General features: G+C 35.0%; 1 pseudogene; it reads left to right on the top strand.

The window, feature by feature from the left end:
* Positions 1-31724: 31724 nt before the first annotated feature.
* LOC123950226 lies at positions 31725-31844 on the top strand (annotated as a pseudogene).
* Positions 31845-72089: the final 40245 nt, after the last annotated feature.

The raw sequence follows: 72089 nt of genomic DNA, 5'->3' as shown, positions 1-72089 counted from the left end.
AGCAGGCAGGTTCTAAATGGCTAGAAAATTCTTATTTGGGTTGTATTTAAAATAACTAGATATAAGAAATAAAATAATTAGATGTATAAAATTTGCCTTTTATACCTGTGAGTTTTGAGCTAATAGTCCCAGTCTCCTATGTAGAAGTAAACAAAATGCCAACATATAGGGGCCACCTTTGCCTCATTTATATAACACTAACACATCTATTCTATCAAAATTTTGCATGTTGAAAGTCCATACAGATGGTCTTCTCAAAAGACTACACGAGATTCATTCACACTACCACATCTAAACTCTATCATGGTGCTTCTTATTCTCTCCCTTAGCCTGTGCTTGATCATTTCTAATTTTTACCTGCCTGGAGATGCAGAATATGAAATGAGAAGTGTTAATGTTAGATGTAGAAGTTATCAGTTAGCAGTCAAAACCTTTTTGATACATGATCCATACATATAATTTACCACATGTAATTTATTTACAGGTACAAAATATTTTTCTTGATATGAAATATTGTTACAGCAACATTAAAGTAGGTGCTAGATCAAAGAGAGGATATACAACATGAATAAAGGCTATTCTGGGACCCTGCAGCTTTCAGATTCTCTAAACAATTAAATTGATACAAATGCATTCATAGTAAGGAAAATTGTTTTCATCATGTCATGTTCAAAGAAATGATACATCAACTCATAAGAATCTCTTCTTATCAATAATATTAACACTGACAACATACTTTCCTGGCCAAGTGCTTTATGTTTTCTTCATTTTACTTCCTTTCTATAAAGAAATATAAATTATAAATTAATTTTTACACCAGCATATTTTATGATAATGATATGAAAAGATCCTTTTCCATTGGATCTCTTTTGTGTTTCTTTGTATATTTTTTTTTTTTTTTTTTTTTTTTCTCATTTTATTTTTTTCAGCGTAACAGTATTCATTCTTTTTGCACAACACCCAGTGCTCCATGCAAAACGTGCCCTCTCCATTACCCACCACCTGTTCCCCCAACCTCCCACCCCTGACCCTTCAAACCCTCAGGTTGCCCCAACCTCCCACCCCTGACCCTTCAAAACCCTCAGGTTGTTTTTCAGAGTCCATAGTCTCTTATGGTTCGCTTCCCCTCCCCAATGTCCATAGCCCGCTCCCCCTCCCCCAATCCCACCTCCCCGCAGCAACCCCCAGTTTGTTTTGTGAGATTAAGAGTCATTTATGGTTTGTCTCCCTCCCAATCCCATCTTGTTTCATTTATTCTTCTCCTATCTCCTACCCCCCCATGTTGCTTCTCCATGTCCTCATATCAGGGAGATCATATGATAGTTGTCTTTCTCCGATTGACTTATTTCACTAAGCATGATACGCTCTAGTTCCATCCACGTCGTTAATATCATTTTCTTCCCTTCTCAATTGCTTTTAACTTTATACCTTCGCTGTGTATTGAAGTAACTCAGGATCTCTCTCACTTTCAGCCTCTTTCTCTTGAGCATGTGTGTGCATGCATGCACACTCCCAATATCTTTTCTTTGTATTTCAGCATCTTTCCTGTATTGCAAGGGCTGTCACATTAGCAATTTTATTCATAATAATTTTATATCATATTGGCATTAATATGACAAAAACCTCATTAACAAAAACTCTTATTAGCATTTTGTCAGAGAAAATAGTTTCTTCATTTTATATTAGCACCATTATATGAGATAACAAATGACTACTTAAAATTTTTTACCACTCCTCCATGTGAGCAGTGGAACACTCCAGCACAGTAAATGCCATATCTGCCTTTCTTCTAAGATATTTGATAACAGCTATAACAGTTACAGCAACAGCAATTAAGCACTACAGTTGTGTGCGTGATGTTGTATTTGCCTTTTTCATCGTGCCTCACCTATCTTAGGTCCTAATAATTTATTCCTAGAAGTGATAAGACTAAAAATAAAAGAAAAAAAAGGGATATTTATATCTAAGCACTGGCACTGATAATTATGCCTTTAAAAATGTTTACTTTGTTCCTGTTGCACCATTGATGAAAACAGATAGTGATATGTATTACTGTCAATAAGTACTATCTAGACTAGTGATGTTGAAGAGAGGATCAAAGGAAAAGGAGCTGTATGTGCAGGGAATGGAATACACATAGTTTCATTTGTATAATTCACTCATTGATAAAAGGAACATCTATGTGAATTGCTTTAATAGTTCTCCCATGTCTTTGGAAGGCACAATTGTAATGAGACAACTCAAATTAAGAGAATAAACAGGGACACCTGAGTGAGTCAGTTGGTTAAGTGTCTGCCTTGGGCTGGGGTCAAGTCCCACATCAGGCTCGTTGCTCAGTGGGGAGCCTGCTTCTCTCTAGGCCTGCTCTGCCTGCTCTGCTTGTTCTGCCTGTGTCTCTGTGTTTCTGCTCTCTCTCTCTGACAAATAAATAGACAAAATCTTTAAAAAAATTTAAAAAAAAGAATAAACAATCCAACTTAAGAACAGAGAAGTTACAAAAGAAGCATAAAGAAGAAAGCAATAAAGGTTTTAAAAACAAAGCTTTAGAGCTAGATATATCTAGATTCATTTCCCATGTTGGTCACTGAATTCTATGATGACCATGGTCAGTATCTTTATCCTTTCCCCATCTAGGTAGTGTAGATAGTATTAACTCTGTCACAGAGTTATTGTCAGAATTAAATAAAATTGTAAATGTAATGTCATGTATATATGGCTTGGTGCATAATGAGTTCAAAAGAAATGCAATTTTTTAAACATTATCTTCTTAATTTTTAAGATCAAAGTATTCTAGGGTCAAAACGGTCCCTAGAGATAATCTAGTTCTGTGTTCTGATCTCTTACTAGATGCTTTATACCTTTGGTCATTTGCTTAGTACTAGGAAAGAAAGATATTTTCAGATTGTTGGCTTATAGTTGGGGCAACTTAAGTTTACACTTGCACAACAACTGTACTAAGGATCATTACCATGAAGATATTATATTCTCAAAGTTCTTGATTTATATTGTTAAATATATAAAAGCAAATGTTCTCCCCAAATGCTATCTCTCTTAATCTCATTTTGTATTAAAGATAAATTGCAATCTTAAAAATTCCCATATATAAAAATAAAAGTGAAGAAAGGAGAGAATGAACTTGAAGTCAAATTTCATACATAAAAGCAACCAACATACAGAAAATACACCCTTTAATGAAGGTAGATGGCAGATGGTTATCACTTCATAAAAATTTTTAGACAGGCAGAAAAATGTTATTCATTTGATAAGGTAATGGAAACTTTTTTATCTTGATTGAAATGTTTAAACAGTATACATTTATCAAAACTCATTTCAGAATTAATATATCCATATTTCATTGTAAATAAATTTATCTTAATTTTTTAAATTTTATTTTTATTCTCCATATTCCAGAATTCATTGGTTATGTGTCACACCCAGTGTTCCATGCAATATATGCCCTCCTTAATACTCACCACCATGCTCATAAGGGATCTAAGGTCACACCCATTTTATATCTTGATTATAAGTCAAACATTAGGTTCAATCTAGTATTCAGGAGGAAAAAAGTAATCTTTATGTAGGATAACAAGGTTTGGAAATAAGTAAATAAAGATGAAGAGTTTAGGATAGAGAGAAAGAAAACTAAAAATTCTTTTTTGATTTGTAGAAGTTTTGCCTTGGTATTGCATTTTGGTCTCTTTAAAAAGAAAACAATACCTTCACCAAGTTTTATTTAACTTTTGTCTTTTAGAATGTCTTTCAGTGGAAAAATCATATTAATCAAGTTAATGAAAAACCTAGTTGTGTGTAATTAATAAGTATTATTAAGTATTAAGTATTCTCTTGTTTATGGTTCCAAATTTTATACTGTAGAATGTTTACACTATAAAAAAAAAGTCTGAAATATTGACAGTCCCTTGGTATTCACTTGGGTGGCTTGAAGCTGGAGTACATGCTCTTAACTATTAACTATGTTCCATTTCCATGCTGGCCTAAATGGGGGTGGGGAATACTGGATTCTAGACTTGACAGAGTCTTTTTTTTTTATGTGCTCTTTGTTGCTATTTCATAACATTATTCTGTGTTGCTATTTCATATCATTATTCTGTGATCTATTTTCTAGAAATCTATGTTAGGCTCCAATTAAACACTTTTGGCCCAGGATTATACTGGGCATTTGCTGAACACAGAGAGCCTGTGGACAGCTGAGGCTTGGAATGATGAAGAATGTTTTGTTGTAGTGAAATCAAGAAATAGTGGATAAAAACACATACAGAAGAAAATGTATTTGTTCAAAATAAAAGCTAAGAGCAAATTCTGGAGATTAGAAAGGATTTAATCCATATATGTCATGAAATAAAACTGTGAATTCCATGCGGAAATCTAATTTAAGTTATGAGTTTGATGACTTCTATAGGCTAATTTTAAGAATGGATGTATTTGTCATGGTTTCCCAAATAAACTACCTATATATCCATATAACTGTATATATATTTATACCTATATATATATATAATATTATCTATATATCTTATTGGTTCTGTATATATCTATATATTGATCTATCTTCTATTGTGTGTGTGTGTACACCCACCCACCCACCCACACACACACACACTTGAAACTAATAGAGTATAGACAGAGAAAAGAGTCAGAGATAGGCAGAGAGAGAGAGATAGGTATAGGGAGAAAGATAGAGAAATTGATACAGAACTAATAGGAGATATGTATCCATATTTACCTCTCTCTATATATTCTGTTTCTCTGCAAAACCATTACTAGATAGATAGATAGAAGATAATCATGAATACTTAGCTCAAGTGATTATAGAGGCTGAGAAATCCCAGGATCTGCCACTGGCAATCTAGTAAACACAAGAAGTCCAGTAGTATAATTTAGTCCAAGCCTGAGGACATGAGAACCAGGGAAGTCAATGGTGTAAATGCTTGTCAAAGGGCAGGAGAAGACCAATGTCTGAGTTCAAGTAGACAGATGGGGGAAATAAAAGGTGATTTCTTCCTTCCTCTGCTTTCTGTTCTACGTAGTCCCTCAGTGGATTGGATGATGTCTGTCCACATTGGGGAGGGCAATCTATTTTACTGAGTATGTTAATTTCATCTAGGAAGACCATCACAGACAGAACCAGAATGTTTAATCTGAGTCAAATAGATATAAAGAAATGACCATCACAAATGGGGTTCTTTTTTTTTTTTTTTTTTTTTTTCCCTTTTTATTAATTTTTTCAGCGTAACAGTATTCATTCTTTTTGCACAACACCCAGTGCTCCATGCAAAACGTGCCCTCCCCATCACCCACCACCTGTTCCCCCAACCTCCCACCCCTGACCCTTCAAAACCCTCAGGTTGTTTTTCAGAGTCCATAGTCTCTTATGGTTCGCCTCCCCTCCCCAATGTCCATAGCCCTATGGACAAATGGGGTTCTTTTTGATTAAAACTCTTTCGGAGCTCCGAGGAACACCGTGATACTCCAGAAAAGTGGGTGTGATTTCCCAGAGTGTAATTAGAATATGTCAGAGAGAGGTTTATTCTAGTTAACTAGCTGATATTGCTTATATTTGATCCCCATAGGACCCACATTCCATCTTAAGAGGGGATGCATTCTGTGCACAAAATTCAAGTTCATGATTGAGGGAAGACAGTCATTTATCTTTTTTTTTTGTAAATACAAAAAACTAGAGAAGGGCATGCATACCCTTAATCAAAGATGGATAGCAGACAGGAAAATATGAACAAAATGAACTTGAGCTCTGAATCATCATACAGTGTCACACACCATCTAAATTAAATATCAGAGCAGTTAGGATAAACACAATCAAGTGTCAGTTTTAGCTGAATAGGATAGCATTTTAAAGTTACTCACACATCAAGCTTTGCATTGGTTGTGTCTTTTCAGAGTATGTTTATTTAAATTATAAAACCTTGCACAGAATTTGGTAATTGTGTAAATGTTGCACAAAAACTAATACAATATGCAAATATAATATCATATTGTCTCATTAGCCATGTGTGAATCTTTATTATAATAAGCCCCATATCTAATTTGGAGTTTTTACATAATTTATTTTAATTTGTGGATGAAAGATCTGCATTGTAATTACAAAATTTAATTTAATTAAGTCTTCCATCTGATAAGAGCATTTATGCAGATTTATACATACCTAACAAACATCAAAGCCGATGGGACTCTTTTTTTTTTTTTCATTTTTTCATTTTATTTATTTTTTCAGTGTAACAGTATTCATTCTTTTTGCACAACACCCAGTGCTCCATGCAAAACGTGCCCTCCCCATTACCCACCACCTGTTCCCCCAACCTCCCACCCCTGACCGTTCAAAACCCTCAGGTTGCCCCAACCTCCCACCCCTGACCCTTCAAAACCCTCAGGTTGTTTTTCAGAGTACATAGTCTCTTATGGTTCGCCTCCCCTCCCCAATGTCCATAGCCCGCTCCCCCTCTCCCAATCCCACCTCCCCCCATCAACCCCTAAGTTTTACCCTGGTTTCCAGTATTTTAACTCTCAAAATACAATTTTGATATGTAACAGTGAAGATACATAGTGATGCTCTGGAGCAGGTATTGCATAGTAGAGACTCCTCAATCCCTCTGTTTCTCAAGTGGAAAGTTGTTGAAATCACATCTGCTGAGATATCCTTAAAAATAGTAGTATTAAGTTAAAATAAAACTTTCCAGTTGAAGACACTTTTAACATAATAATACTGTAAGGAAAATGTAGATAATTACACTCAATTTAAAGATGAGAAACTTTTAGGAAACTTAAGAATGATTTCTCCTAGAAGCACTCAATTGCTAAACTGAGAAACTAGGCTCAGATTCTCGTCTATATTGATCTTTATTTTCCTAAACGTCTAGAGCATGTTCTGTACTACCCACATTGACTTTTGATGATAGGATGTCTTAGATTTTCTAAAATAATTCCCTAAGAGCTAAGTCACATATGTTCCATAGGATTAAAAAACTACTGGAAAAATTACCTATTCTTTATGTATTATTATACTTTAATTCAGAAATATCACTGGGCATTTATAACTCAGACTACAAAAAAATTTTTTTTAAGATTTATTATTTATTTATCTATTTATTTATTTATTTATTTGAGAGAGAGAGAGTGCATGAGTGAGCAGAGGGAAAGACAGAGGGGGAGGGAGAATGACAAGCAGAAGCAGACTACACATTGAATGCAAGCCTCTTGAATCTCATGACTCTGAGATCAAGACCTGGGCTGATATCAAGAGTTAGGTGCTTAACCGACTGGGCTACCCAGGAGCCCCTAAAAATTGCAAGTATTTTATTTTTTATTTATTTTTTTCTAAGACTTTTTATTTCTTTATTTAACAGAGAGAGAGAGATCACAACTAGGCAGAGAGACAGACAGAGAGAGAAGGGGAGCAGAAAACTCCCTGCTGAGCAGAGAGCCCGATGTGGGGCTTGATCCCAGGACCCTGAGATTGTGACCTGAGCTAAAGGCAGAGGCTTAACCCACTGAGCCACATAGGCATACCCACAAGTATTTTAAATACATTACCACATGTAATCATTTTAACAACCTTAAGAGATAGAAATCATGTCTCTCTCCCACTCCTTTTTTTTTTTTTCAAATGAGAAAACTTAAAACACAGGAAATTTAAGGAGATTTCCTAAATTTATCCAAGTAGTAGATGGTAGAATCAAGATTCAACTGCTTCCATGTAGACTAACTTGCCCCAATTTGGGATACATTCAAAATAGGGGAAATTTTAAAATGAACTTAGATTAATTAGTGACTTTCAATATAATGGGGGGAAAATTTAAAATAGTAGAACTTGTAATTGCAAGAGTTTAATAAACAATCACAGTGCTTGGTTTCCATGTTAATTTCACATCAATGTGCTCTTTTTCCTACATTGTAACATTTTAATAGAATGTGCTGCTTTAAAGTGTTTTTTTGATGATGAAAACAATTAATGAAGACAATACATAAACAATGTTTCCATTCCAAATCTGATCCTATATGATAGGTTAGAAATAAATTGACTTTGTTTAAAGTAAAAAATGTACTTGACAGTTAAAGAGTGTTCTCATTTCTTAGAACTTATAGAGGTGGGAATTCAATAAAAATAACTGGAAAAAATTCCACAAAAGCACTCCTTCACAGAGGCATGAAACTCAGAGATAAGTGTTCCAAATTTCAAGCCAATTGCTCTAAAGCCTTGCAAAACGTCAGTGTGTGAAAGCAGCTCATTTGCACTGAACCACTGCCAACATATCAGAGTAAAACATATTTCTTGTTGAAATGTAAATGATTGGACTCTGAACTCTTTCATAATATGTTTGCCATTATAGGGTATTTGAGGTGACTGTTTGACCTGTGCTAAAAATAAAAACCACAGACACTGACTGACCTCAGTTTATTGCCCGGAAACCACTCTTCTGTGGGGGAAATGGCCTTAGAATTGGAGATTTTGAATTTCTAGTTCTAGTCTTTATATAGTGGAAATAGCCTTGTAAATTTTAAACTGAATATGTATAGAACACACATCTCCATGACAAGGATGTTTTATACTGTACAACTAATTTTATATTACAAATGAAGTTTGTATTGAATTATCTGTTTAATACTGAATCTCAGTAGTTATTCTAGGTAAAGTTATTCCTTTCCATTAACACCAACAGATTGAGGATTAAGAATACAATTTCCATTTTCAGAAAATAAGTACATGTTTATAGACAAAGGGAAAGATATTAGTCCTTTCTACTCCTCTGACATGCTATCACCCCACTTCTGTAATCCTCTGTTCTGACTGGTCTGATTCCATGATGCTGACTTACCCTATTAGTTATCACAACAGTAACTACATTAGCACATTGTACATAGATGCTCTTTTCTTCCTTTCGCACAGTACATTTTATCTGCATTGCAAGAGTCAGTTATCTTTTAGTTTCTCTCTCACCAAGAGAAGTAAAGAAATATGACTTCTGCATAAGTGGTAAGCTGACCCAGCCCTTTCTGGCACTTCATTCTCTTTTTCCATTGGCAGTCAGAGGATAGCTAAAACCCTGAACTTAGGTTTAGGCTGTAAGGGATGAAAGGAGATCTCTTGGACTTAGGTAGCCCTTCTAAGCTTGAGAAATAAATAAAAAGTTGTGGTACAAACCTAAATAAAAGAATGATTTTCCCCACTATCGTGTTTCTTGTGCATTTATCTCTCAGATGAAGCATAAAGCAAAGGGTAGCTGGGTTAAGATAGGGTTTGTGTGTTTCTGGGCTTGATACCATCTAATACTCTGCACTCTCATAATCATTTATAATTTCATCTACTGACTTCCCTGCTATTACCAATATTCTGTTGAGCATTATGTGGGATGGAAATGTACTCCATTCACTCATTTCTAAGCTTTTTTAAATATCACTTATGTTCATATGCATAATAAACTTGTGGAGATAACCACATTTTTGGTATTTGGCTTGGCTTTCTGCAGGGTTTAGTAACTATAGCTTACTGCATTCTCACAAGTGATCATCATGCAAGAGCACTGAGACTTCCTATAGAGAATGGGTGAATTATGGCTCTGGCTTGGGCAAGAGTAGAACATCTGAGTAGGAAAGATGGTAAGAACAAAACTAGAACTCAATTTTATTCACGCAAATAATCTCATAAAATAACATGAACCAATTCTCCAATAAGCAGCCATTTGAAATTCTGCCAACCACTTAACCTCTCCAGTAGTCAGTTTCTTCTTCTGTGTTACTGGATGTTTAGATTAGCAGAGAAGCAGCCCTCTAGCCCGAATATATTATGAACCTGAACTTAAACTCCTAAGGTGAATACTTTTTGTTTTTCCTCCTGAACTGTAAGTGTCCTAGAATAAGTAGTAAGTTAGTAGAAATCTAGAAAAAAGAGATAAGGAAAGGATCAAATAAGAATTAGTCCAAAGAGTCCTTGAATCAATGAATTAGAGTTCATCCACCTCAAGTACATGCCAAGCGATGGTTTAGGATACAGCCAAAGGATTAGGGGAACAGAGGAAGAGTCTTTAGGTGGAACAGAAGAAATTGGAAAAAAAAGATATCTTGGAAGCACTAAATTCCTTCTGGCCATTTCTGCACTGTTATTTTTAATAGCTGAGGTTAGTCTATGCCATGGATGCTACATTAAAAGGTCTTGACCTTTAGGAGACTTGAAATGTTAGTCTTATTATTGTTATTTTCACTTACTTTCTTCTACTGAATAAGTAAAGGAAAAGGTTTCTTTAATAAAACTCCTTTAAGAGGCTAATTGGTATATTTGACATGCTTGAAATCCTACCCAGGCAGTTGATTCCTTCAGCTTGAGACTTTAATTTCTGCAAAAATATAATCTGCTATGAAATAAGCATGGCTTTAGCTTGAGTGTTTTTGGTAATAGGCATTTATATGGAGCTACCATAAAAATCAGGAGCCCCAAAGAAGACGCAGGAGTAAAATAATCAGGAAAAGAGAGGTATGGGTGAGGGTCACCCTATCTGGATTTCCCTGTCAGAATCCCTTCTCAATTATCCTCTTTACAATGGATGCAACTGCACACAAGCATCACCTTACTCATCACACTCCCTAAAAAGCTTTTTAATTTTTTTCTCCCAAAGAAAAATTACAACCTCTGTGTCAGCTCAATAAATGGTATGCATGGCTATAAAGCCATCTTATATGACAAGGATAAATCTTTCAAGCAAAACCTGCTTCCCATTCAAGATAGGGTTACAAATGCAATAACATTTACAGGATTTAAGGGCTGAAGTGTGGAAGAAAAAAGACTTCTCGGGGGATGAATTTGGCTCTGCATTGGCCCAAACTAAATACCCTAAACCCAAGAGGGGATTGTGACTCTACCTGTTATTTGCTGTAAGTTTCAAAAAGGGGAAAATGGGACAAGTGAGTTTGAGTTATTAATGTAAAAATATGTGTGGTGGTATGGAGGAAGAAGGAACATTAGGTAAATGGGAACTATTTTTTTTTTTAATTTTAAAAAACATTTTAGGCATAGCAGATCAATCAGTTAAGTGTATTTACTAAGATCATTGGAGGTCTCTACAACCGCTTTTCCCAACCTTGTTTCTGCTATAACATATGTGGCAGTAACATGCACGTGCTTGAGAAACCCAGGACAGACAGGTTATATCCTAGTTTAATAAGAGAACTATATGCTATTGTAAAACTGAGGATGAACTACCTTTATCTTGACCTCCTGGAATAAACTCTCAATACTGTGTGGAGGGGCAGTGGTTGAGTGTCACCTGCATGACATATAATAGAGACTTGGTGAATGCTCATTGCCTAAATGAGTCTAGGCTTGTACAAACTGCATCAAACTATCAACACTTTCAAAGAATGTGGGTTTGTGGGGGCAAACTGAAGCAAGAGAAATAACAAACAAGAGAAGCTTTTTCAGTGTAAATATGTATTTTGAGTAAAGACCAACTCCTACATTTGGAAGCCTCTGTGTTCAAGATTATTTCCATTCATTCTTTCAATAAATACTTACTAAGTACCCCAAATTACTACAATATATTCTAGAATCAGCAATACAAAGATGAGTGTGATAGCTTTATTGTTAAGAGTTCACATTCCCTTGAGAATTGTCAGGTAAACAAAGAAGTATTTAGTAGAGTAGATCCTTTTCTGAAAAAAACACAAGATAGAGTGTGGTAGTATAATTTTAAAATTAGAATAGCTGTTCTCTATCATTTAAGGATCTCATAACTGGGTGGAAACACTTTTACTTTTGGGGGGCCTAGTTCTATAATCCTATAATCCATGATAAATATGTATCAGACAGAGATCTGATAATTAAAAATATTTGTAAGTTTAATTGTAGTTATATGCAGAAATTGATAAAACTGTTTTCTTTAGAATTCTTTCAGAAGAAAATTCAATATAAATTTTACCACTAAATATGCTGCAATTCTTATTCCTTGACCAATATATGACAATGCTGCTAAGACCTAGAAAGATTTCATATCCTCATTCAGGAGAGGAGGTGTTTTTCTGAAATCTGAGTGGGATGCCTTTCTTTCTTTCTTTTTTTTTTTTTACCCTTATGTGGGACCCAAGATGAATTTTTTTTTTTTTAAAGATTTTATTTATTTATTTGACAGAGAGAGATACAAGTAGGCAGAGAGGCAGGCAGAGAGAGTGAGAGGGAAGCAGGCTCCCTGCCGAGCAGAGAGCCCGATGCGGGACTCGATCCCAGGACCCTGAGATCATGACCTGAGCCGAAGGCAGCAGCTTAAACCACTGAGCCACCCAGGCGCCCCCCAAGATGAATTTTTGAACATCAGTATGGCATTTAACATTTGAGAACCATATCTGATGAGTCTATTAGACATTTACAAGTCCACTTCCTGGGGCCTTTTTCAAAGGAGAGCCATAGATATTCTGCAGTAGGCAAAAAGGAAGCATAAACTCCTGAAAAAGAAGGAGTGGTTAAACTAAAGGCATTAAATTGGATGGAATGAGGGAAGTAATACAATGAAAATGGCTTATCGTGTTAGTAACCTTGTGTTAAGAGGGGCAAGCTCTGTTGGAGTTCATGATGGAAGCTCCACAGAAATTACCAAAATGAAAGAAATCAGAGCTTTTTAAATGTGAGAGTTTCAATCTGATAGCTTGTTTCCATTATTGTTCTTCTTCACACACAATTTCCCAAAGTTGAAAGGACTAAAAAAGTAACACCGTGGGGCGCCTGGGTGGCTCAGTGGGTTAAGCTGCTGCCTTCAGCTCAGGTCATGATCTCAGGGTCCTGGGATCGAGTCCCGCATCGGGCTCTCTGCTCAGCAGGGAGCCTGCTCCCCCCACCACCTCTCTCTCTGCCTGCCTCTCTGCCAACTTGTGATCTCTCTCTGCCAAATAAATAAATAAAATCTTTAAAAAAAAAAAAAGTAACACCGTATTCCTTCACTCTTTTATGTACCTTTATTATATGGGTGTTTATTTATAGAGAAATAACAAAAGCCTCTACAAACTCTATTCTTCCTAAATAACCACATTTTCACAACCATTATTTAAAAAAGTACTGAATAGATTTTTTTAATAGACTCTTTTATTCTTTCCCATGGGAGTGATCACTTATACCTGTCAGATGTGGGAATTGAGTAGGATATAAATAGAGCAAAGAAGCAAAGACCAAGAGCTGAATAAAATATACCCAAGAGGGAGAGAAAATGTTGTGGGTGCTGGTCTCGCTGTAGGTATGGAGAGTGATATTTACTTAATCTGATTGGTAGGCACAATGTGTCAGGACTATTGTATTCTCTGGCTAATATCCAAGTAAAATGTTATCAACTGGGAGTTCAGAATGAAATTCGACTTTATGTAATAACAGTGGCTGGGAACCCAGGGTGCATATAACACTAACTGCACAGGCAGACTGGGAGGAGAGAGGTGGTCTCAGCAGTAGCAGGGCTCCAATGATGTTCAGGGACAGACCTCAACATCTGTGACTAGAATTAGGAAAATCATGGTAGGATTTATTTCTAGGTGGAAGCAGAATTTTAAGCTGGTAACCAGAGTAGGAATTTAGAAGCAATGATAAATGCCTTGTTAGAGCAATAAGAAAGAGACACAAAATGTTAAACAATAACAAGGTCCTTAAAAAATTCAAGAGATGCCAGGAGAAATGTGTGTAAGCTTTGAAAAAGATGCATAGACACTGATTGTTGTAAATGGTCTTCTGCGGGGAGAGAATTGTTTTTAGCTAATGTTGTTGGCAGTGCAATTTGAAATTCCTTTCCTTTTTTTTTTTTTTTAAGATTTTGCTTAGAAATTTACTTTCCTTTGAGTCTTTAATTATAGCGTAATGGCAGGTGCTATGGAGAAATGTAAAGAGGCACTGTGTGGACACAGAGCAAGTGACAAGCTACCTGCCTTTCGGAGGAGGTGTTTTTTGTATATCTTGAAAAACATTTCAGAGATGTCTGTAATGAGGAGATGTATTGAAGAGAAACAAAATGCAGAGGTACATAGTTGTGAAAAGGAAGAGGTGCTTGGTGGAGCTGGATGTTCAGTTGAGTCTGGAGAGCTGGAACTGAACGGAAGAGAAGAAAGGAGTAAATAAATGCAAATGTGTTTAAAAGCGGGGGTGAGAGAGTATAGCTATGATCATGTGAATCCTAGAAATCCACAAAGATATTTAAGCTGGTCACAATTGTGATCAGATCGAATTATAAGAAAGTTATTTCAGTAACAGAGTTGGAGAGCTCTGAAGGAGAAGTGTGCCCTACTGGAAAGATTTATCGAATTTAAAAATAAATAATAAAAAAAAGAAAAAATATAGATGAAGAGCAATGTAGAGAATCTTCTAGATAAATGCGATGATAAATAAAGACAGAGGAGGATAGTGGATGAGAAGGATAGTTTGGTAAGTAGTATCAGTCATGCGGGGAAGAATGCACAAAGAGAAAATGCTCCGAAAATCATATGAAAATGAATGTAATAATTACTTCTTGTTAACTTGTATTTTTTTCATGCCAAGCACTATGTTATACTTCTTATGTTCATTCTATCCTGTTGTTCATAGAGCTACATCATGAAGTAAAAATTATCTCCAATTTTAGGATGAGGAAATCAATATCCAAAACACAAGAATTAGAAATAGTATTAAAATGGTTTTCACCTCTAATGCAGGGATAGTAACAACAAAACCATTATTATGTTCATAGAATTGGAATCTCATTGTAGAAGTAGTATATATTTTCACAAATAGGATTAGAAACATAACAAGCAGGCAGGCATTACTGCTACAGAAGGTGGTATGAACCATGCAATTATAGAAAACTCTGTTAAAAGCATTCATTTGACGCTCAAATTACTGGGAGAGAAAAAATGATCACTTTCCTTGAAAAAGCCTCTTTTATAGATGGAGTTATAAGATCTAGGCCCTTTTCTTCTGAGAAAGAAGAATCTGAAAAATGATTAGAAGACTTGGTAATTGAGTTTTATGTCTTTGTTTACAAAGAAGCAAAGCCAAGTGTGAAGTTTGAACCAATTATAAAGTTTTATGGAATAGGTAGATCAAAAGGGAAGGGAAGAAGGTGGTAGAAAATTGCATCACTATTAAGATTATTAGGGGCACCTGGGTGGCTCAGTGAGTTAAGCCTCTGCCTTCAGCTCAGGTCATGACCTCACATTCCTGGGATCCAGCCCCACATCGGGCTCTCTGCTCAGCGGGGATCCTGCTCCCCCCTCTCTCTCTGCCTGCCTCTCTGCCTACTTGTGATCTCTCTCTCTGTCAAATAAATTAATAGAATCTTTAAAAAAGATCATATAATTAACCTATCTTTTTAGTAATATTTATGGGAATGAGATCTAGGTTTGTGAGGCTGGTAAAAATGTTAAGTAAAAGTAGTGTGTTTTTCTGCATAATGTTTCTGAATGTAACTTTGAATGTAGCCCAGGGGTGTGGATTAAGGGTTTTCTGGGACCAATCCTTCTACAGGCTAGGTCAATTTAGGTCTTTTTAATTCATATACACCCTCTAGGTAATTAAAAGTCTCCTGAAACTGATTCATAAGTATTTGCCTAAAGTATCTCAAAGTATCCCAAACTGCTTTCATTGTCTTCTATGAAGAATGGCTTCTATTGTAATATAGACCTCTTTGAATTGCTTACCTCAAGCTGGAAATCAGGAGCCAATCACCATAGTCTATTGAATGTATTCCCAAAGTATAACTAATGGACAACAACTTTCTTTTTTTTTTTTCCTTTTATCCTCTTTATATCACTGCTTTGTTTCATTATAATGTTGCTTTAAAGTAGTAAAGCATAGTGGTTTAGAGTACAGATTTAACAGCCCAAATGCCTAGGTCTGTAACCTAACTCCATCATGTTACTTAATCAGTTTATCACACTCTCCTCATTTGTGCAAAGGAGTGCTAATATTAATGATTTCAGGCTTATTTTATTGATTAAATGAGTTGCTTTAAAAATGCAAAATAGTACATAAGTACTAAAAAAATGAGCCCTTACAAGTTTGCCCCTTGTCTTTTCTCAAGTTTTTCTAAGCTTTGACTCTCATTACTCTCTAACATATTTCGTATGTCATAGAAATTTTTAGAGTTTGCAAACCTGATCTTATTTCTTACCTCAAAATTCTTCAAGACTTCTTTTGTTTATTAACTTATAATGTGCTATTTGTTTCAGGGGTACGGGTCTGTGAATCATCAGTCTTACACAATTCACAGCACTTACCATAGCACATACCCTCCCCGACGTCCATAACCCAGCCACCCCATACCTCCTCCCCACTCCTCAGAAACAGGAGCAGGGAAGGAAGGGGAGATGTATGATCTCATGTGTTACTTGTTATTTGTCAAGAGCTCACAGATAACAGAAGATTCTGTAATGCTGAAAAGTTATCCATGACATTAATTATTTTTGTATTACTTGAACTAGCTCAGAGTGAAGTCTTCAAGTTTAGCCATAAATATCAGATTATGTGTTCAGATTATTCATTATGAAAATTTAAGATAAAGAAGCACTGTATAACCAGTGGTTTAGTAATTAAGATGCATCAAACATCGATATTTGTATTAAGCAAATCATTAAGGACCATGTCAATTCTACTAAATCTGTTTATTCAACAGTGCTTGAATGCTGGCTTTCTTTTGCTGTCTTTTATTTTAATATCATAGGAGATCTCTGACAAAATAAACTTTGATTATCTGAGCTAATTCTGCATATGCTTAGCACTTGGGGAATTTTCTTTTAACTTTCATTGGGAAGGCATTTGTAATTATTTTGCAATTGCTTCTAGATACCCACTGAATGAAGTGAAACACCTTGACTCCTTTCCTACATAGCCAGGGTTTAGCAGTCAGTGCATAAGCAGAGTGAACACTTACACAATGCTCTTGATTCCCTAGGGTCTGTGCTAAGTGCTTTACATCTCTTCACTCATTAACAGATTCTAAACTTTCTCAGAGCTCAGCCCATCTCCTCCTGCAAATCATTCTACTTGTAACATACATTATTCTGACCACCATATGTTCACTTACTTCTAAATAATATTCTTCACTGCTATAAAAATGGATGCAGGGAAAAGATAAATGCCTTAGATGAAATACTTGAAAAAGAAAAGAAAATACTTGAATAAGTTGCTCCACATAAATGAAAACTAGAAATGTAAGCAATCTTTAACTGTAAAATTAATGTAGAAAAGTAAGAGAGATTTTTTAAAAAGTGAGTACTAAAGAAACTAAATGATTAATATGTGGCTACAGGTTGAATTTGGAGCAAATATCTCCACAAATAATCAGATACTCAACTTTAATTCAAATCTATGTTTCTGTCATCACATAGGCCATAGGTTGGTAGGGGAGAGGTGAAGTTCACATAGAAAATAAATTAGATTTCCATAAGTTTAGAAAAATTAAAGCTAAAGCTTAAATATTTAAGGATATAAATTTTCTGATGTTGTAATTTGACTCTGAGATTTCCATGATGTAAACAGAAAGACAAATATTTTGACTTTTGGAGTCTCTGTGCACTTACAGTTTTCAGAATTTCTATAACCACCGAAAACCGTTCCAAACATTTTTTTCCCCGAAGCAAATAGTCAACCTATTTTAAGAAAACCCATTCTAGAAATTGACACTGGTAACGAATTTAAATTAAGTCTTGTCATTTATTTCCATTTTCAAGGTGTGAAATCTGTGAGAAGAGATGCAAAATCACGAGGCAAAAATGCTAGAAAAATGTAATAGTTACTAAGCCATAAATTATCTGTCTGGATTTTTTTTTTCTTCCAGTGCTTACTAAGACAAATTCTTAATGTGAAATAAGGTTAGTAATTCTTCAATTCTGGATCTATCTATTTTTTCTGATATGTGGAATCCTACGTAAAATCATACAGTGTGTAACTGCCTGGGGTAAAGGAACTAAATTCTTTCCCAGGTAACTCAAAGAAACTGGAGAGTTAATGGATCTCAAATATTTATAGAGGAAATTATGATGAGAATCCAGTTTGATTCCAAGTGACACGATATCCATTTATTCTTCTTCCACTGGCCTTTATCTCTCTCACAGCTTTATGAACTACACAACTCTGTCCTGTGACTGGTTTTGCATTTTCTGTAGACATGCTGTTAAACATGGCAACTTCTTTCATTAGGTAAAAGTTTAAACTCGGGACACCACAGAAAACAAAACAGAACACCCCTATCTTGATTAAGCTGACATTCTAGTAACAGGAGATAAATGATAAACAAAATAAATTAAATGTGTCATAAATTAGATGGCATCAAGTGCTGTGGAAGGAAGGGCTTCCTTGGGGGATTCGTATGTAGTGATGTGGTCAGTGAAAGCTACACCAAAAAAGGAATATTTAAGTAAAGACTAGAAAGAATAGAGCACTAGCCATGTGGATATTTGAGAGAAGACTATTCCAGGCAGTGGACACAACAAATACAAAGGACCTCGGAGAGAAATGTGTCTTGAGTGTGTAATGAAGTTTAGTTAGAATGGGGTAAAAAAAAAGGGAAGAGAGTGGTAGGAGATGAGGCCAAAGAGGGAGCAGGGGAATACAGATTGCTCTTAGGCCTTTGACTAGTTTTAAGTGAGATGAGAAGGCTTCGGTTTTGAGCAGAAAGAGTGATATGATCACATTAGGTTTCTTTTAGCAGGATTACTCTAACTACTGTACTGAGAATTACATGTAGAGGGGCAACTGTGTCTGGAAAGGAGGATGTCGATCTTTATGAGAGGAGAAGTGCCAGGGGCTGGCAGAGTAGAGGCTGCAGAGGGGTAGAAGCTGTTAGATTGGAGGTAAAAAATTTGAAAATAAAAGGATGTACTAACAAATTACATGTAAAATGTTAAAGAAGAATGTCCCTTTCTAGGCAACTGGAAGATTAGAGTTAGCCTTTACTGCAATAATCTGAGGGAAGGAGCAGTTTTGAGGCAACTCTAAGAGTTGAGATCGAGTTCAGTTGGTTCACATGTTACCTTTGAGAGAGATGCTTGTTAGAAATCTAAGAGGTTATGCTGAGTGAAATAAGTCAAGCAGAGAGAGTCAAGTATCATATGGTTTCACTTATTTGTGGAGCATAACAAATGACATGGAGGATATTGGGAGATGGAGAGGAGAAGGAAGTTGAGGGAAATTGGAGGTGGAGGTGAACCATGAGAGACTATGGACTTTGAAAAAGAACCTGAGGGTTTTGAAGGGGCAGGGGGTGGGAGGTTGGGGAACCAGGTGGTGGGTAATAGGGAGGGCACGTATTGCATGGAGCACTGGGTGTGGTGCAAAAACAATAAATACTGTTACGCTGAAAAAATAAATAAATTAAAAAAAAAAAAGAAATATAAGAAGAGGTCTAGGGAGCCGAGGTGGCTCGGCCACTTCAGTGGTTCCAGTCATGATCCCAGGGTCCTGGAACTGAGTCCCACGTGGGGCTTCCTGCTCACTGGGAGGTCTGCTTCCCCTCCTCTCTCAGCTCATGCTCTCTCTTGCTATCTCTGTCTTTCTTGCTCTCAAACAAATAAATAAAGTTTTTAAAAAGAAAAGAAATCTAAGGGGTGGTCTTGAGTGAGCAACTGGACTATGGTTCAGGAGTTTAGCGAGTGGGCCAGGCTGGAAATAGAAATTTAAGTCTGGCCCATGTTTTGTAAGCATTGGCTGTCTTCTTTATCCTCTATAGCTTAAAGTTTGTCTTTTCTTTCATCAGATGGTAGAGATACTATGAGAGTTTCTCCTGAAAAATGATTGTTTTGATACGTTCATTTCCAAATTATCTTAATTTTGTTCCTCCTACTAATTTTAAGTGAATTGACAGGATGATTCTGATTGAGTAGGCCCAGGACAGGATGTACACAATAATCTAGGGAAAACTGTTTTGGTTCTTCTATAGGCCACATTGGGAAATGACACGTGCCAATGGACAGAGTGATACCGGACTTAACTATTTTTGAGTCCATGAGACACTCCCAGATAAATAAACAAGAGGAAACAAATTGAATACTCTCCCACTTGACCCTTCATATTTCAAATGTTAATCACTAATATTGGCACTCCTTCGTGCAGATGAGATTATTTCAAATTCAGCTGATATATTCCAGAGGGCATCTGGCACCATCCATCACTAGCAGTAGTTGGTGAGGTAAGTGAGTTGCAAGTTCTGTTGTCACTGTGTCCATGATTGTGCTGTTCCCCACTCTCAGCCTTTACATAAAACTATTTTATTTTTTCTCCCACTTATTAATAGATTCTTATAATTATATAAACTCACACGTAACATATTAATATACCCCCATACATGTACTACACTCTCACTTGTGTGTTACAGGAACACTGTCTTCCGTGGCTGGAAAATGACCAAGATTCCAGGGGAAACATGAGCTACTCTACAAATCTATGACATCCTTTGGATAGCATTTTTGGGAAGGAGTGAAGAGAAAGTTAACTTGGGGGAGAATTATAAACAAAAGCTGTTTTATCTATGAAAAGGGAAATAAAATAACACTTTCCTTAAAAAAAAAAGGTAATCCAATCTAAATTTTAAAAAAGGAAGTACATGTTTTTGAATAGACAAACTATAGGGTAATGGGTGTGACAAGCAAACGGCAACAGGGAACTTGAGATGACAAGATGCTTTAAAAAAAAACAAAAATATCTCAAAATTTGGATGTTTTGTAGACATATGTATAGCAAGATACATATTTATAGCAATAAAGCCCCTAATATTTGGGGATATGTTATGCTTGTACTAATATCACATATTTTATTTAATCCTGTTTTATAAGTTCTCTGAGATGGACAGAATTATAATCATTTAAATGAAGATGAAGAACCTGAAATCCAAAAACGGTTAGAACTGGTGCACAGTTCTTAGTTTCTTCCTGTTTGTTTTTATTGGCATCCTAATTATAAACGTTAAAAAAGTCAATTTAAGTGTTTTCTATGACACATGTATATGAACGTGCTTTCTGAAGTTGTTTAATATAAATACATAAAGAGGCATTATGTTCATTGTTATTATTACTTTTGGTCTTTGCACTGCATTTTTGCTATAGGTACATTTGTTATTGACTATATACAACAGCCCACACATCTATATAATTTCTTTTATCTAGTTTCCCCTCTACAATATCTCAAAATCAAAACAAGTAAAAGCTTTGCAAAATACCTTTGCAGAAGGATTTAGTGAAGACTATTATTCAGTGAATTAATCCTTGAATCATTCCCAGAAATATTGGCAAGATATTAAATAAAATCAGAATCAACACAAGATTGAAGTAAGAGATGTATGATTTTCTTATCGAAATGAGTACTATGTATTATTTAAAGAACTATAGCAAATGACCAAGTAATCATAGTTTGAAAGACCTGGGGCTGGATTCCAAATCAAACACTGAGTTCAGAGTAGAAGTAATTCTATACTTGAATTATTTCCAATGTCACTTTATCTTGTATAGATAAGATAATGAGTCTTGGAAAATGAAAGTTTAAATCAACATTTCTTGAGGCATGCATTGATGCTGTGATATAATATGCCTTGAGAAGTTTAAAACTACTCAGAAGACCTCCTTTTTTCTTTTAAAGTACTAGTAATGATCCATACCCCCGGCTTCCATACCCATGAAAAATGCATGGTTATATAACTTTAGGCATGTGATTCTTGCTACAGACTTGAATATATTTACAAAGAAGAGATTAGGTGGCATTTAATGAACTAATCAGTTGTGCAAATTATTCAAAATTGAGGAAGTTGAATAAGTTCATTTCATAAATTCCAAATGTAAAGGTAAAAAAGAGAACATTGAAGTGCTGATTTAATGAAGTTTTCTGCTTAATGCATTACCATGACTAACCACAGCATGGGGGAGCCTTCTGTTAATGAGGCAAACTTTTGTTGATACAAGTGAGCAACTAATAATGTCTACCTTTAGGGCAGAGGAATCTATTATTTCAGTCCTGGTGAACAACAAAGGGAGGGATAGAGTCAGGAATGTAATATAATTGCCTCTCTTAAAGGAAAACCTGCTCTCCTTTGAGATACAGAATTTCTTCTCTGCCTTCATAGCAATCCTTTTTTTTATGCAGCAGGAAGCCAACTGTGCCATAAAATAAAACCAGCTTGTTCTCTTCTTTTGGGGTTATATTAACTGAATTAATAAGCTTAGTAAGTCCTCTAACTACATCTCATTCTTAATACTAATTATTTCGATTTACAAAAAACATGCCTATTACCTGGAGTTCCCTTTTCATGGATGATCTGATCTGAACACAGCAAGAATATAAGATTCAGTTTTTTCTCACTGAATTTCAAAAGACACAACAGAACAAAACTCAAGAAAATTAAGGGATAACAAAGTGATGATTCAAAGACTGGTATGGCCTGGGGAGGTTTTTGGAGGAGATAACACCCTGAAACATGGTGTAATATGGGCCACAGAGTCCTAAAATAGGAAGATCTGGGTTTAAACTCCCCCATTCTGTTGTTTAATATGTAAGTGGTGTTAGTTGTTTCTTAAGCTCAGTGAGCCTGATTTTTCTTTAATGTAACAGTAACAGTAATATTCACGTTATGTAGTTTTAAAGATTACTAGATAATATCTACAAATACCTCCTCTCTTCTCTCTTTCTTTTTTGTTTGTCTGTTTTGTTTTCATTTAATTACCTAAGTTGTTTTGTGCTTTTATTGTGTGTATTTTGCAATTCTCATCTTGTGTCCTTGGGAGGAGAATGCAATCTCACATTTTTAAAGTTGATGTCCTCTTAATTTTGTTCAGCCCTGCAACAGGCTGTCATTGCTGTGCAAATTATTTATAAGCACAAGAGAAAATTAACCCAGTTTTCAAACTATTTTGAATTCCTATGGACTCATTTATTTACATTCATTTGAACTGAAGTGATGAGGGGAATTGATGCACCTAAATCTTGGGACCAGAACCCTCTCCCTACAGTTACTATTTAGTCTTCACATCGTGTAGCAGTCAATCTGTGGTAAGAACAAATGAAAATTGGATAGTCTCTGATTTCCACTTAAACTTTTCCCACTAAATAGGACCAGATGATGAGTCCCTGTTTAACAGACCTAGTTCCAATAGAGGATAGTACCATATTGGTTTTATTTTGTTACTTTCTCATACTAAATTTTAATTAAAAATAGATGAAAACCTAATAGAGATAGTAAGGCTCAGCTGCTACAGTCAAACCTAATGTAATTCAGTTATTGAGTATGATAATTTAAAATAACTTGAAAATACTATGAATACTAATGGGCCATAAAGCAAGTTAGGAGAGATAAGATTTAGAGATATATGGCGACAAGTTTTATGTTAAATCTTAGTGATCTCAAACTTAGTTTCAAAATTAGACCAAATATGTTGCCTCTTCCTTAAGTCATTATACCTATAAAAAATGATCACTATATCAAGCCTTAGGACATCAATGATAGGAGCCATGGCGTGAATTCATTCAAGCTGTGGAGTGAAAATTTAGTAAAAATTGCTTGGAATGCTTGCTTCTAGAAACCCTGGTACTATTTACATTCAGGACAAGGAATATTTGTTACTACATCTTGCATCCCATAAGCATGTATTGGGTCACAAACCTGGATATAACAATCCGTTGACTGATGAGTCCCAAATTGAACACCGTCTCATGCTTGAGTATAAGAAATGACTATTTTTTTAAAATTTTTTAAATTAATTAATTTATTTTTTTCAGTGTAACAGTATTCATTGTTTTTGCACAACACCCAGTGCTCCATGCAATACGTGCCCTCCCTATTACCCACCACCTCGTTCCCCCAACCTCCCACCCCCGCCCTTTCAAAACCCTCAGGTTGTTTTTCAGAGTCTTATGGTTTGTCTCCCCTTCCTATTTCCCTCAACTTCCTTTTCCTCTCCATCTCCCAATGTCCTCCATGTCATTTGTTATGCTCCACAAATAAGTGAAACCATATGATACTTGACTCTGCTTGACTTATTTCACTCAGCATAATCACTTCCAGTCCCATCCATGTTGCTACAAAAGTTGGGCATTCATCCTTTCTTTTTTTTTTAATAAACATATAATATATTTTTATCCCCAGGGGTACAGGTCTGTGAATCACCAGGTTTACACACTTCACAGCACTCACGATAGCACTTACCCTCCCCGATGTCCATAACCCCCTCCCCCTCTCCCAATCCCACCTCCCCCCAGCAACCCCCAGTTTGTTTTGTGAGATTAAGAGTCATTTATGGTTTGTCTCCCTCCTAATCCCATCTTGTTTCATTTATTCTTCTCCTATCCCCCTAACCCCCATGTTGCATCTCCATGTCCTCATATCAGGGAGATCATATGATAGTTGTCTTTCTCTGATTGACTTATTTCACTAAGCATGATACCCTCTAGTTCCATCCATGTCGTCGCAAATGGCAAGATTTCATTTCTTTTGATGGCTGCCTAGTATTCCATTGTGTATATATACCACATCTTCTTTATCCATTCATCTGTTGATGAACATCTAGGTTCTTTCCATAGTTTGGCTATTGTAGACATTGCTGCTATAAACATTCGGGACACGTGCCCCTTTGGTTCTGTCTTTTTAAAGTAGAAATAAAGATGCTTGCTTTTTCAAATTCATTGGTTGGCAGGTTAATTATAGTGCCCTTTGAACTCATGTGTGTGGTGGTGGGGACACTTCTGGGCTTGACCCAGGGAGCCCTTGGTCTGATCTGTGTGGGAATTATCCCTTTAATAAGCATTTTAACTTATATTTGCTCCCTGCATATGTATATTACCTATACACACACCACAACCACCACTACCATCTTCTATAAAAGTGGCAGATTCTGAATATTTGACATATCTTACTGAAAGCCATAATTTACTCCAGATGTCACTTAAGGATGTTTCCAGCTATATGAATTATGATGAGACCATACTTCTTTAAAATAGGAGAAAAAATTAGATACAACATACAGCTCAAAATTAGACCTGAAACCCACAGCCAGCTATATTTGGTCAATGGTTTTTAGTGTAAAATAAGCATAGGATTTGCTGGCAGGTATTATTTACAAATCTGCCTTTGTTTATAATTTGCCTTACAAATACCTTTTTTAATAAACCTTAAAAGTAAAAGTGAAAAATGGGAGGGTTCACAAGGATCATATTGACATATACATTTGTAGCATTTGTTGTACATAAAAATGCAAAGTAAAAAAAAATAAGTAAAACTCTCCCAAAATGTGTATCTGATAGACTCCATATGGTAGGAATATAATTCACGTTGATAATTATTCTGTTTACAGTACTTTAATAGCTACATTGATTACATTTGGAATAATGAATTGCTTCTGTTAATAGTAATTGGAATTTGCTTATTTAAACACCTATCATCACTAATTTCAGTTACCCAATAATGGGAAGTTAAGATTACACAATTAAATGGATTTTATCAAGCTTTCTTTGGGGGAAAACATATTCATTTTGACATAAAACCTATTTTAATGCCAGATTTATTTTAAACTAACAGGTTTATTTTAAATTAAAGAACAGAGCTATAATTATGAAAAAGTGCTCCTTCAGCAGATGCATCTACTTTTAGTCTGGACCCAGTACTATAGGGAATATTTTATTAGTTTTTTCCTCTAGTACTTTGTTCTTCTCAAGTGCTTTTAAATTGTTTTTATAAGCTATTTATCACAATAACCATGAGATGAGTTAAAGTAATGTTTCTAATTTCACAGATAAATGTATAGCATTATTAATGATTAAGTCAGTTACTCAAAGTAATGAATGCACAGAGATAGTTGGTGCTCATATATGCAGTATAGCTCTTTCTATATACAGGTTTGCATAGTGTTTATTTAGTAAGGGGAAGGTGACCCAAAAGTACTTTTATAGTAAATAAACTCCTGAAATAATGAATTAAGCTCCAGTCTGCTACTTAGCTAAGGTCTAGTGTTCTGGATTTTTAGGAACTAATACAGGTTCTCGTCTATTACTGATTTGAGATGCTGGACAAAATCTATATTCTGGCCTAAGCAATGGTCCTCACCTGACTATATCAAGGACCATATACAGATTTATTATTAGGAATTAGAATATTGTTATTAGAATATTATTCTATCTCTCAGTTTCTTCATCTAGAAGATAAAAATAAAAAAGTGTTTTATAGATTTGTGAGAATTAAATAAAATAAATAATATAGAGTAGATAGATAATTGTCTATTGTACCTAGAGTGCATTCAGTAAATTATAAGTACAGTTAGTTTCGGATTAAAGAGATGAATATATTTATTTATTCAACATTTTAATGACAACCCATGAACACTGGTCATGACTTCATTGAGATATACCTTCATATCCCAATTCTTTCACATACATTTATAACACTGTTTTAAGGCCATATGTACTTTTTCTCTGCTTTTTTTTCTTTCCATATCTGCACTGTAATATTTATCACTACTTTACTACTTAACAAGGTCACCACTACTGTTTTCCAACTGATAAATTCTTCATTTACTTATTTGCTTATGTCTAAATTTGTATAATTTATATTATGTATATTTATGTATATATTGTATATATATATATAAAGTGCTATGCTTTTTGTGTATATACTATATATAATACTATGTATATATATACAATACTATGTTTTTTGTGATATATATGCTTTTTATTTCTGGAAAAAAAATGTTTTACCCAAATATGAAGTCTAATTTCAAGAAACATTAGCCTAATATCTGAGGAAAACATTAAATAGATAATGTGCAAGATATTTGATATGTATAAAAATGGTTACATAAATGCTATAAGATTTCCAAGAGGGCGCCTGGGTGGTTCAGTGGGTTAAGCCGCTGCCTTCGGCTCAGGTCATGATCTCAGGGTCCTGGGATTGAGTCCCGCATCAGGCTCCCTGCCGAGCAGAGAGCCTGCTTCCTTCTCTCTCTCTCTGCCTGCCTCTCTGCCTACTTGTGATCTCTCTCTCTCTCTCTCTCTCTCTCGCTGTCAAATAAGTAAATAAAATCTTTAAAAAAAAAAAAAAAAGATTTCCAAGAAGTTGTACTATATTTATTGCCATTAGGAAACTGGGTCAAGTGAAGACAGAGTTTTTAAATATGTGTAAAAAATTTTAAAAATATGGATAGAATTCTCACAGTAAGAAAGGAATGGTAATTATGATGTGATAGAGATGTTGGCTAATGCTGTGGTGGCAATTTATATGCCTACCAAGTCAACACATTGAGTACCCTGAACTTACAAAATGTTATATCTCAACAAAGCTAAAAAACGTGGACAGAATTTTCAGAAGTTGGCCAATAGCACTTTGCAAACCTAAAAATTCCTAAACTTTATGTTTAAGAACGCTCCCCTAGAGCTTTGGATAATTATTGAGGTTTGGAAAATCCTGCTAGCCAACTAGTTGGGCTATTTGAATCCCTGTTTTTGGTTGGAAAACAGGTTTTAGAAGAACTAGGGTGAGAAACAGGAAGAGAGGTCTTATAAAAGAAGAAATGTATATTCACACCTTTCTCAAGAAAGGGTGATTTATTATAGTAGTAATCTATTAAGTTCAGCTTGTTTTATAAACTAATTCCTTGGAACCACTTAAATTATAAATTCTAGATTTGGTATTTACTAGCTATGTGACTTAGAGTAAATTAATAAGCAAATTAATAAGTAAATTAATAAGTAAATCAATAAGTAAATTAATAAGACTCTAAAAATCTCCCTTTCCATATCTTTAAAATGAGGCTAATAATGCACCATTCTCAGCTTCTTATTGCGACTAAGTGAGATAATGCTAGGTAATCAATACACTGGACATGCAGAACATAATGGGCAACACTCCTGGAACTGTTTTATGCTTTCCCACACTTGCTTGTCCAAATGTGTTTTGTGGGAATGATTTCTCTCCACTGTTTGGATAAAAGTGAAGCCTCAAGACTCTATTTGTATTAGCATTTTCCAGAGAAACAGCCAGCAGAGGTGGGTGGCACAGTAGAAGTTTACTTTCTCACAGTTCCAGAGGCTAGAAGTCTCAGGAAATGCCAGCAGGGTTGGTTCTTTCTGAGGGCTGTGAAGGAAGATTGTATTCCAGGTCTCTCTCCTTGACAGGTACATGGCCTCCTCATTCTTGTTCTCACATCATCTTCCCTCTGCTTATGTCTCTGTAGACAAATTTCTCTTTTTAAATGGATACCAGTCATATTGAGCATGGGCCCTACTGACCTCACTTTAACTTGATTATCTCTATAAAGACACTATCTCTGGATAAAGTGACATACTGAAGTACTGAGGGTTAGGACTTCAACATATGAATTTGGCAGGGAACACAGTTCAACCCATGGTACTTTCTAATCTTCACTTTCCATTCTAGTCTTTGTTTTCCAGAAGTAACTACTACCCTGACTTCAGTGATTACTATTCCTCTCCTTTTCCATACTATTTTACCAAATTTTTAAGTATGGCAAAAAATATTGTTTGTGCTCAAAAGGTAATTTATTTTTATAAATACTACATAATTAGTCATATCTAAATTTTTATGTCAGTATTATGCTTCCTGAGATTTGACCATGTTGATATGAAAACTGTAATTTATTCATTTGCTTTGTAAGAAGCTATATTAGCACTTAAGCCATTTTATATTTGATGGGCATTTGGGTTGAATTCACTTTTATTGTTATGAATATGTTGCAGTGGTATTCCCAAACACAAAAAGATTCTTTTTGTATTTCTTGGTATACAGGAACAAGAAGTACTCCAGAATATGCACTTAAGAATGTATTTGCAGGGGCACCTGGGTGGCTCAGTGGGTTAAGCCACTGCCTTCGGCTCAGGTCATGATCTCAGGGTCCTGGGATCGAGCCCCACATTGGGTTCTCTACTCAGCAGGGAGCCTGCATCCCCCTCTCTCTCTGCCTGCCTCTCTACTTGTGATCTCTCTCTCTCTCTCTGTCAAATAAATAAATAAAACCTTTAAAAAAAAAAAAAGAATGTATTTGCAGGGGCGCCTGGGTGGCTCAGTGGGTTAGGCCACTGCCTTCGGCTGAGGTCATGATCTCGGGGTCCTGGGACCGAGTCCCACAACGGGCTCTCTGCTCAGCAGGGAGCCTGCTTCCCTCTCTCTCTCTCTCTCTCTGCCTGCCTCTCTATCTACTTGTGATCTCTCTCTGTCAAATAAATAAATAAAATATTTTAAAAAAAGACAAAAAAAGAATGTATTTGCAGAATCAGAAATTATGTATAGGTCAGTATTGGATCAGGGTAGCAGAACTACTGTATTATGAGTAAGGAATTTATTACAAAAATTACTCTTACAAAATTCTAGGAAATGCTGGAGAAACAAAGATGGGAAAAGGATCAGAGAAAAGTATAAACATTTGATATGGTGTGGTTGATAAAGTTGAAGCTTGTGGGAGGCTAGGCCTATGTAGCTGCTGGAGTGAATCCTGCAGAAGTCTGAGATACAAGTCTATAGAATTGTGTTGTATTTTCATGGATACTGTCTGAGTCTGCAGCAATTCATCCAGCAGGCTGACAGAGAAGGAGGGGAAACAGGAGCCCAATATCCCCACTGAGTCTGCCCCTTACAGACTCTAACTAAACATGATGCACATTTCTCAGGTGGCAAACCCTAACATGAAACCATAGAGAACAGGATTCTGAGATGTACATTTACAGATTACCTAAATTGAATCAGCATTTATTAGATAATTAATTTCAAATAATTTTCCAAAGTTGTTCCAATTTTTACCCCACCAGCAATATGTAAATTTCTCTTGGTCTGCATTCTTATTTGCCTTTGCTTTGTTAGGCCTTTATTCTACATATCTAATATGTATAAAATAGTATTTACTTCAGATTGTAATTTATATTTCCCTTCCCTGTTCTGTAGAGGGATTAAACAACTTTCAATCATATTTCCTCTTTGGTGAAATGCCTATTTAATGGCATTGGCTCATTTTTTTTTTTTCTATGAAGTTGATTCACTTTTTTCCTATCAATTTGAATTTTTTTCACTTTTTAAAAAATTTCTTTTAGGCGTAACAGTATTCATTGTTTTTGCACCACACCCAGTGCTCCACGTAATACATGCCCTCCCTATTACCCACCACCTGGATCCCCAACCTCCCACCCCCCGCCGCTTCAAAACCCTCAGGTTGTTTTTCAGTGTCCAGAGTCTCTCATGGTTCCCCTTCCAATTTCCCTCAACTCCCTTCTCCTCTCCATCTCCCCATGTCCTCCATGTTATTTGTTATGCTCCACAAATAAGTGAAACCATATAATACTTGACTCTCTCTGCTTGACTTATTTCACTCAGCATAATCTCTTCCAGTCTCGTCCATGTTGCTACAAAAGTTGGGTATTCATCCTTTCTGATGGAGGCATAATACTCCATCGTGTATATGGACCACATCCTCCTTATCCATTCGTCCGTTGAAGGGCATCTTGGTTCTTTCCACAGTTTGGCGACCGTGGCCATTGCTGCTATAAACATTGGGGTATAGATGGCCCTTCTTTTCACTACATCTATATCTTTGGGTTAAATACCCAGTAGTGCAATTGCAGGGTCATAGGGAAGCTCTATTTTTAATTTCTTGAGGAATCTCCACACTGTTCTCCAAAGTGGCTGCACTAACTTGCATTCCCACTAACAGTGTAAGAGGGTTCCCCTGTCTCCACATCCTCTCCAAAACATGTTGTTTCCTGTCTTGCTGATTTTGGCTATTCTAACTGGTGTAAGGTGATATCTCAATGTTGTTTTAATTTGAATCTCCCTGATGGTTAGTGATGATGAACATTTTTTCATGTGTCTGATAGCCATTTGTATGTCTTCATTGGAGAAGTGTCTGTTCATATCTTCTGCCCATTTTTTGATATGATTATCTGTTTTGTGTGTGTTGAGTTTGAGAAGTTCTTTATAGATCCTCAATATCAACCTTTTGTTTGTACTGTCATTTGTAAATATCTTCTCCCGTGGGTTGCCTCTCTGTTTTGTTGACTGTTTCCTTTGCTGTGCAGAAGCTTTTGATCTTGATGAAGTCCCAAAAGTTCATTTTCGCTTTTGTTTCCTTTGCCTTTGGAGACACATCTTGAAAGAAGCTGCTGTGGCTGATATCGAAGAGGTTACTGCCTATGTTCTCCTCTAGGATTCTGATGGATTCCTGTCTCACATTGAGGTCTTTTTTCCATTTTGAGTTTATCTTTGTGTATGGTGTAAGAGAATGGTCGAGTTTCATTCTTCTACATATAGCTGTCCAGTTTTCCCAGCACCATTTATTGAAGAGACTGTCATTTTCCACTGTATATTTTTTCCTGTTTTGTCAAAGATTATTTGACCATAGAGTTGAGGGTCCATATCTGGGCTCTCTGCTCTGTTCCACTGGTCTATGTGTCTGCTTTTATGCCAGTACCATGCTGTCTTGGTGATCACAGCTTTTTTTTTTTTTTCCCTTTTTATTTATTTTTTCAGCGTAACAGTATTCATTCTTTTTGCACAACACCCAGTGCTCCATGCAAAACGTGCCCTCCCCATCACCCACCACCTGTTCCCCCAACCTCCCACCCCTGACCCTTCAAAACCCTCAGGTTGTTTTTCAGAGTCCATAGTCTCTTATGGTTCGCCTCCCCTCCCCAATGTCCATAGCCCGCTCCCCCTCTCCCAATCCCACCTCCCCCCAGCAACCCCCAGTTTGTTTTGTGAGATTAAGAGTCATTTATGGTTTGTCTCCCAATCGCTTCTCGGCCTTTTGGCTAAGATCATGTGTAGTATCTGTTCTGATCACAGCTTTGTGGTAAAGCTTGAAATCAGGTAATGTGATGCTGCCAGTTTTGTTTTTGTTTTTCAACATTTCCTTAGGAATTCGGGGTCTCTTCTGATTCCATACAAATTTTAGGATTATTTGCTCCAGCTCTTTGAAAAATACTGGTGGAATTTTGATCGGAATGTCATTAAAGTTGAATTATTTTTATATTCAAACAAAGTTGTGTTACGAACATCATTTCAAATTTTCTTACTGGTAATATAATTTATCTCTTGTTTCTCTGATTTGTGCTTTCTATCACTCTAATTTCTTTGATTATTCTGATACTTAGAAGACTTAGTTACTTGTTATAAAAATTTAGAGATTATTTTTTTCTCAAGTAACAATTAAAAAAAAAAAACTTTATCACCCAGTTCAAGTTTGCTTTATGCTTGAGAAGGATGAACTGGAATAGGATAATGTCTGGCTTTTCTATGTTCTCCTCTTGTTTTTCTTTACCTACTGCAAGTCAACTAGCAATGGCTTCTGACCACCTCTATTTGAATACACTGAAACTGGAGCAAACTAGAAAAACTTAAGGATCAAACATTTTACTTGCCAGATCTTATCCTGCATTAACATTGGGCTTTCTAGGGTTTGTGACTATTCAGTATTCTCTCTTGGTGGCCTTGGACTGTCCTTCCAAAGATCCAGGTGATGTTTTATTATTATTACTTTTTTTTTTCATCTGACTACTTTGATTTTTTTTCCCTCTGGATCCTTGGGCACCTGGCAGTCTATCTTTTCTGTCGATGTCCTATCATTCCCATATCCCTGGCTTGAGCAGGACTTAAGAGGGCTTCCATCAATTTAATCAATGCCTGCTCTAACTCATGAATAAGGTTCATGCATCCATTCCCCACTGCTGGTGGAAATAAAGCTCAGTTCTATTGCCATCCCATTTCTCCCCTTTTCATGCCTCAGACTGATATATTACTTATCCTTTCCACTTTAGGTTACTCAAAAGCAGTTGTCAAACAGTATTCCCATGGGATAGCCCACCTAAACACCAGGATATTCTCAGAAAACCTTTTATCAGACTTCCTTTAAAACCCCTCTACCTCAGGTCTGGCAGAGGAGGGCAAATAGACACCAATCCTGTCTATAGTCATCTCCTCACCCCACTTGTTCAGACTCAACCCATTTACACTACTAATTAGATATGGGGCCTAAAACCAAATTAAGAAACTTTCTTTTTTGCAAATGCTCCCTTTGGAATTTAAGAGGACATGTCACAGATTGGTTTCTTCATGGTCTTTTACATCCTCAGTCTGATCTATGACAGAAAATGTCTTATATTAACCTCCCACTATATTATTTATTACGAATAAAAGTGCCTCATGTCTGATAAAGAGAACACATATTAGTAATTATAATTTCATAGAAAAAGTAACAATTATATGTGGTAGCTAGATAAAGATCATCAACTCTCAGTTTAAAAAGTTCCTGAAAGACCTTAATTACAGCTACCACCATGTAGATTCTTCGATACCATTTTCAAAAGCCATGTCAAGGTGGTGACTTATAAAGGACCGAGTTTTTTCCATCGGTGTCTGAACAAACTTGCTGGAAGAAGAAAGTGAACGCTTCTTTTTCTTCTCCCATCACTGGATCCTATGGAAATTTCTCTCAACTATTCCACCCCATTTTAAAATCCAGCATGGAAAAGCTCAATTTCTAGTCTAAAATGTATTTTCTCTTTCCAAACTCATCAGGACACTAAACTCCCAACTAGATGGTTTTTCATCTCTGTGCTTCAATTTAAACTTGGGTCAAATGTTTGTTTTAAGAAATTGGTGATTGCATATACAAGTATTATATTAAAGAGTTAGAACAGTGTAGGAGAGAATCTCTACACATATCAGAATTAGGATTGAGTCTGGTTTGGGTCAATTATGCAGAACTTTGGATCAAGTACTATACTATACATTGTCAATATGGCTATTCTCTATGTGACTTCACCTACCCCCAAATCCATTCACCACTAGTCTTTGCTATGTTCTAAATCTATATACTACATTTCCTGGGCCTCATGGTGATTAGATTTTGTTTGTTTTGTTTTATTTTGTTTTATTTTACTTATTTATTTTTTTACGGTTAATTCTGTGGTATGCTGGAGCCAACTCACACCATCTTGCAAGAGCTGATTGTATGCATTTCTTTCTACCTTCCGTTCAATTACCTCATATTGATAGATTGAAATCAGCCATCATGGGAGTGATCACACCACAGGTATTGGCAAATTCTAAAACCAGGGTTTTGTTTTTGTTTTGAAAGCCATTTTTTCAACATTTCATTTATTGGTCTATCCCTGGATTAGCCAATGGGAAGTATGGACAGATCAGAGTGGGGAAAGAATATTGAGACAGATCATTCCTTCCCCGTCCTTTCTTCAGAGCTCCATTTTCGAAAGCATCCCCTACTTTCTCCTCCACAATTCCTATCAAGCAGGCCCCCCTCCAGAATCCCCTCTCACAAAGGATCTAGTAACATTATTTCATCCCCTCCTTTTCAGCCCCATTGGTTTTCTCTGTTGCTTGTCTCTGGTTATCTACACACCTTTTACAAATTTCCTTTACACTCCCCACCACTCTTTAAATAGTACCTTCATTAAATTTTATTTGAACTAGTTGGTATCCATTCTGTTTCCACAAACATAAATGATGTATCAATCATGACAGTTTTTCTGAAATGACCCAAATGCAGTCTCAGAATTTTGCTAAATATAGTGTTTCCCTGCAGCTCCTACTTTATATTAAATTTGGCATGTAAGATGAGGCCTCTTTAGAATCCAAATCCTAGAATATAAAATGATGGCAGTCAGCCTGATCATTAAAAACAAAGTGCCCTTTTAAAGCTAAGAATTCTCTTATTTTCACATTGACTAATTGAAAGCTAAAAAGCCAAATATTTAGCTTTGGGCTGCTGGTGCTCTTCCTAGCTCAAACACATGTAACACTGCTTTTTCTTTTCTTCAAATCACAATGGTTTTCACTTTACTTGAGAATCTGAGAAACTTCATAATCATTACTCTTCTTAATGTGCTGCCAAATAGTTCACCTACTGACATTATTTCACTAGGGGCAGGAAAATAAGTGGCTTATTTTTACTTTTAAAAAATCTAGCTCTGGTGTGGAACATGTAAGGAATGCTAATGTTTTCCCTCCCTTCTGCAATCAATTAGTCATTAAAAATGACTTTGGGCCAAATAAAATGCAGGATCTAACCTGATTCTCCTCCTCCCCTTTACTCATTTTTGTCAAGTTGAAGTTTTAGACAGTGGAAATGGCATCCTTAAGCAAATTTCCTCTTTTAAAGTTTGGTTTACTTGGCAGATGTTAAACTGTACATATTTTATTTCTGAAATTTAAAGAAGAAGTAGTACTTTCTTTACCCAAAGACCATATGTCAAGGAAAAATATTTTACACACAAATTCTCTCAAGGAAACTTGTTTTCTTTGCATTTTTACTGACAGATTTATTTGATTGATTCTCAGATCAACATACTTCTGTTTGACATGCTATCTTTAGAAATAGCTCTGTGTCTCATTATCTTCATAACAAGTAAACACCGTTTGAAATCATAGTAGTAATTATTTCTAAAGATGGTGATGGACAAGTTCTCTTTTTTTCAAGCTAGGTTCCATAGTCATGTACAGAACACCCTCCTAGTTTCTACTCTTTTATGCTTAGCTACATTAAAAGAGATAAATGGTAACTGATTCTATGGTATTCAAAGTCAGGACCAAAGTTAAGATGGTAACATTGACCCAGTACCTGCTTTGTAAATGCATATTAATGGTCATAAGAAGAATGCTCCCTGTTGTCATTGTTAGGGGTAAATATCATCAAGTAAAGGCTCTACATCATTTATACTTACTTAAACTCTCCATATTCAAAATGTAAGAGCATCCATTTTATCTCTGTTACTCATTCAATTACCTACTCCTGTATTCACGGGCATAAGGGTATCCAATTTAATAAATATACACCTATGAGACATTAATACATTGGCGCTTTTAGATAATTCAACATAACACATTTGGAATTTTGAAAGTATGTATCTAAATACTTCTACTAATATTTACAAATATATTGTTAATATTTTATGTTTATGTTATATTATACTTATATTATTCACTAAATTAATATTTTTAAAATGTTAACTTGGGTTAGTTAGTTCTATTTTAAGGAATACTATGGTCAGCCAGTTTTTATGCCAAAACCCAATTAGAATTCCAAACATGTTTCCTATTCCTGAGCTACTGAGTCCCAAAGAAAGTCATTCAGGAAGCATTAACAGACTTAAAGCTACAATATGCCTTCTTCTTTTCTTTCCTTTCCTTTTTTTTTTTTTCCTGAACACTCCACATGTTTACCCATCCACAATTTTATGAATGTTACTTTATCTTTTGGAAATTTCTTCACTCTCACAGCACACTATTTTCTACATACCCTAAAAATCTACCTTTAAATAAAACTCTCATATAACTTTTTTTTTACTCTTTCAGAATAAGTTAATTCATTTGAGTTCTCATAATGCTGTGAAAATAGTACTGTTATAATAAGACACTGTGATTTTTCACATATATTTCCATAAATAAATCTAGTATCCCTAGAGGATAGTGTCTTATGGTATTCTTTTTGGCCTTTCTGAAAGCTAATGCAATGCCAGGATATAGTCTGTGTTCAGTGAATTTTAGTTTAATAAATTTTTGTCTGCATGAACTACTTTTTTTCTAGTTATTGGAATTTATATTGATAATCTTCCCTCAAGAAAACAGGCAATAATTTCTCTTTAAATATTGCTAAAGAAAGGATCATGGGCATTTAACCCTATGGAGCCCAACAAAAATAATTCTCTGAACTTGCAGAGCATGTAGATTAAATGAGTGTTAAGTCCTAACAGGTCAATGTACTTTCTATGCAAATTTGATTTTAATAAATTATTAATTAGATCCCAAACTCATTATAAAATTTTTCACAGGGATTCAGAAACATGGGGTTTCGGAAAGAATATACTAATGTGTAGTTCATCTAAAATGTGTTTCTCTGAACAGAAAAGTTAGAGAAAAAGTAATTAAGTATTAGACCCTACAGAATACTGGCATAATTGTGGCTATTTTTGTTATAGTATCTCTCTTATAAAAGGTAGAACCTATAGTTTCCTTAATTTAATTCTTAACTAAAACAATTTTTATCACTGTTTTAAAATGATCATAGATACAGGGTTATTAGTTTTGATTTCCTGAACCTTTGAATTCAAGGCATCAGATACTTTTGACTAATACAGACTACAGGGAATCTTAGTATCATTGGCCAAGTTAGTAAAGTAGCAATTCAGAGAGATTTCAGATGAAACAAGTACAAGCTTTGTAAGTTAAAATTGTTTAGTAAGCAATGTATCTTTCCTAAAACTGAAAAAAAAATCTTTAATTTGATTAGGAAACTATTTACATTTGTAAATAGTTTTGTATTTATACAATAGTTGTATAAATTTATTTATACAATAGTTGCTGTAACTAATTGCATCTATTTGGGGTGAAGCAGATTTAGGTAGGCCAATGATTATGATTAACAAAACCAAAGCAAAGCAAGCCTAGAAAAATTGAAAAAGGTCATTGAAGAGGTGGGAAGCAATTAGATTAGACTAAATTCTAGAGTTGGGAAAAACTTTTAAGAGGTGAGCTGAAAATTTCCAAACATTTTTTTCTTTGGGGCCATTTTTCATTTTTAGTGCTGATTAAGGGCTGTTGGTCAGGGTTGACCGTAGAAGGTTGCAATGGGGAAACAATCCAGCAGTGCTTTGAATGAGTTTTTGTGCATGGTTAGAGTAACGAAAGTAGAGAACTGAGGGATTTCAGGTGTGGACAGTCTCCCATGACGTTTGTTGAATTTTGAGCTATGGGGTTGGCTAAAGTTCAAAAGTTCAAAGCCCAAAGTTCTTAGAATTGGTCTATCATATACAGTAGTCATTAGTCACAGGTGGCTGGTTAGCATTTAAAATGTGGCTACTTTAAATTGCAATATACTATAAGAAAATCCACACTAGATTTTCAAAGACTTAGCACAAAGAGAAAAAATGTAAAATATCTCAGTTTTTTTATACATATTATATGTTGAAATGGTAATATTTTGTATTTGTTGAGTTGGATATATTATTAAAATTATGTTTGATAGTTTTTCACTTTTTAAAATGTGGATGATAGGGGCACTTGGGTGACTCAGTGGGTTAAAGCCTCTGCCTTTGGCTCAGGTCATGATCCCAGGGTCCTGGGATTGAGCCCTACATTGGGCTCTCTGCTCAGCGAGGAACCTGCTTCCCTCACCACTGCCTGCCTCTCTGCCTACTTGTGATCTCTGTCAAATAAAGAAATAAAATCTTAAAAAAAAATAGTGGGTGATAGAAAATTTCAAATTTAAATATGGTTCACAGGGGCGCCTGGGTGGCTCAGTGGGTTAAGCCTCTGCCTTCGGCTCAGGTCATGATATCAGGGTCCTGGGATTGAGCCCCACATCGGGCTCCCTGCTCAGCAGGAAGCCTGCTTCCCCTCTGTCTCTCTGACTGCCTCTCTGCCTGCTTGTGAACTCTATCTGTCAAATAAAGAGATAAAATCTTAAAAAAAAAAAAGAATAAAAAAAAAAAGAAAAATATGGTTCACATGTTTTTATTGTTCAGTGCTCATCTAGAAGGCAGAGTAAAATATCCAGCAACCTCATGGTCCTTAGGAACCAAAGATAAAAAAGGCCAAGGAACCAAAACAGAACCTGCAAATGTTGAAACACCTTGTGGGAGTGGCAAATAGAATTGATATATACGGCCACATATATTTAGGGTTATTTACTGATTCTAGATATAACTTGACTTGGAAAATCTAGAATTGGACCAGAAGACATTGCTGGAGGACAAAAAAAAAAAGTTCTTTTCTATTTTTTGTGTTTTCTTTTTCCTTTTCTTTTTTTTTCTTTAGGAGAGATTGAGTTTGCAGAAGACTTGAATGGCTTTAAACACACAGTGATTTCCTTTCAGTAGATTTTTAGGTTTGGGGTAGGAAGCAAAGTTATGAAATTAAAAACAGTATTTTAGCAGAAACTGAGTTCTACTCTTTGGGCTGAGGAAGCAACAATTCACCAGACTCTCAGTGAAAGCTGTAGTGGATTACACCTTAAAAAAAGTATGCTGAAAATTAACTAAAACTGCAAGCCATTCTTGACAAAATTTAGTCCCTTTTAAGACTGATGTAACTAATAATCCACACTGTCTGCTAATAGAGTATTGAACTACGTCTGATAAAAAATAAACACCATTTGTTGGTGATCTCTTGAGACAATATTTATGCCATCAACCAAAAAAAAAAAAAAAGATGGAGCCTTATGGATTATTCAAAAATAGGAGTAGACAAGGCTAAAAATAATCTAAATTTAGTATATTTATTAAAATGGATAAAAGATAAGCAAAAATAGATGAACATGGGAATTGTACCAGAGAAGCCATAGAAAACCCATACAAAAATTAAATTGACAAAAAATATAGAAAACTATAGTATGTAAAATTAAGAACTTGGTGGATAGTAATAGGAGACTAGACAAAATACAAGATAGAGTCTAAACATAATGTAGAATTGTAATTTCTGTATAGAAGCAGAGAAAGTTAATAGCATATGAAAAAAAGATAAACTTAAGAGAGCTACAAGCTCAGAAGTGCTAATGTACATGTTATTGGAACCCTAAAAGGAGAGAAGATGCAATGAGGTAGAAACGATGTTCAAAGAACTGATATCTCAGAATTTTCTTTTTTAATTTAATTTTCAGTTTTCCAAGATTCACTGTTGATGTACCACACCCAAGGCTCCATGCAATATGTTCCCCTCCTTAATACCCACCACCAGGCTTACCTAATGCCCCACTCCCCTCCCCTCTGAAACCCTCAGTTTATTTCTCAGATTCCACAGTCTCTCATGGTTCATCTCCTCTTCTGATTTCCACCAGTTCACTTTTCCTGAGAATTTTCTAAAATTAATTAAAAACATCAGGACTGAGGTACCTGGGTGGCTCAGTCAGGTCTAGCTTCAGGTCAGGTCATGATCCCAGAGTCCTGGTATCCAGGCCTGCATCAGTCTCCCTGCTCAGTGGGGAGCATGCTTCTCCTCTTCCTTACCCCTCCCCCCTCCTGCTTGTGCTTTCTCCCTCATTCTCTCTTGCTCTCCCAAACACATTCATAAAATCTTAAAAAAAAAAAGAGATCAACACTGACTCAACATATTTAGCAAATGTAAAGAAGGAAAAGACCACGTAAGTAAAACTGTTGAAGTCCCAAGATGACTATAAGTATTGTAAAAGCAGCAAGAGAAAAAAACAATTAATTTCATTGTAGCAACAATAAGATATATAGTTGATTTCTCAGTAAAGATAATGTAAGCCAGAAGATAATAGAATGACATATTTAACCTCTGAAAGAAAATACTGCCAATCTAAAATTTTATATCTGGAAATATATCCTTTAAAAGTTAAGGTACAACAAAGATGTTTTCAAACAATAACAACAACAAAAGCTGAGAGGGATTTCCAGAAGGGCTGTCTTAAAAGAAATATTGAAGTGAGTTCTTCTGGTAGAAGGAAAATGATCGTAAATGAAAACATAAAATACATGAGACAATGAAGAACACGGAGTAAATGTAGAAGTAAGTAAAGATGGATAGAAATGTTTAAATCAATAATGATGATGATGATGGTGATGATGATGCTGCTCTTTGGGACTTAAAATATATATGGCAATAACAAATAGCAAAATGAGAATGTGGAATTAAAATGTTCTCTGATTCTAGTATTTTCAGAGAATAGCTATTACAGTCTAATAAGTTGAGTACATGTTCATTATTTATAATAAAAAGTAATATAATAAAAAAAATTGTGGCCAAAAAGGCAATAAAAAGAATTATTTTAGTACCAAAAATACCTGAGTCCTTCAATAGTAGGCAACAAAGGAAATGAGAAAAGGAATATAGAATATTGAGTCAAGTTAAAAACAGTGACATCTAGTTTCTGACTCTGCAGGTGAGGAACTTAGAAGTCATCACTCCATCCTAACAAGTAAAAACATTGGCAGACTGAAAACTCAACAATGCTTCTTGGATTCATAAAAAAGGTGAGGACACACAGCAAACTGCTACCCCCCAAACTGGGAAGACAGATGACTATAAGGAGTGAAAGCTTACCAGAGCAGAGACTAACAAGAAGAAACTACTCAGGAACTGGTGCCTAGTAGGAACTGAACTAAACTATAATTGTATAGCTAGGGAATTAGTGTGGACAACTCTGAGAGTGAAAAATTCCAGGGGTCACAGTCATAAAGGGCCCCAAATATTTTAAGATTTATATCTGAGAGTTCAACCAGATTCCCATACTAATATCTTAAAAAAAAAAAAAATCCCCTTGGACGTCTACCCTGGCTAGGGAAAAAGAAATCATTCAAAAACATGCCAGAACGTGTGATTCTTCTTAATAAGGCCCACCGTCAGGGGAAATTTACTTAACCACAGCCTACCTGATTTGGAGGAAGGAAAATACTCAACTCCAGCCCACTCTAGCCAATCTGCCTGCCTAACTGGGGAAAAACAAAACTGAGAAATTTTTATGAACTTTACAATCCAGAAGCACAATTTTATTAAAAGACTGAAACGTAATCATAGGATTAGGGAACACTTCTCCCCTCACATTTCATCATCATATTACTAAGATATGTTTACAGAAGTTCCATTTAATTAGTATATCTTGTCTAGCTATCAAGAAATAAAATCACAAGGCATACAAAAGACAGCACATTTGAAGAGACAGAGCAAGCATCAGAACCATATATACCACAGAGATGTGGAAATAATAAATATTGATAACAATATTATTAATTATTGATTAATCACCAATTATCATATAAATAAGATTAATGATCTATTTCAATAATAAAATATTAAAAATAATTTTAAGACAACTGTAAGTAATATAATGATGACTTTAATGGATAAAGTAGACAACAAGCAAAAAGAAATGAATAATGTAAGCACAGAGATAAAAATCCTAAGAAAGAACCAAAAAGAAATGCCAGAGATTATAAAAATAAAATACCACAACAGAAATAAAGAATGCTTTAATGGGCTTCTTAGTAGACTAGATATAGCTAAGAATCTCCAAGCTAGAGTATGCATCAATAGAATTCTTTAAAACTAAAAGGCAAAGAGAACAAAAACTGAAACAAGACAGAATTTCCAAGGACTGGGGACAATTACAAAATGTATAACATACTACATGTCATAGGAATACTAGAGAGGGAGAAAAAGAGAGAGAGAGAGAAACAGGTTCAACATGGCAATATAGAAAAACTCTGAACTCACTACCTCCATGGATTACAGCAAATTACAGCTATTAGTAGATAAACTTCTTCTAAAGAGCTGAGGGCTAACTGAATAGCTACTGAACAACCAATGACTTGGAGAATAGCAAGAGAACAGCAGAAGAAATGGAAACATGCTATGGCTTAACAGAGTACCTAAAATATATAGCCATAGCTTCAGCCAGCCAGCAAAAGTCACTAAGGACACAATCTGCATAGGGGTCACCATACACAGGACCACACCTTTAAGTTTAGGAGAAGTGGCCATTTTGCTTAATCTGTAGGAACAAAGACAGAAAGTCAAGTAGAATAGGAAGAAACAGGAATATGCTCCAAGAGAAGGAACAAGAGGAAAAAACAAAACAAAACAAAACAAAACAAAACAAAAACTTCAGTAACCGAATTAAATAAAATGGAGATATGCAATATGATTGATAAAAATTTTAAAGTCATAATCATAAAGTTACTCATTGGGCTGGAGAAAAAAAGTGGAGGAACTCAGTGAGACTTTCAATAAAAAGATAGAAAATATTAGAACCAATTAGAGTTGAAGAATACAATAACTGAAATAAAAAACACTAGAAGGAATCAATAGTAGATTAGAAGATGCAGAAGATCATATCCATAACTAGATAGTTACATGTAATAGAGTGAAACTAGACTACTTTCTAATACCATACACAAAAATAAACTCAAAATGTATTAAAGACCTAAACATAAGACCTAAAACCATAAAAATCTTAAAAGAGAAGTAAGCCATAATTTTCTGACATTAGCCATAGCAACATTTTTCTAGATATGTCTCATTAAGGCAAGGAAAATGAAAGCAAAAACGAACTATTTGAACTACATCAAATTTCAAGCTTTTGCATAGCCATGGATGCCATCCACAAAACAGAAAGTCAACCTACTGAATGAAGATTTTCACAAATAATGTTTCTGATAAACAGTTAATATATAAAATACATAGAGAACTTACATAATTTAACAACAATAAAACAATCAATTACAAAATGCAGAGAGGACTGCATAGACATTTTCCCAAAGAAGACATACAGATTGTTAACAAACATGGAAAAGATGCTCTACATTAGACTAATAATCAGGGAAATACAAATCAAAATCACAATGAGATACCATCTCATATCTGTTAGAATGGCTAAAATCAAGAAGACAAGAAACAACAAATGTTAGTGAGGATGTAGAAAAAAAAAGAAATCTTGTGCACTGTTGGTGGGAATGTAAATTGATACAGCTTCTATGGAAAAGAGTTTCGAAGTTCCTCAAAAAATAGTAATATCGTGTGATTCAATAATTATATTGGTTATTTATCCAGGGAAAATGAAAACACTAATTTGAGGAGATATATGCACTCCTATGTTTATTACAACATTATTTACAATAACCAGGACATGAAAACAACCTAAATGTGCACTGAATTAGATGAATGGAGATGGAAATGAGGTGTATATAAATGATGGAATATTACATAGCTATAAAAAAGGATGAACTCATTCATTTTGAGACAACATGGGTAATCCTAGAGGGTATTATTCTAAGTGAAATAAGTCAGACAAAGAAAGACAAATACTATAAGATGCCATTCATAAATGTTGTCTAAAAATTAATAAACTACAAAAAGCAGAATCAGAACTATAAAGACTGACAATTGCTAGCTGTTGGGCAAGATAGGTGAAGGAGAGAGAAAGATATAGTTATGAAATGAGCAAATCATAGGAATAAAAAGCAGAACATAGGGAATACAGTCTGCTTATCAAATGACTAAGTTGTATACCTGAAACTAACGTAATGTCGTGTATCAACTATACTCAGGTAAAATGAAACAAATAAACAAAAATATTTGAAACAGTAATAACTGACAATTTCCCCCCAATGAATGTTGGTATGGACACCAACCCACAGATTCAAGAGGCTCAGAGAACACTAAGTGGATAAATCCCAAATAGTACACCTAGGCATATCATTTTCAAATTACACAAAGTAAAAGATAAAGAAGACTTGAAAGAAGTCAGAGGAGAAATAATACCTTATCTACAGAGGGACAAAAACAAGGACATCTGACCTCTCAGTAACCATGCAAGCAAGAAGAGAGTAGAGTGAAATATTTTAAGTGTTGTGGAAAAACAAAGAAGTCTAGAAATCTGTACTTTGCTACATTATCCTTTAGAGTGACATATAAAGGCTTTCTCAGAAAAACAAAAAATGAGGGACTTAACTTGCAAGTAGTGTTAAAAGAAGGTCTTTAGAGAGGAGGAAAATAATGTAGGTTACAGTTACACAAAGTAAAGAATGTTGAAAAAGGAATAAATGAGGGTAAAATAAAATTTTTACATGGGTGTTATACACAACTAATGAATGGTTGAACATTAAAAAATAATAAAATAAAATTAAAAAGTTTAAAACAATTTATGTTTCTTATTTGAAAACAAATAATAAGATTTTAGAAATGAACTGACATATATTTATCATCACATTAATTATCACAGAAGACTAAAAAGCATAGCTTTCATGTAAAAAACACTCTAAGAATACATAAATGTTAAAAATTAAAGGATAAAAAAAGACATACCATGGAAACAGTAACCTAAAGGAGACTAGTGTAGCTGCACACACAGACAATAAAACAACTATAGGGACACATTTTTCTAGGAATTGTTATGAACAAGAGATAATCCAACAGAAAGTTATCAAATCCTAAATCAGGGTATACCCAATAACATTACTTACCAATATGTAGTGAAAAATTTAAAAAGGAAAAAGAGAAATAAAACAAATTCATAATTTTAGTGGGAAAGTTTCATACAATTCTGTCTAGCTGACAGAGGTGACAAAATGAGTTAAAAATGTTGAGGTGGGGTTGGGAGAGGGGGAGGGGGTTATGGGCATTGGGGAGGGTATGTGCTATCATGAGTGCTGTGAAGTGTGTAAACCTAGGGATTCACAGACCTGTACCCCTGGGGATAAAAATACATTATATGTTTATAAAAAAAAAAAAAAAGAAAGAAAGAAAGGATGAATACCCAACTTTTGTAGCAACATGGACGGGACTGGAAATGATTATGCTGAGTGAAATAAGTCAAGCAGAGAGAGTCAAGTATCATATGGTTTCACTTATTTGTGGAGCATAACAAATGATATGGAGGACATTGGGAGGTGGAGAGGAGAAGGAAGTTGAGGGAAATTGGAAAGGGAGGCGAACCATAAGAGACTATGGACTCTGAAAAACAACCTGAGGGTTTTGAAAGGGCGGGGGTGGGAGGTTGGGGGAACCAGGTGGTGGGTAATAGGGAGGGCACGTATTGCATGGAGCACTGGGTGTTGTGCAAAAACAATGAATACTGTTTTGCTGAAAAAATATATAAATAAATTAAAGATACTAAAAAAAAATGTTGAGTTTCTGAACAATGCAATCAACGAATTGGGTCCGATTTACATTTAAAGAACATTGCTCCTAACGACCTGAAAATTCACAAGGAATGCTTACTAAATAAAATTCACCATATGTTGATGAATCACAAGCTTGTACCCCTGAAACAAATGACATATTATATGTTAATTAAAAAATCACCATATGCTGACATAAAAAAAAGTTGAAGAAAACTCAAAAGATTAAAATTATTTAGAATATATCATTTGAGTGTGATATAAGTAAATAAAAAAGATAACTAGAAAATCTCTAACTTTCTAAAATTTAAACCTTTTATCTCTGAAGAATCCGTGTTTCAGAGAAGAAATCAGAGTAGAAATTATTGGCAATTCTTTATGGGTTTCCCATATAACTGTACATCTTGGGAGTGGAGACATTGACAATCTTTGTTCAGGAATATTTTTTTCAAAAAGTTTTTTAGAGTGAATAAACCTTAAAAAATTAAACAAAGAGGAATGATGACAATAATAAAGATAAGATAAAATATATGAAATAGGCGTGCCTATGTGTTTCAATCATTGGACTTCTGTCTTTGGCTTAGGCCATGATTCCAGAGTCCTGAGGATTGAGCCCTGCATTGGGCTCCCTGCTCGGAGTGGACCCTACTTCTCCCTCCCCCTCTGTCTGCTGCTCCCTCTACTTGTGCTTGCTTTCTCTCTGTCAAATAAACAAATAAAAAATCTTAAAAAATATATATGTGTGAAATTAAAAAAAACATTCTGATGTTAGTTCTTAGATTTGAATAATAAAGATAATACACCTCTTTAGTAACAGTGAAAAAATGAGTGGACTCACAAATTACTAATAGGTGGAATGTGAAATAATACATCTCTATCATAGTACAGAAAGATAAAAAAGATATTGTGAATAATGTATACCAATACACTTAATAATTTGGGTTAAATTGACAAATCCTGGGAAAATACTAAGTGTTAGTGAGGATATGGAACAAGTGGAACTGTCATATACTGCTGATGGTGTCTACTGCTGAAAAACTTTATAAAAAGTCTATGTGTACTAAAGCTAAATGTGCTTACCTTACAAAAAAATAACTTTGCTCCTAGTTACTAAGGGTATTACCCAACAGAAATTAATCTTAATATTTCTTACCCTTTTGGTAATGAGCAAAAAAGAAAAACAAAAAAACTACCCAGTGTCCATCAACAGTGGACCAGATCAAAACAATATTATGTAGGAACCTGATAATGATTGAAGTATAATTACATGTAACAATAGGACTAAATTTCACAAATATATTGTTGAAGAAAAGAAACCAGATGCAAAAGAATACATACTAGATTATTCCACTCAAAGTTCTGAAAAAGCAAACTGATATGATGCTATTAGAAGTCAGGATAGTTGTTATGCTGGGGATGTTAGCATCTAGAAGATGGCATAGGGAATGGTTCTGTGGTGCTGAACTGGATGTTGATTACACAGGTGTGTTCAGTTTCAGAAAATTCATTAGAATGTTTACTTAAGATAGGTTTGGTTTTCAGAATGAATATTTTTCTTCATTGAAAGTTTAAAAAAATTTTTGTTTAAGTTACTAGATATTACTGATACAGAAAATGTGTAAAATGAAATTTTTCTCTCATCAAGGGATGCAGAATTTGATGCAAATACAATATAAACATACTTGATACTTCACAAAATTAAGACACTAAAACATAATGATACTTGTATAGCAAATGGCAGAAACACTACTTCCCCCCACCTTTTAAATAGAGTTTACTTTTTTGAGAAGTTTTAGGTTCACAGAGAAGTTGAGCAGAGAGTATGGAGAATTCTTATATACTCCCTACGTACACACATGCACAATCTCCCCTATCATCAACATCTTCCTGTAGGGTGATATGTGGTATATTTTTTAAATTGATGAATGTCCATATAATTATCAAAGTCCATAGTTTACATTAGAGTTCACTGGGTTTTGACAAATGAACTATGATATGTATCCATGATTATAGTATCATATGGAATAGTTTTGCTGCCCTAAAAATCCTTTGTGCTCCAACTATTTATCCTTCTGTCTTACCTAACCTCTAGCAACTACTTACCTTTTTCTTGTCTTCATAGTTTTCCTTTGTCCAGAATATCATATAGTTTTACTATATAGACTTTACAGATTGGCTTTGTTCACTTCCCAATATGCATTTTTTTTTCCAGAATGTGGTTCTTTTTTTTAAAATATTTTATTTATTTGACAGAGAGAAATCACAACTAGGCAGAGAGGCAGGCAGAGAGAGAGGAGGAAGCAGGCTCCCTGCTGAGCAGAGAGCCTGATGCGGGACTCAATCCCAGAACCCCAAGATCATGACCTGAGCTGAAGGCAGAGGCTTTAACCCACTGAGCCACCCAGGCGCCCCCGTAATATGCATTTAAGTTTCCTCCACGTCTTTACATGAATTGTTAACCCATTTCTTTAAGATTTTATTTACTTTTTTGAGAGAGAAAAAGCACAAGAAAGAACAGAAAGCACAAATGGGGAGGTGAGGAGTGAGGGGCAGAGGGAGAGGGAGAAGCAGACTTCCCACTGAGCAGGGACCCCGACCTGGGCCCAATTCCAGGACCTTGGAATCATGACCTGAGCTGAAGGCAAATCCTTAATGAACTGAGCCACCCAGATATTCCAATAGCCCATTTCTTTTTAATGCTGAAATTTTCTAGATATACCACAGTTTATCCACTTACCTACTAAAGGGCATCTTGATTGTTTTCAAGTTTTGGCAATTATGAATAAAGTTACTATAGATAATCTGTAGGCAGATTTTTGTGTGAACATAAATTTTCAGTTCATCTGAGTAAATACCAAGGGGCACAATTATTGGACCATATGGTAAGAATAAAACAACAACAACAACAACAAAAACCTGCCAAACTGTCTTCCAAAGTGGCTGTAATATTTTGCATTCCCACCAGGAATGAATGAGAGTTCCTGCTGCTCCACAACTTCTCCAGCATTTGGTATTATTGTGGTCTGGATCCTGGCCATTCTAATGGTGTGTAGTGGCATTTCATCGTTATAATTTGCATTTCCTTAATGACACATGACATGAAACATCTTTTCATATGTTAATCTTCCATATATCTTCTTTGATGAGGTCTCTGTTTAGGTCTTTTGCCCCTTTCTTTATCAGGTTTTACTTTTGTTGAGTTTTAAGGGTCCTTTTCATATTTTGGATAGTAGTCCTTTATCAGATGTGTGTTTTGCAAATATTTTCTCCCAATCTGTGGCTTGTCTTCTCATTATCTTGACAGTATCTTTCACAGAAAAATACCCATTTTCCATATTATTTTAGATGGATTAATTTTTTTAGCTCTTTAAAAATCAGATCTTTTTCCAAATGCATTAGAATGTTATGGATTCTAGAAGTGAGTTGGGGGAAATCGGAGGGGGAGACAAACCATGAGAAACTGTGGACTCTGAGAAACAAACTGAGGGTTTTGGTGGGGAAGGGGGCCAGGTGTTGGGTGAACCCAGTGGTGGGTTTAAGGAGGGCACATATTGCATGGAGCACTGGGTATGGTGCATAAACAATGAATTTTGGATCACTGAAAAAAAATAAATTTAATTTAAAAAAAGATGTTATGGATTCTAAAAAATTCTCTAGAAACCAATATAATCAGATACTTAAAACTTTTACATATCTCCTATGCTAATAAGAGAAATCTCAACAATTTCTAAGATATAAAGTTATTTAGAATCAGTCCTCTTTCAATTTTGCAAATTAATTAACCTTATTAATTTTTTTTCTTAAGTATAGATAAGGGGCACCTGGGTGCCTCAGTCGGTTAAGCATCTGACACTTCATCTCAGCTTAGGTCTTGATCTCAGGGTCGTGGATTCAAGCCCTGTGTTGGGCTTCATGCTGGGCATGGAGCCTACTTAAAATAATAATAATAATAATAATAATAATAATAATAAGGTATAGATAATATGTATTGATCACTGTGTTCCAACACTGTCTTGATTATTAGAAATACATCACTCAATCTTCACTAATACATTGAATTGATTATTATTATTATCACATCTATTTTACATAAAAGAAAACAGGCACAGGTGGGTTAGATACTTTAGCCAAGTTACTAGAATAAATAGAAGAGGCAGGGTTTGACTTTGGCAGTTAGACAGCAGAGCTCACTATATCTACTATCTCATGTTACAGTGCCAGTGGCAACCAACCATCCTCAAAAAGGAAAATCTCTTTTTAATATAATATTATATGCCCTTATTTTGCTAAAAAATCCTGCCTTGAAAAATTACTTAATTTCATTATTTATTAAAATAGACCTAATTGTTTATTCTATAAAAAGTTATAAGCACAGATAGGCCAAAAGAAAAAAGGAATGCAAAACCACTGAATCTTTAGTTGTACAAACTAGAGATATTGTAGGTCTAATTTATTGAGCAGTTTAGGCTGAGTGAAGTAGAAAAAAATTGTTTTCTCCAGCCTTTGCCCTTAACTATGCTGTATGGAATATCCCTTTTCAGTCTTTAGTGATAATTTTGGTCAAGTCTCACTGTTTTCTAGTGAAATCCAGCCCAGTCTAATCAATTTGTAGACCTCCATCTCTTAACTAGTTTAATGTTTTTCTTGTCCTATAAGCTTGTGCTTGGATTTTGATGTAAGAGACCTATACTAAGACAGAGGGTAGATCTAGTCTTTTGCTACTTCGAACTACCTCACTTGACTACATTTTTCGGATCTCATTTTTCTCTAGATAGAATGGTATGGAGTAAGAAGAGGCATTGGGAGACTATATGAAATCTTCTACGCTTCCCATCACATTTTGCTTTTACTTTTGATATTTTCTATGTGCCTAGGCTTTTAGATGTTGGCTCCCCCATGAGGTTGTTAACTCAGTATTTGAGGAGCTTTCCGATTTCCCAGTTCCCTGATTTGAGAGTGCATGCTATTGACTTTCCCCAAACCTCTGCTGTTATAGTCTACTCTTTCTAACTTCTGGGCTCATTTGGCTCCATAAACCCTCTTGGGTCCCCCACTGGCAAGAGCCAGGCTGCCTCTCCATTTTCTCTAGGGAACTAAAGCACCCTTGCTAAATCAGAGTGATGATAGCCTCATTGTTGTCTCTTCCCTTACCTACGGTCTCCAGATTTCTTTTCTTATACAAACATGTTTAGAAACATCAATTCTGTCCAGGCAAAGACCACCAGGGTCACATGTTCGGTCTATAGTTCATGGCAGCAAGAAAGAATGTACACCAAGGAGAACTGTTGGAGTCTAAGTAAGAATGAATTATAAAGGGTTTATTATAATTGAGGCTGTGTTAGGTGGTTTTGTGGAAGGTTTAAAAGAAAGTAGGACTTCGCTTTTCATTGTAAGCTGTCAGCAAACAGAGGTAATTCTAAGATTGGGTATCTTGATAAGTCTTACTAAGAAGTAGGGGAGATCCCTCATATGTCCCTCATGTTACCTAAGGTCATGGGGATGTTTGATCATTTTTGTGGTTTGGACAATGTTCATGTTTTCTTTGTATTCAGACATGACTATGAAGTACTCTTAACTGTTCCCTTGATCCATCACCATTACAGAGTAGCCTTGTGTGATACTGACATTCTGTGATACTATTTAAGTTCAACAGACAACACTAAGGCCTAGTTGAAAGTGTCAGGTCAGTTTCTAGCAGTACCACAGCATAATTGATCTGCCAGGTGAGGTGACTGCTTGCTGCTTTTCTCTTCTTTGGAGTACAGATCAGCAAATTCAAAGTCAAAAGCAGACTTCAACCTGGCAATAACCTGCCAGTCACTCTTTTTGGCAGGACTCTGTGTTCTCTATGAATAATCTCTTGGGACCCGCCTCACTTAACTTATTAGAAGGTTGTGGTGATTCTCAAATTTCTTTTTATTTATATAGACAAGTAGGAGTAGTAAGGTGATGGTAGAGGCCACATTCTTCAGCCTCATCACAAGTACTATGGAGCTTCAGACACTGACCTTTATCTGGCTGCTTTCTTTGAAAAAATAGTTAAATAACATTTGGTATCCCAGTCTTGAGATAATCTTTCTGATTCACATAATTCTAACAGGAAAAGATCCATTCAGCTTTCATATATATATATATATGTGTGTGTGTGTGTGTATATATACACATATATATACATATATAAATAAAACATTTCATGCCAAAAACAATATATATAACATGTTTTAATCAGCAATATATTGTGTGCATCTTTCTATCTACAGAGAAAAAGGAAAATATTATCCTTACATATTTGAGGAATAAATTTCTCAATTTAAATCCTACAAAAGGATAAAGGCCTTTGAATCCACACTATTTAATCACTATTGCTATTTTATTTTATCTCACAATAAAATGGTTGGAAAATATGTAATACTCTTTTTTTTTAAAGATTTTATTTATTTATTTAGTTGACAGACAGAGATCACAAGCAAGCAGAGAGGCAGGCAGAGAGAGAGAAAGGGAAGCAAGCTCCCTGCTGAGCAGAGAGCCCGATGTGGGGCTCAATCCCAGGACCCTGGGATCATGACCTGACCTGAAGGCAGAGGCTTTAACCCACTGGGCCACCCAGGCACCCGAAAATACGTAATACTCTTGATATAAATTGATCCTGCCCAAATCGTACATTTTCTATATTTTCATTCAGTTGTATCACCAAAAGCAATATTCCTGGCTTACAATGTTATAGCTTCCTGAAGAAATGGTTTTGTAGAATTGAAGTCCAGTATTAAGGAATTGGCTTTTATAGATAGTCAAAAGGGAAAACTATTGTTGAATGTAATTCAACAGAAAGAATGATACTAAATGAATTTCTTTTTTTTTTATTCATACATACTTAAAGTATCTTATTTTAACACACACAGTGTTAATTTTTTCATCTATCTTTTAAAGTACATTGAAAAAAATTTTTTTTGTGTGTGTTCTTCATTCTTTTTTTTTTCCATTTTATTTATTTTTTCAGCGTAACAGTATTCATTCTTTTTGCACAACACCCAGTGCTCCATGCAAAACGTGCCCTCCCCATTACCCACCACCTGTTCCCCCAACCTCCCACCCTTGACCCTTCAAAACCCTCAGGTTGCCCCAACCTCCCACCCCTGACCCTTCAAAACCCTCAGGTTGTTTTTCAGAGTCCATAGTCTCTTATGGTTCGCCTCCCCTCCCCAATGTCCATAGCCCCTCCCCCTCTCCCAATCCCACCTCCCCCCAGGAACCCCCAGTTTGTTTTGTGAGATTAAGAGTCATTTATGGTTTGTCTCCCTCCCAATCCCATCTTGTTTCATTTATTCTTCTCCTAAATGAATTTCTGACTTCCAGATATAAAACCCAATGGTCTACTTGACAGCCCTATTTGAATTTCTAATACACATCTCAAATACACTATGTTTAAAACTGAACTTTCATTCTCCCCTCCCACTAAACCTGTTAATCCTCTCTTCTCTATATCAATAAATGGCAATTTCTATTTTTCAACTACTCAGGCCAAAGCCCAGGGATTTTTTTTTTTTGTGACTCCTTATCTTTTTCTCATACTTCACATAAAATGAACATATTCTGTTGATCATTCTTTAAAATTAAATTCAGAATTGGACCACAGTTACCATCCTGCTGTAGTCTGCTCTCTTGACTTCATTAATTGCCAGAAACACCTAACTGGTTGGGCTCACAATTTTGCTACTGTTCTCCACTCAGCAGCCAGAGTGATCATGTTAAAATATATGTCAGATATTACTAATCTCCTTCCAAAACCCTCCAGCAGCTTTTATTCTTAGAGTAAAAGACCAAGTGTTTACAACATCCTTCAGTGCCCTTCCCTTTACTCTCTAAAGGCAGCTCTCCTGTTCTTCCTCTACCCACTCAACACCAGCTTCTTCACTGCTCCTTCTACATGCTAGGAATGATCCTACCCCAGATCTTTCTTTGTTGCTTCCTGTTCTTGCAAAGTTTTCCATCTACAGAGCTGCATGACGTGTTGTCTAAACTTCTTCAGGTATTTACTCAAGTGTCTCCTTTTCAATGAGGCCTTCCCTGGTCACCCTACTTAATACTGTACTTTTTTCTCTCCACAGTCTGTTCTTCTTTTGTGTTGTTAATTTCTGTTCTTTTCTCACCATCTAACATATTTTATTTACTTACACTTAACTTTTTGTACAGCTAAAAGAATGTAAGTTCTATTAGGGCAGGGGTTTTTTTCTTTTGGTACTCGCCCTTTCCTACGCCTACCAAATGCCTGGCACACTTCATACTATCAATGATCAGTAGAATGAGTTTACAACAACATCAAGTATTCTCTTTTAGCAAACTGCAATTTTCTTTATCTCTGAAGTTCTTCCCTTTTGTTTTAGTACAGATTGTGTTTCTCTTCTTACTTCTAAAATAATCAGAATAATTCATTTTTGGAATGAATGTAATTCAATTTAGTTGAAATTAATTTAATTTAATTTGTCAGATTTTTGAAAACAAAACCAGATATGAGATGCTATGTTTATAATCTTTGAAATTAGTTATGAAATATATAAAGTAATATATGGTTTTGTTTTGTCAGTTTTTATATGTTCAATAATAATTTATATGAAATATTTACATAATTTTTCCATTTTATTTTGTTTAGTCTAGACAGGGAATTTAATAGAATAATAATAATTTCCTCGATCAGTAGTTCTTGATTTGTTCTTGGAATGAGTGTTTGTGTTTTCTGCAGTCAAATGCTCTACCACTTGTGTTTGTGTTTTCTGAATAATATCTCTTAAATTCTTGTCTCTTTGTAATTTTTTTATTTCTCTAATTATTTTTAAGCCTTGATTATAAATATAGGCTTCTGTACAGACTGTGAAAATACTATCTAAATATTTCCCAGAAACTGAGTAATAAGGATGATTTCATTTGATTACACCAACATGCTGAACTATCTGTGCTTTGAATCTTATATTTTATATATTTAAGCTGCATGGAGTTAACTGATTTTCAAGAATTATCTAAAATTATGAATTATTCTTAAAATGTCCTTATTTTTAAATCACATTTTTCTTTGCCCAGTGAATTCCGTGTAATACTCACTTTTACATTATAATACTCTTCTATAACACAAATTCATCACAGAGATGCCAATGTCTAAATAGGAAAGTATGAGTCTATACTGTAACTCTCATTAATAAATTCTTCATAGATTCAAAACATGAAATATTGAAGTTGTTAGCTGGTAGAGATCCTCCCATATCCCTCTACTGTTGGTATATACATCCCCAAGATATGGATGTTGCCTGCCAACATCTCAGACATACACCATCTTCTAAGGATTACCCTTGGCTTATGAAACCATCTTGCCTGGAAAAGACATGGGATATAATGGGTCTGCTGCTTTGCCTCTGAGGTAGACAACATTTGTTGCACAATATATACTCCTGAGATCTACCCAGCATCAGACTGACATTAGATTTCTCTTATAGTCACATCTTTGATTTTTCCCATAGCTAAACTTGTTTTCCTTACTCCCTCATAAATAACTTGCAAAAAGTATCCCATTTCAGACCCTGCTTCTAGGGGACACAACCCAAGATAAATGTTGTAATATGTTTAAATGCCTTTTTTATTGCTGTTGTTAACTTCATCTTTCAAATACACTGAAATTCCTTTTATTTTTAACTTACCATTTCCCCTATGTCTGATACATTGAACACATTAACGGCAAAGCTGTATACTTTTGCACCAAAGGATAGTACTTAAAATGAAGTTTATGATCATTCTCTGATATCGTATTTCATGCTACTAGATTCACTGAGACATTCTTAATCTAAATTGGAAATACATCTCATAGAGCCAGAAGTATTCTATCTAGATTATTTTCCATCTCAAAGTTTTCTGGTTAACTGTAATATATTGCATATTTTCTTTAGACCTCTGTTTCTTGAACTACAAACTGAGGAGGCTATTAAAGCCAGTTCTACCTTATTTTTTATATTTGCTGTGAAGATTATATGAGATAATAGATATGGAAACACTTTCTAATATAAGAATAAGTTACACAAAGAACATGACTATTTCAGTGCAAATAGAGAAATATACTCTATGAATATAAATATTTTGTTCATTCAAACTTTAATGCCAACTATCACTCTGTCAGTAATATCACCTCTATTAATTGTTAAGCTTTAAGGAAATAGTATAGTTCACTGTTTTAGAAACAAATAGTCACTAACATTTAATTAGCTGCTATTCTGTGCCAAGTTATTATGTTTTGAATACTTGTAACTCAAATGACAGTGACAATGAGTTCCATTTGCTTAAATGCTAGAGATGATTCCCTGCAAAGAAACCCCCAGCTACTTCTGAGAGTATTCCAGTTAATTACCTCAAGGGATTTTAGGAACTAACCCTGGAATTTACTGATGTAAAATTCTTCTCACACTGCTTTGCTTTGGCCATAATTACTGCTGATGCACTTTGAGACTACCTATCCAGACATAGTGTCCTCTACAGCAACCAATCTAGGCTCAGAGAACTGTCCTGGAAGCCCTTGGAGATCCTCTTATTGTGCTACATACTACCCTCTGTATGTGCAAAGTTGGTAACTTTTAAGGAGGAACTCACTGAAATGAGTTCAGGAAATAAAAACAAATTAACAATAATTAAATTTTTGTACAGTCCTAGTTCCATGCTAAAATCTCTTATTAAAGTGGTTCCCTACTTCTTTCTGGCCTTTTTTCTGCCTGATCTCCAGGGGGAGTCCTTTCAGAAATTACAGAACAGGTTTTCAGTGTTGGTTGTCTTTCTTTTCTAGGCAACTACTGAAACTAGTCTTGCGTGCCTAGTGTTCTTTCCTACTTTTGATCAAGAAACTGAGCATTTTCCTTATACTATTCATTTCAAGGTCTGAGAGATGTGGATGATTTTTTAAAAAAAGATTTTATTTATTTATTAGAGAGTGTTATGTACACGGATGGGGGAAGGGCAGAAGGGGGAGGGAGAAAGAGAGAGAGAATCTCTCAAGCAGACTCTGCACTGAGCTCAAAATCTCATGTGGGGCTTGATTTCACAGCCTTGAGACTGTGATCTGAGCTGAAACCAAGAATCAGAAACTCAACCATCTGATCAACCCAGGGGTTCCTGGATGATTTTGCAGCAATTCATTTGGCAAAACTGTTATTCACTCTTCCTCAGGGGGCCTCACTTCTATTACAAACTCAAGTCAAGGGGTTTAACTAATGTGCTTATTCTTACTCTCAGCTCCAAGGAGAGGTCCTCATTAGCTTTAAGAGACAAATTTATCTTAACTCCAAGCCAGTGCTTGGCCATAGTAGAGGATGGAATCTTTCAGGAGGCCAATCTCAGAAGGTTGCTAGGACTTTGGAAGTAAGGCATGCCCGAAGGAGCTGGAAACAAGGAGAGGACGACAGAAGAGATGCAGCCAATGCCTGATAAGTTACCTGAAGAGAGCCATGTACAGAACTTAGGGCCCAGTAAGGAAAGAAAATGTGAGCTCTTTGTTCAAAAAGCTGGAAAAGAATAGCTATTACAGATATATATTATAAAGTGTCTCCTTCCTTTTGTGATCTCTCTTGATTTATCATGGTTTTCATTTGGCATCCTAAGTGAAGATAAAGTACTGTTATTAATGTGAGTTTTGCCACTTATTTCTATACTGTGTGATAATATTTTTAAATGTACATATGAGTACATGTATATGGAATCACCAAAATTACCCACTTCATATTTTATAGCTTATAAATCCTTAGGCATTTTGTTATCAAAACAGTGGAAACAGAGGGTATGTTGGGACTTCTGCAAGATAGTGGCATAGTAAGGTCCTGAACTCATCTCCTCCCAGGGATATACCAAATCTACAGCTATGTATGGATCATTTCTCTTTGAAAAAGATCTGAAAACTAGATGAACATCTCCACAACAAAGGATAAAGAGACTGTTTTTGTGGGTCAGAGAGGCAGAAAAGTGGTTTCACTAAAAACCCCACTCATTGAACCCCAACACACAATAGGGATAGGTCTCACCAGTCTGGTGCTTCTCTTGGAGGAGTGAGGGGTGAGTGTCCCTTTTCAGGCACCCCAACCCTGCCCCAGAGAGATGAGTTCCCAAAATATCTGGCTTAGAAAACCAATGGAGTCATTGTCCAAGTGACCCAGAGTGCTGTAGGAAACTTAGGTTCCTATTTTAAATGGCGCATATGAGAGCTCACTTACCCAAAGATCCAGAAAAATTTAAGGAGTTTAAAAAGTGCCTAGATTATATGTGAAGGAAATATATTTGCTAATTTAAAGGCATCTGCTGGAGAAACAGAGAACAGTTGACACTCTTTCTAGATATGGAAGGACTGGCAGACATCAGTTTTGCACTTTCCATTTATCCTGTTAGCACAAGAAGTCAAGTTCAGATGCTATATCCTTCTACTTTGCAAAGACAGCTAGCGGGAGCGATTGTGACAGTATTCCATTGCCTTGCTGAAGTCAGATACTATGGGTTGTTGTAGCAATGTCTTTTCCTGCCTGGGGCTGGTAAGTGTGAGTAGTCATGGCATTCTCCCACCCTGGCTGAAAGTCAGCATACATGCACAGATAAGGCACTCTTCTGCTGTATTCCTGAAGTCCATGAGCACATACAGTTAAGATATTTTCCCACTGCCTTTCTGAATCCTGTGAGCATGTCCTTACCTCTACATTCTCCAGCTGCCTTGCTAAAGCCACCAGGTATGTTCATCCATACAGTGGACCTTCCTTGATTTCTGGGCTCTGGTGGCCAAGGGAGCTGGTATTTGTGAATTCCATGGGAAGGTAACAATTGGAAAGACAGTTCTTGGCAGTCCATCAACTCCAAGGCACTGTACAGACATTGACAAAAATTCAATTTCAATCTTCTTGGAAAAAAAAGCGCCCGAAGTTAGTAGAAACAAAGAAATAATAAAGATCAGAGTGGAAATAAATGAAATAGAGACTGAATAAACAATAGAAAAAACAAAACTAAAAACTGGTTCTTTGAAAAGATTTTTTAAAATGACAAACCTTTAGCTAGATTCTCCAAGGAAAAAACAAGAGAGAGAAAATCAGAAATGAAGCAGAAAAAGTTAGAATTTACACCAAACAAACATAAGAGATGATAAGAGTCTAATATAAACAGTTATATGCCAACAAACTGGACAACCTAGAATCAATAGATGAATTCCTTAAAGTTTACAATTTTCCAAGATTGAATCATGAGGAAATGAAAAATCTAAATAGATTTAAATTTAAATTTAAATCTTCTACTAACTTTGGGTTTTGCTTGTTCTTCTTTTTCTAATTCCTCTAGGTATAATGTTAAATTGTTATTTGAGATTTCTCTTGTTTCTTGAGGTAGGTAAGAACTTATCTCTTAGAACAATTTTGCTTCACCCCATAGATCTTGATATATTATATTTTTGTCTTCTTTGTGTCTATGTATTTTTTGATTCCTTCTTTGATTCTTTCATGACCCAGTAGATGTTCAGTAACAAGTTATTTAACATCCACATATTTGTAGTCCTTTCGTTTTCTTCTTGTAATTGATTTCTAGTTTCTTACCATTGTGGTCAGAGAAGATGCTTTAATCTTCTAAATTTAAATTTAAATTTAAGTTTAAATTTAAATCTAAATGTTCTAGTAAGGAGATTGAATCAATAATCAAAAAAATCTCAACAAACAATAATCGGGACCAAACATTCAAAGAAGATTTAATAACTATCCTTGTTAAACTGTTCCAAAACACATAAGGGAAAGGAAAACTTCCAAACTGAATCTACAAAACCAGCATTACTTTGATACAAAACCCAAACAAGGATACCACAAAAATGAAAAGTACAACACAATTCCATGGTGAACATAGATATAAAACTTCTCAACAAAATATTAGCAAACCAAATTCAATAAAACATTAAAAGGATCATGTCATGATTAAGTGAGATTTATTCCAGGGATACAAGAATGGTAGAACATCCACAAATAAATAAACGTGATACACCACATAAACAAAATAAAGATGAAGATCCTATTTTCATTTCATTAGATGCAGGAAAAACATTTGATAAAATTCAATATCCACTTATGATAAAAACTCTCAACAAAGTGGGCATACTTCAATATAGACAGTATATACATGGCAAACCTACATCTCATATCATAATCAAGAGTGAAAAGCTGAAAGCTCTTCCTTTAACATAAGGTACAATCCTTTAACATAAGGTAAAAGATAAGGGTGCCCGCTTTCCCCTCATTCATTTATAATAGTATTGGTATGGTTTCACTTACTCTTGGAGCATAAGGAATAACACAGAGGACATTGGGAGAAGGAGAGAAGGGAGGTGGGGGAAATCAGAGACGGATGCAAACCATGAGAGACAGTGAACTCTGAGAAACAAACTGAGGGTTTTGGAATGGAGTGGTTGGGGGATTGGGTGAGCCTGGTTGAGGTATTAAGGAGGGCTCGTGTTGCATGGAGCACTGGGTGTGAGGCATAAAGAATGAATCTAGCAACACTGAAGAAATAAAATAAAGTTAATAAAATAAAATAAAAAAATAAAATAAAATACTATTGGAAGTCCTAACCCTTGTAATTAGTCAAGAAAAGAAAATAAGGAGCATACAAACTGGAAAGAAAGAAGTTAAACTTATTATTTATAGATAACATGATATTTATATAGAAAACCCAAAGATTCCAAAAACAACAAAAACAGGCAAACAAAACTCCAAAAAACTACTAGAAGTTGCAGGAATGAAAATTTATATACAAAAATTTCTTGGGTTTCTATATCCCAGTAACAAACTACCAGAGTAATTAAGAAAACAATCCCATTTACAGTCATATCAAAAAGAATAAAATAGCTAGAAATTTAACCAAGGAGATGAAAAACCTGTACACTGAAAATTATAAGGCAATGATGAAAGAAATTGAAGATACAAGTAAGTAAAATGACTTTATGCTCATAAATTGAAAAAATTAAATATGTTTAATTTATTATAGACATATGTTTAAATGTCTATAATACCCAAAGCAATCTACGGATTCCATGCAATCCCTACCAAGATTCCAATGGTACTTTTTATTCTACAGAACTAGAAGAAATAATTCTAAAATTTGTATAGAACCACAAAAGACCCCAAATAGGCAAAACAGTCTTTAGATGGAAGAACAAAGCTGAAAGTGTCATGTCCCTGATATCAAGCTATACCACAAAGCTATAATAATCAAAACACTATAGGGCTGGTACAAAAACAGACACATAGATCAATGAAACATTAGAGAGCCTCAAAATAAATCCATGTATATATGGTCAATTGATTTTTGACAAGCAACACAATTATATACAATGGCAAAATGATGGTCTCTTCAATAAATGGTGTTGAGAAAACTGCTAAATGCCAAACAATGAAACTGGACCATTATCTTGCACCAGATACAAAAATTAATTCAAAAGGATTAAAGACTTGTATATAACACCTGAAACAATAGAGCTACTAGAAGAAAACATAGGCAGTAAGCTCATTCACTTAATGACTTTTTCATCTAACTCCAAAAGCAAGGGAAACAAAACAAAAGTAAACAATTGGGACTAAATCAAACTAAAAAAGCTGCACAGCAAAGGAAACCATCAAGAAAATAAAACTTTCACTGAATGAAAGTATTTGTAAATTGTATATCCAATGAAGGTTTAATATCTAAAATATGTAAATAACTCATGCAACAATAAAAAAGAATCAAACGATCTGATAAAGAAGTGCATAGAGGACTTATTTTTCCCAAGAGGACATACATATAACCAGCAGGAACATGATAAGATGATGCATATCACTATTATCAGGGAAATACAAACCAAAACCACAATGAAAAATCACCTTATACATGTCAGAATGGCTATCATCCATGAGTCAAGAGATAAGTGTTGATGAGGATGTGGAAAAAATGTAAACCTCATGCAGTGTCACTGTGGGAGGAATTTATGATTGGTATTTCCACTATGGAAAAGAGTATGGAGGTTTCTCAAAAAATAAAAAATAGATCCAACAATTCTACTACTGTGTGTCTATCTGAAGAAAACAAAAACAGTAATTCAAAAAGATTCATGAGCCCTCATGTTCATTGCAGCATTATATACAATAGCCAAGATATTGAAACAACCTAAGTGTCTATCAATTGATGAATGGATAAATAATATGTAGGATGGAGATATATATATATGTGTATGTGTATATATATATACATACAGACCTACACACACACACACACACACACAAACAGAATGCTACTCAGTCATAAAAAATGACTCATTATTTATGACAACATGAATGGACCTTGAGATTATTATACTAACTGAAATTAAGTTATATAGAGAAAGAGAAATAATGCATAATTACACTCATATCTCTAATCTAAAAAACAAACGAACAAATCAAAACCAAACTCTGACTGATTGGTACAAAGAACAGATTGGTGGTTGCCAGAGTGGAGGAGGGTTGGGGGAACAAAATGGGTAAAAGGAATCAAGAAGTGCAAATTTGAAGTTATAAAATAAATAAGTCTTCAGGGTTTAATACATAGCATGAGAAATACAGTAATAATATTGTGTTAACATTGTAGGATGACAGATGGTAACTAGATTTACTGTGGTGATCATTTTGCAATGTATACAATGTATACATTGTATACAAATGTTGAATCACTATATTGTACACGAAACTAATATAATATTGTATGTCAGTTACAATCCAATTTAAAAAAGTAGAAACAACTGCAGAAAACAAACTAAGTTGTTTTTATTTTACTTCTTGGTACATGTATATTATACCAATACACTATGGAAGTGGAAGACTTTCACGCATACTTATCTGGTACTTACCTTGAGAATCTTGTTGACCTTCTATCCATTTGCTGACCTGTTCATTATGAGTCCAACTCACTTTTATGTTCCTGGAGCATCACAGACACTATATGTGAATGGGGTGCCTAGGAATGGTGGACACACATATTGCACATATTGCACTTATCTCCTCTTACATGCACTTATATGCATGCTCCAGTGTCCCTTCAGACTTTACTTACAAAACACAACTTCCAAGGAAAAAAAATATTAAGAACTTAATATTAATTAAGATGCAATAGCAGAATAGTAAATCAGGCATGTGGGGGTGGTGAGAAAAAGTGATATATTGATATTTTTTGTTATTTCTGCTTTCCAATTTTCCACCAGCCCCACCTATTTCTCAATGATACTGGGAATACAATTAGTAAGGGATTTTGGCAAATGTAGTTTGCAGGTATCAGACTCTAACAAAATAAAGCAGAGAAGAATGGGGAAAAGACGTGGATTGCACAAAGATGATTGCCACACGGACCTTGACAGATAAAGACAGAAATTTTCACTCATTTTTTTTACAAAGTTTAAATGCTGCTATTTCTTCAAGGTAGTAATACATGTTCTGGAATCTGTTTTTTTACTATATGTTAAGTATACAGTGTTTAAAATAAACACATTTAAGTGTGGAATAACTATGCCTAAAAATAAAATGTATTTTTCTATTAAAGACAATTGTTCACTCATAAAATTTCAATAAGCTACCTCTTGAAAATAGCACTAATTCATCAAATTTGAGATATTAATAAAATAAAATCCAACCTTGGCCATATAGAATTTCCATTTGATTATAAAATATATTTTCATTTACTTTATGCTCTTGTCTCTTATTATTTTGTTGTGTGATTATGATATACATATGCAAAGTCAGTTTTGGGTCTGAAATATTGTCTTCCTTGCAAACTTCTTTTACTTTGAATTATCAAAGTGAATGACATGCTTGTAGAGCTTACCATGTTAGAAATTATCTGCCTGGTGGCTCAGTTGGTTAAGCATCTGCCTTCAGCTCACGTCATAACCCTGGAGTCCTGGGATTGAGTCTCATATCGGGGTCCCTGGGTGGCAGAGAGTCTGCTTCTCCCTCTAACCCTCCCCCTTCTCATGCTCTCTCTCTCTTTCAAATAAATAAAATCTTTAAAAAAATATTTTCTGCATAATTGTTATTGATAAATCATTGAACTTTTTTTCTGATGATAGCAGACTTTGCTTCATGGAACAATCCACTGCAATTTTAGAGTTATTAAAAAGCCAATATTTTACATAAGACAATGTACATAGTTTTCATAAGGAAATTTACCTGAGCCCAAATTCCATCTCAGCTATTTAGTGTCCTTGGACAAATTGATTAGCATGTTTGAATTTAGTTTTCTTCTTTGTAAAATAGGGATCATAATGTTTACCACATAAGACTAGTGTAAAGTAGAAATGAAATAATATTTGTATGTTTTCTGGCACATAATATGTATAACTAGTGTGTTAAACAACAACGTTTGTATGTCTTGTAACAAAAATGCACTTCTGTTTATCCTACTTTTCCTTTAAACTTAATTCAGTTGGAGATCATTTTCATTGTTCATTGACATGCCTATATCTTTGATGTTTACTTTCGGGAAACAGAAAGGCTTTTAATTACTTTAAGTCACAAATACACTCAATTATGGAATTATGTAGTTCCATTTATAGTTTAAATTTCAACTTAATGTAGCATTAAATATTCCTTTCCTCAGTTCAGAAGCCTGCCCATAGAACAATAACTAGTTTCCCCCTCCATTACCTCCATAATTTATAAATTTCATTTTGGTTCTGGTCAGTATTAAAGCAAGGGAAAGAGAGGTAAGGCATTTACACCATTTACCTGAGCTAATAGTACCTTTACAACCTGACTTGATGTTCTTTGGCTCTTAGGAAGCTTCCTGGTGGAACCTCACAGCTAGAAGTTCATTAGGCCAGGGTGATGCATCTTTATCCTGGGTGAATGTTCCACTCCTGCCTCCACTTATGCAACCAATGGTAAAATCCCAGCCTCTTTGGACTGAAATTGCTATACTCTTCAGGCAGCCCTCTTGATCTCATGTTGGTGTCTTCTCTCATGTAAACTATGGTTCATTCTTGAGAAACACTATGGTATTCCTAACACAACAAATCCCATAGGGGGAAGGAGGTAGATCTATCATATTCCTGAAGCCACCCATTTCCACCTTTCTACTGCACCCTAGATTTTCCAAAGAGGTCATAATCTGTTAAAGCACTAGTACCATGGCTTTTCCAGTGTTAAAGCAGGCACCAATCATCTGTTAATCCTAACTGCAGGCTAAATAATTCAATGTGTTTTAGGAACCCACCTTGAAGTCCATTAATGACTAGGGTTCAAGGATAGTACCATGTATCCTTACTCTGAAGCTGAAGAGTGGTTGAGTTAGGCAAAGGGTGGGTCTCTGACTATAAGAACTGCTTTTTCCAAAGAAGTCTCTTTATCAATCATCCTTAATGCTAATCTTTCAAAACTTTTACATTCTTACAATTAAAGAGGAAATCCAAGAATTATAGAACAAGTTCTCTTCCCTTTTAGTCTATTGAAAGTTTTGCATATATTGGTATATCGGTTTTCTATTCACTTAGGTATCCTCATATCTATTTTTTGTTTGTTTATTCAGAAATTTAGGTTGAAAGACCCCTCTCTAAGATCATATTCATGAGCAATCAAGGATATTACTCCTCCTACTCCATACTAAGTAAAAAACTGATTAATTTCTTCCTTTGTCCTTATTTCTATCACTAAGTACTTCGTCGAAGATGTTGAAATTTGAGAATAATTATGGTGTTGAGTTAAAATGCTATTTTCTTTTAGCACTGTGCCATGAAAATCAGAAATACCTTGAAATTTTATTTGATTCCACTATCCTTCTCTCTGGTAAAGTCACTGAAGGGAAACCTACACAATATAGGTTAAAACAAAAACAAAAACAAAACCCACGTCAGACTACAGTTTTGGAGGTTATGGTCAAAGAATACAACTTTACTACCAGAGAAATAGGAAAAACCAGCCCAATATCTAGATACAGGTTTTAGACTTACCTGTTGAATGACTAGTCAAATTTTCTAGGACCAATAGGAAAAAAGCTAGAGGATAAGGTCATGCATTTGAGACCAAGTTATTTCTATTAGGTTTCATATATTAAAAAAAAATTACTTAGATTATTTTTGAATCCAACCAATATTGGGGTGGCTGGATGGCTCAGTCAGTTAAGTCTGACTTCAGCTCAAGTCATGATCTCAGGATCCTAAGATCAAGCCCTGGGTCAGGCTTGGTGCTGAGCAGGTTGTCTGCTTCTCTCTCTCCTTTTGCCCTTCCACCTGCTTGTGCTCTCTCTCTCTCAAATAAATAAGTAAAACCTTAAAAAAAAATTCTAGAATCTGAACAATATTATTAGCATAAATCTTTGTGGAGTAGAATAAAGGGATGAGGGAAAAGCAAAAAAATTTTTTTTCCTCTAGAGGTCAAGCAACCCCTATTACATGTGGTAAAATATTTTCTATAGCAGTAAGGTCATGTGATCTGAGATTTTTTTTCCATATCAATATTACTATGCTCATCAAATGTATGTCATTAAAAGACAAAATAAGTAAATATCACTTCACTCTACACTAAATGACTTATTTTCAAAGACAAGAAAAAAACCAATTAAATTAGAGTTGTCTAAAAAAATAAAATACAAGGAATTGCTACTTATGATTAGACTAATAGAGTATCCCATGTCCAGAAAAAATTGTATTAGTCCATTCAGGGTGTATTAATGAAATGCCATAGAATAGATGATTTATATACAATGGAAATTTATTTCTCACAGTCATAGAGACTGGAATTCAAGATCAAGATGCTGGTATAATTAGTGTTTGGTGAGGATCAACTTCCTCATTCATAGCCTTATTTATTTATTTATTTATTTATTTAACTATAATTTCACGTGGCAGAAGGGACTGGGGAGCTCTCTGGAGCCTCTTATAAAATCGCTAATCCCATTCACGAGGGCTCCATTCTCATGACTTAATCATCTCCTAAAATTCCCATCTCCAAATACTGTCACTTTGGAGATTAGGTTTCAACACATGAATTTGCAGAGACGCAAACATTCAGACTATAGCATATATATACATAGGCACTTAAATGCAAATTCAGTGCCTCCTCAATGTAAATGGAAATTCTTGTATGAGCTTGAAATCCCAAATGAAACAAAGAACTCACAACTACTAATGAGTAATAGCTGGCCCTTTGATGATGTAACTAAAATTAAAACAGTATCTGTGCATAAAAGAACAAGTGAGTATTATCATTCTGATACCTTTACTGACTCAAGTTAACTGTACTAAAAGAGAATCTTTCTTTCTCTCTTTTTCTTTTCTTCCTCCCTCCCTTCTTACTTCTCTTTTTCTTTTCCTTCCTACCTTCCTTCCTTCCTTCCTTCTTCCTTCTCTGTCCTTCTTTCTGTTTCATTTTATATGTGAGCTCTAATACTTGCAGTGCTATTTATTTGCTTCTTCACTAAAACTAAAATAATTTATATTTATATAAATCACTTGATTTCTATTTACTCTGAAATCCATTTTTAAATTGGATTTTTTAAATCCATTAAAAAAATTCTTGATTTTCTTTTTTTAATTCCAGGTGTATTGATCTGTATTTTCTACTTATTATCATTCATCTTCTGGGTGTTTGCCTTCTTGACATGTGTATACAAAGGCAGCCATTCCTAACCTCTTTGGAGCAGTTTAACACACAATTGTCTTTTTAAATCAATGGCTTTAACTATCTTCAAATCTCCTCCAAAAAATCCATTTTATATCTATTAAGTTTGTAGCTGTCTTCAGTGCATTAAAGAATCTTGGAAATAGTTGAGGAAACATAATTTCAGTAGAGCTGTAGTATGAAATTATTAATTAACAACTCAGAATGAGATAAAGTTTCATTAATTTATTGTAGAGTATTATTATTTTATTTTTATTCTTATTTTTTTGTGAGGAGAGGGAGTGAGTAGGGAGGGGCAGAAAGAGAGAGAGAGAAAAAAAATCTTAGGGCTTGATCTCATGACTCTGAGATCATCATCTGAGCCAAAATCAAAAGTCTGGTGTCTAATCAATGAGCCACCCAGGTACTTATTATTATTATTATTATTATTATTATATTGGGTCACTTAAATTACAGGGCTGAGAAGAAAAATAATTAGAACATTTTAGGATATTGTAAAATTTAATTTTCTTTTTGGAATCATACTCAAGCTCTGTAAGTAAACTGAGGATGTGTTTCCCGGTTTTTTATTATTCTACCAAAATATGGGGTAATAGAACAGAGTGAAAGAGCTTAGAATTTATCACCCATGATTTGCCTCTGCCTCATAGGAGCTGTGTAGTATCAAGTGAGATAACTAATATTGTTGAGCTTCCACAGCTTCATTTGTAGGATGAAAATTAAGATACAGAGTTTAGAAGATTTTTTTTTGGTGTTTGTTTGTTTAAGTATTTTCATACAGGAAGTATGACCTAGTAGCACTTTCTGGATATTTACTGAATTGAATTAAATTTTATTAGTTAGTTAATATAGAAAAATAAGGGTGTTCCTAATATAGAATTATCTAAGTAGCCAATTATTTTTAAGAATCTCTTTTATAAATCTATAATTTATATACAATGAAATGCAACCATTTTTAGGATACAGTTTGATAAATTTAGTAAATATATATTTATATGTATGTAATTTATATGTATGTAAATATATATTTATATGCATCCATGTAATCATAGTCTGACTTGTGATAATGAAGATTTCATCCCTCACCAAAAATTATTTTCCGACCCTTTGTGACCAATTCCCCAGATATCCCTGGCAGAGGTAACTACAGAGGTAAACCAAATTTTATCACTAAATGTAAGTTTTGTTTGTTCTAGAACTTTATATAAGTAAAACAGTAAAACTGCATAATGTATCCTCTTTCTCTGGCTTCATTCACTCAGCACCAAGGTTCCAAATTGTGGCATATAGCTTATCTCATTTTATTCTTGAATAATATTTTATCTTAAGAATATGTCATATTTATTTAGCCATTGGCCTATTGATGGACATTTGGATGGTTTCAGAATAGGATCTTTGTAAGACTGCTTGCTCCTGGGAGACAGTTGACGGATAATCTCCCACTGTCACACCTTTGTATGGTCTACAGTGGCAGGCATGTCAATATCACACCTCCCCCAGGCTGTTCCTAGCCAACGACTAAGCCCCAAGCCAAGTCATTTTCACCCAACAGGGGACTCCACTGGCAAGCCTTGTTTTCTTGTTTTCTCCCATCAGAGGGGCAGAGACTTTCTCAAAACTACAGTGTGAAATTATTCCTATTGAATGCTTCATTCTCTTTCTTCACAGGTGTCAGATTTATAGTATTCTCTGAAGTCTCTCACCACATAATGTCCCATTTACCTTTTACATGTGTTTCTTCCAATAAATCTCGTGATTATATTATCCCATCTTGATGTCTGTTTCTCATAGAACTCAGTCATTAATCTTCTCTGGTAAATGGGGATGGAATTAATCATATGCTATCACCTTTTGATTTCTCTGAAAAAGATAGCATCCTTGGTATACAGTCCTTTTTCTCCTTTATCAGGCAGAGCTTGCACCTGGAGAGGTTGTACTGTGACTTCACCCTGGTTAATAGGGTTATAGAGATGGCAGCTGTGAGAAGTAGTGGTGACTTTTGCTTTTGGATAAAATAATTATGCATTACTTTCCTGCATTGGTAGGGTACTAGCATTAATAGGTAAGGCTGGGCAACATCTATAGGTCCAAGATATTTAGAAATATCTGGGAAGTAAACATTTTGGGGACATCCTCCCAGATATTCCCATCCTCCATGTCAGGATCCCTGATTTTCCAAATTAGGGCCATGACTTTAGAATAACACATCAGTGTTGGTTGGAGAGTCAGCTCTTGCTCTTCAGTTGTTTAATGCTCATTCCTCTCATACGCTGAAGGTTTCTCTGCATGCTACAAAAGGAACTCTTGGCCTCTCTCTCTCTCTTTTTTTTTTTTTTTTTAAGATTTTATTTATTTATTTGACACACAGAGAGAGACAGTGAGAGAGGGAATACAAGCAGGGGTAGTGGGAGAGAGAAAAGCAGTCTTCCCACTGAGCAGGGAGCCTGGTGCAGGACTCAATCTCAGGACACTGGGATCACACCCTGAGTGGAAGGCAGAGTATACAGGTCATTCTGTAAGGTATTGGCAAACTGTTGTCCAAAGTGGTTGTACTATCTCATACTATCAAAAGCAATGCCTAAGAACTCTTGTGGTGTTACCTACTTACTGAGACTTGGTTTGGAAAGTCTTTAAATAGTGGTTATTCTTATGGGTATGCACATGAATCTCATTGCATTAATTTAAACTTTAATGATGAGCATCTTTTCATGTGTTTATTGGACATTTGTGTATTTTGTGAAGTATCACTTCAAATCTTTTGTCTACTTTTAAAAGTCATTTATTTTCTTTTATTTTTTTTAAAAAAAGTCATTTATTTTCTTGTGATTTTATCATAAGAAATCTTTATATATTCTATGTTCAATCCTTTGCCAGATTGTAATTATTTGTATTGAGTCTGAGGTTCACCTTTTTCCTTTCTTAATGGTGACTTTTAAAGAGCAAGTAAATTTTATAGTTGGTTAATCCAAATTATAACTTTTTCCTCTTATGGTTAGTGATTTCTGTGTCCTGTCCAAGAAATCCTTTTTATATCCCAAGTTTACATTTTTTTAAGCTATACTTTCTTCTAAGAGTTTTTTATCTTTACCTTTTATATTTAGGTCCAATTCCACTTTTTATAAATTTTTCTATGTGATGTGTGGAGAGATTTAGTCATTTTATTCTAATCACATATCCAACATTATTTGTTTATAAAGGAAATCTAGCATTATTTGTTCAATATTGACTACCCAGAATAATTTGTTGAAAAGTTTACAAATTTCCTTTTAATTACTTTTACATTTCTGATGAAAATTTAATTGACCATATACATGTGGATCTGGATTCTCTGTAGTTGTTGTTTTTTTTCCATCAATCTATGTCTCTTCTTACACCAATACCACACTGTCTTGATTACTATAGCTCTACAATAAGTATTAGAAATAAACAGTGTAAGTCCTCTAACTTCTTTCTTCTTTTTCAAAATTATGTTGCCTATCCTTTGTTTTTTGCATGTCCATATATATTTGAGTATCAGATTGTCAATTTTTACAATTGGTTTTGAGTGGAATTTATATAAACCTATCATCTAATTTGGGAGAATTATTAATAATATCAAGTCTTCCTATTCTTAAACATAATGCATCCTCTTATTTTGGTCTATACTTCCCTCAGCAATATTTTGTCATTTTTAGTGTGAAGATCTTTATATGTGAAGTTTATGAATAACTCATCATGATTTTTAATGCTGTTTTAAATTGGATTTTAACTTGAAATACCTATTATTTGTTGATGATAGATAGAAATACAATTGTTGCTTTATATTGATTTTGTAGCCTCTTATCATGTTAAATTTATTCAGTTTTAGCAAGATTTTTTAGTTTCTTTAGGATTTTATACAGAAATTATAATTACTGTTATTATTATTATTGTCATATTTTTTATATCATTTTAATTTATTTATTTTTTCAGCGAAACAGTATTCATTGTTTTTTGCACAACACCCAGTGCTCCATGCAAAACGTGCCCTCCCTATTACTCACCACCTGTTCCCGCAACCTCCCACCCCTGGCCCTTCAAAACCCTCAGGTTGGTTTTCAGAGTCCATAGTCTCTTATGGTTTGCTTCCCCTTCCAATTTTTTTTTTTTTTAAACATATAATGTATTTTTATCCCCAGGGGTACAGGTCTGTGAATCACCAGGTTTACATACTTCACAGCATTCACGATAGCACATAACCTCCCCAATGTCCATAACCCTCTCCCCCTCTCCTAATCCCACCTCCCCCCAGCAACCCCCAGTTTGTTTTGTGAGATTAGCAGTCATTTATGGTTTGTCTCCCTCCCAATCCCATCTTGTTTCATTTATTCTTCTCCTATCCCCTTAACCCCAATGTGGCTTCTCCATCTCCTCATATCAGGGAGATCATATGATAGTTGTCTTTCTCCGATTGATTTATTTCACTAAGCATGATACCCTCTAGTTCCATCCATGTCATCGCAAATGGCAAGATTTCATTTCTTTTGATGGCTGCATAGTATTCCATTGTGTATATATACCACCTCTTCTTTATCCATTCATCTGTTCATGGACATCTAGGTTCTTTCCATAGTATGGCTATTGTAGACATTGCTGCTATAAACATTTGGGTACACGTGCCCCTTCGGATCACTATGTTTATATCATTAGGGTAAATCCCCAGTAGTACAATTGCTGGGTCATAGGGTAGTTCTATTTTCAACATTTTGAGGAACCTCCATGCTGTTTTCCAGAGTGGTTGCACCAGCTTGCATTCCCACCAACAGTGTAGGAAGGTTCCCCTTTCTCCGCATCCTCGCCAGCATCTGTCATTTCCTGACTTGTTAATTTTAGCCATT

This window comes from Meles meles, chromosome 8 (assembly GCF_922984935.1).
Source record: "Meles meles chromosome 8, mMelMel3.1 paternal haplotype, whole genome shotgun sequence".
Lineage (NCBI taxonomy): Eukaryota > Metazoa > Chordata > Mammalia > Carnivora > Mustelidae > Meles > Meles meles.
Note: the sequence above shows the minus strand (reverse complement) of the source record. Positions and strands in the feature narration are given on the sequence as shown.